The sequence below is a fragment of the Scaptodrosophila lebanonensis genome, unplaced genomic scaffold (assembly GCF_003285725.1).
Source record: "Scaptodrosophila lebanonensis strain 11010-0011.00,11010-0021.00 unplaced genomic scaffold, SlebRS2 tig00000024-arrow-pilon, whole genome shotgun sequence".
NCBI lineage: Eukaryota > Metazoa > Arthropoda > Insecta > Diptera > Drosophilidae > Scaptodrosophila > Scaptodrosophila lebanonensis.
Window position 1 is genome coordinate 11593394 of NW_022060538.1, and position 70397 is coordinate 11663790.

General features: G+C 37.8%; 7 protein-coding genes and 1 non-coding gene across 10 annotated transcripts in view; 2 read left to right on the forward strand and 6 right to left on the reverse strand.

The window, feature by feature from the left end:
* Positions 1-320, forward strand: part of LOC115621444 (DNA translocase FtsK) — a 1646-nt gene extending 1326 nt beyond the window's left edge. Inside the window, exon 3 of the mRNA XM_030515098.1 lies at positions 1-320. This exon is cut by the window's left edge and continues 263 nt beyond it. Coding sequence (XP_030370958.1) covers positions 1-185 — 185 coding nt within the window. The 3' untranslated portion in view covers positions 186-320.
* Positions 321-4239: 3919 nt separating this feature from the next.
* LOC115620276 lies at positions 4240-5777 on the reverse strand. Its single transcript, XM_030513449.1, has 3 exons — positions 5760-5777; positions 5472-5696; positions 4240-5034 (listed from the first exon to the last, which is right to left on the reverse strand). Exons 1-3 carry the CDS (start codon positions 5775-5777, stop codon positions 4240-4242), a joined length of 1038 nt encoding a protein of 345 aa, XP_030369309.1.
* A 3961-nt stretch (positions 5778-9738) lies between these two features.
* On the reverse strand, positions 9739-11100 carry LOC115621518 (myb-like protein P). Its single transcript, XM_030515183.1, has one exon. The coding sequence runs from the start codon at positions 11098-11100 to the stop codon at positions 9739-9741; it is 1362 nt and encodes a 453-aa protein (XP_030371043.1).
* Positions 11101-13527: 2427 nt separating this feature from the next.
* On the reverse strand, positions 13528-18730 carry LOC115620582 (zinc finger protein 674). Of its 2 annotated transcripts, XM_030513887.1 has the most exons (6): positions 18653-18730; positions 17412-17991; positions 16338-16447; positions 15863-16258; positions 14634-15062; positions 13528-14427 (listed from the first exon to the last, which is right to left on the reverse strand). In XM_030513887.1, the coding sequence occupies exons 2-6, from the start codon at positions 17974-17976 to the stop codon at positions 14047-14049; spliced, it is 1881 nt and encodes a 626-aa protein (XP_030369747.1). In that variant the 5' UTR covers positions 17977-17991; positions 18653-18730; the 3' UTR covers positions 13528-14046. The 2 variants fall into 2 exon arrangements, with proteins under 2 accessions (XP_030369747.1, XP_030369746.1); XM_030513886.1 differs by lacking the exon at positions 13528-14427 and having other exon boundaries at positions 14949-15074.
* Positions 18731-22028: 3298 nt separating this feature from the next.
* LOC115620581 (proteoglycan 4) lies at positions 22029-23930 on the reverse strand. 2 transcript variants are annotated; one of them, XM_030513885.1, is made up of 4 exons: positions 23659-23930; positions 23508-23596; positions 22499-23449; positions 22029-22444 (listed from the first exon to the last, which is right to left on the reverse strand). In XM_030513885.1, the coding sequence occupies exons 1-4, from the start codon at positions 23928-23930 to the stop codon at positions 22431-22433; spliced, it is 1326 nt and encodes a 441-aa protein (XP_030369745.1). In that variant the 3' UTR covers positions 22029-22430. The 2 variants fall into 2 exon arrangements, with proteins under 2 accessions (XP_030369745.1, XP_030369744.1); XM_030513884.1 differs by having other exon boundaries at positions 22029-23449.
* Positions 23931-24014: 84 nt separating this feature from the next.
* Positions 24015-30478, reverse strand: LOC115620515 (prosaposin). The gene is made up of 8 exons (XM_030513780.1): positions 30322-30478; positions 30091-30178; positions 27679-27961; positions 25954-27180; positions 25332-25893; positions 24788-25272; positions 24583-24724; positions 24015-24486 (listed from the first exon to the last, which is right to left on the reverse strand). The coding sequence occupies exons 1-8, from the start codon at positions 30371-30373 to the stop codon at positions 24482-24484; spliced, it is 2844 nt and encodes a 947-aa protein (XP_030369640.1). The 5' UTR covers positions 30374-30478; the 3' UTR covers positions 24015-24481.
* Positions 30479-35169: 4691 nt separating this feature from the next.
* LOC115622068 lies at positions 35170-35335 on the reverse strand. Its single transcript, XR_003995324.1, has one exon. It is a non-coding gene; the product is annotated as a U1 spliceosomal RNA (small nuclear RNA).
* Positions 35336-39643: 4308 nt separating this feature from the next.
* LOC115620583 (cytochrome P450 4c3) lies at positions 39644-49963 on the forward strand. Its single transcript, XM_030513888.1, has 7 exons — positions 39644-39878; positions 46624-46739; positions 46807-46923; positions 47674-47833; positions 47892-47961; positions 48856-49418; positions 49479-49963. The coding sequence occupies exons 1-7, from the start codon at positions 39644-39646 to the stop codon at positions 49817-49819; spliced, it is 1602 nt and encodes a 533-aa protein (XP_030369748.1). The 3' UTR covers positions 49820-49963.
* The last annotated feature ends 20434 nt before the right edge of the window (positions 49964-70397 follow it).

A 70397-nucleotide genomic window follows, 5' to 3' on the forward strand; every position in this document is an offset into this window, starting at 1 on the left:
CCGCTTACAATCCGGCACCACAGCCACAATATCAGCCACAACAACAACCCTATTATCAGCCCCAACCTCAGCAACAGCCCTATTATCAGACCACCACGCCCAACCCGCACCGCTTCTCCCCACCTGGCAAGCTCTCGCTGAACCGCACGCCCGATGGCTTCACTTACTCCTTCAACAAGGTTTAAGCGGCGGAGAGAGAATCATATAGATTGAGCTTGTTTCTAATTTAAAGTTATTTTCATTTACTCGAAACCACCACCAATCTTTATCTTTCTTTCTTTCTCTCTTTATTTCTTGCAACTATATTTCTCTGTTCTGTTTCTTGCTATTTTTTGTTTTTGTTTTTCAATTTCTTAATGCACTTTCATCGAAACTATTTTGTGATAATTTTCAAAATATAAGAAAGAAAAAATTGTTGCTTGTCACGCGCAGCTTTTTTTTCAGCCCATTTACTTCCTATATATATGATGTTTATACCTGAAGTTTTGTAATTTAGTACGTTTCTAAAATGTATCTACACTCGTATTTGTAAACTTAAAGAAATAAACTAGTAAGTGTGTGCGGTTGAAGACGTTGATGAAAAAAAAAAACACCTAAACTGCGAGCAGTTTTTCAATGCAAGGCAACGGGACGCATGCGCAATATTTTGTTGTACATTCTAATACCACACCAATATATCTAATTGTGTGTTTAAATAATAAGAGTAAAAAGCGCTTCAAGCTTTAACAAACTTAATTAATAATTCTGGTCGCTTGCTGGATTGCCACACCACAACAAGTTTGTGCCTTAAGTCTTTTGTTTTCAATGCAATTGTAAATTAATTTTTAACAGATAGTAACGCCCACCCCCCGCACACACACACACATATGTTACACAACAAACTTTCGATTATGGCTTAAAGTGTTAAATAAGAAAAATATATATTTTACGTATATTTGAGTGTTTGTTTGTGTGTGTGTGTGTGTGAACATGCAAACAAGTTTGATGGCAAAAAGGCACGTTTGTATGGGCTTGAGCCGCTTGCCTGCTGAATTCTATGCAACAAACAAGGAAAGATTTGAAACTGGTTTCCACAGTTACTGCTGTGGCTGCTGTCGTTGACAGTAATCGCGGCCAATTGTGCAAAAAATAAGACAAGCGAAATTCCATTGAAAATGAAATCATGTTGCCGAGACCCCCACACCCAAGCAGCCATCTAGGTAGCTAGGTAGCTAAAGAATCGGTGCTGGCTGACTGACTGGCTTTCTGAATTGTTGGCACATGTGTGGGCTAAGCCGGAAAACTGAAAGCGCGTGTAATACTATAAAAGCTGACAATTGTATGTACAACAAGTACATGCATGTACGTCGATTGTGGGGGAGGCTGGCGAATGGACACATGCGAATAATGAACACAAAACTAATATACGTGTATTTAAAAAATTTTAGTATTCCCAAAATCATTTAAAGGAATGCAGCTAAAATATTAAATTCTATACATAATTCAAGTCTAGTATGAAAACTATTAGCAATATATAAAATCCGAAATATTTTGGAAATACAAACAAATTATGTTCGTCATTCTTTATATTTATTGGGATAATATTTATAAATGTGAAAATACTTTTGGTAAGGAAAATTATATTATTACAAACAAAAATAAAATGCAAGAAATTATAGAAAAAAAAATACTATGTATACATTTTGCGCTTCAGATGCATTTGATTTAAAATAAAATTGCAAAATTTACATTTTGTTTCCTTTTGTCTTTCAGTGGATACTTTTTTAAATGTAAATTTAAATTGTAAATACAAGTATTTTAATAACAGCACAGATTTTACGTCAATGAAAGTTGAAAATATAGGAATGATTATAAATTTACACTTAATATTGGTATGATTTTAATGAAGAAAAGGCCGCGTAAAAGCCTTTATTTTTTAAGAACTGCACGAATTTGCTTAGAAACCCTATTAAATTGTATTTGCTTGGCCATCATTATTTTTATTTTTGAAAGAGTGATCTGCTGTCCCTCCTTTCAGCCGTATTACTGACCTTTATTATACAGTTTCTTAAGCAACGTTGTACTTGAATAAATAATTTTTTGCATAGTGCTTAGTAATATTTGCACAACAGACAAAAGTTTAGTTTATACGTACATACTTTTGTCGATTCATGCATCTGTCTATCAATAGTGTAGTATTTAAATTCCTACTTTATAATTCTTTTGTTTTTGCTGCATTTTGTGCTTCAGTAAGTTTATAGTAAGTATCGAGCACACTTAATAATTTGGCGCAAATATGTCTGCTGCTTTGCTCAATTTCATACTCCATCGATTATTCGCGATTACTTGCCAGCCATTATGCTAAGCAGCCGCTGTCATTGTCCGCCAGTCCAACTATCTAAGCTATACTAGATTATAGCATATAGTATAGGTATGACCAACTATTTATGTGTGGCAACAAGTTTTTAGTTTGCGGCTAAAACTTAATTTATCATTTATACTCGTTGTTATTGCTGCCTTTGCCTGACTTTCATCTATTGAGCGAGCATTCTTTTTCACCTCTTTTGATGTCCATTTTCAAGGTCAGTTGGAGTTGTTGTGGCGGAGCTTTTGTTGCTTTTTTTATTCAATTGCTGTTGAAATTGTTCAGTCAATTAAGAAAATCGAATTTGTTTTTTGCACCTATATCGCTTATAGTTGTTGTATTTATGGTTGTTTTTATCTGTTATTCGTTATTTGTTGTGGCAATCGCCGTGGCTTGCTCAATTGCGGATTTTTGTTTCGATTTGCGAAAGAGGTAAAAGCTAAGAATGTAACTGGTACTGAGGGGCTGGCAGTTGGCTATAAACTTGATTGAGTAGCGCATTGGAACAACAGGTGTTCGTGTGTGTCTGTTTGTGTCTTAAGGCTATTTTTATGAATTGAATCATAAAATTGATTTGCAATTACTCGAGTATAAGGCGCTATTTAGCAGACAATTAAGTCTATTTGATGCGAGTTGAAGTGCGTTGAACCATTCATTTATTTATTTAATTTTAAATTTAATTGCCAATTTATTTAATTTAATTTAAAAATAGGGCTATTATCCATAATAAATGTTCGATGCAAGCCTCAAGCAATAAAATAAAGCAACCACAAACTTCAAAAGCTGACCAGCAACAATTTCCACTTGGTGGTTGCACTTGATAAGTGATAGCGTTGCCACTTTGTTGCTCTAGCCAAGACACATACCACATAAATATAGTAGAAAAATTAAAATTACTCTATTAACTTGTTTGAAAATACATTTAAATAAATTTCATAATGGAATAAAAAAGAATAAAAATTTATATTTGGGAAAATCAAATATTTCTATTTAAAAATATATCATTATTTCTTAATTTATTTTTTTTATAACATTCGGTAAATGTTATTCTAAAGAAAATGATTCAGTCTAGTTGCGCTGTTCTACCCGTTGCTTATTCTCAGCATAATATTCCGGCATTTGCAATTTAGTTCTTAGAAAGCTGCATATAAAAACAACCCTAACCCTTATCTAAACCAATTTAAAAAAGTTTAGTTTTTAAAATAAATAGTGAAAGAAAAGTAAGCAAATAATTACAAATTTCGTTTATAGATCAATGGCTTTTATTAAAAATACCGAAGGACTTAATTATTTAATTATTTATTTTATACAAACTATCATACATTAATATATTAACATAATATTTACTTTGCGTTACTCTACGATTTGTAGGTTTTATTGCAAAGGGTTCGAAAATTGTTGTCTAAATATATCAATTCCTACATTACATTTTGTGAAAACGTCGGGTTTCGAATTACAAAAAAGCATGTTACAATTTTTTTGAAACAGGTTGAGGAAAATTGTAATATTTATTTATTTCAGTTATATTTATAATTTGGTTATGTTTTTATAATTTGGAAATTCCAGTGAATATATCTTAACGATTCAAGATTCAAGATCCCGTTTATCCCAATTAAACAACAGTCAACCTCACAAAATACTATTGGTTTTTTAATTCTGCTACTCAAATAATCCCTTTTTAAATTGAAATACCAATCTTATAAAAAGATGAAATTTAAAACAAATTATACCAAAAATCGATAATTAAGTAAATAATTAAATGTTTTTATATGTATTTACAACACTATATGTACAATGAAACAAGTCTAAATATTACCGGGTACGTTCGAGTATACCATAGGAGAAGTAAAATTCTTAAAGTAGTAAGCATAGGCGACTAAGAGTTTGGAGCATTTTCACACATTTATGACCAACGCTGTAGATCTGTACTTCCGCTTCGGTTTGATAATGTGCTTCGCCTTGGGCGACCTTTTCAGTTCCACACCCGGTGGACGTGGACGTGGGCGGTTGCTCTGAGGTGGTGGTGAATGCTCGTGGCTATATGTGTTACGTAAGGGCCCTGAGAAATTGGGCGGATATGATTCAAAATCCTCAATATCCAAATCAGGTCGCGGCTCATTCGCTTTCGATTTCAAGAACTTGTGCAGCTTCGGATTGTTCAGGAGCTGCAATTTGATGGCCTCATCGAGTAGCTTCTGCTGATCCTCGAGAAATGCTGCGATTTGCTTCTTCGATGCCACGCCCTTATAGCGATCGTGGCTTTTCACCGGCCTCACATCGTAATCATCATGATCCGGTTCGAAAACGCTGTAGGAATTGCTTTTGGAAGACACTGTCGCCTTGGGTGGTGGCACCAAATGGAATGGATCCGGTTCGTAGTGCACCTCTGTGTATTTATGTCGCTTCGGTGGTTCGGGAACATGTTCTTCGGCAGAGCCAATATTGACATCGGATAAGTAGGCAGCACTACTGCCCTTGTAGGGAATAGGCACGTATTTAGTTGGTTGTTGTTTAGAATATTGGTATGTGGAAGTGGCTTTTTTGGGCACTGTGATGGGATGTTGGACACGTATCTGGGTGCCTATGGTGTACTCGCGGCTATCCTGCTCGTGAGAATTGTAGCCCCCATGCACTGAGGACTCGCTGGAATATTCAGCGGAGTTGTAGCGCTCATTGGAATAGTCGTCTTCCTCCTGTGGAAATCATAAAATAAAAGTTATTAAATATTCTTGTGTCATTAGATAAATGTAAGTAAACAAGTCTTGGTTGGTTTGCTTGAATGTCAATAAGGAGTGACAACTATAGGTGTTTCATTGAAGAATAAGTTATATTTGCTAAGAAAATTCACACGCACTTCTTGGTGCTCACTTACTGCGCAGAATTATATACATTTGTATGCTCAAAGGAAAACTTCAGCTGTGCATCAGTCAATCAGGTCAAGCTTCTACTATACACTATGTCATTTAAAAAATGTACGTTTTTTTAATTTGTAAAAATCATAGTCACTTGTAGATCTGCAGATCGCCTATCATCTTCACAAGGCTTTAAAACTTTACAATTTCTCGTAAGTATTTGAAATACTTTTTGAATTGACTTTTTCATAATGTCTGCTTCAAATTTAACTTACCGATCTAAAGGGTCTATAGCTGGTTTTCTTGGGATAGTTATTGCTCACTTCGCGCCGCTTGCTCTCATTGGTCTGCAGATCGGCGCGTGTATAACTAGTATATGGCGGTGAAAGACGTGCACTGGCTGGAGGGGCTACAGAACTGTAGTAACTACGGCTGTAGTAAGACCTGGGCGGCCTCAAACCACAAGCTGTGCTGCCCAGCAGCAACATCGCTGCCAGTAACTATAAAAATGTGTCAAGCAGTTGGTGAATTGTCTCGTTAAGCCATAAATATTCCAAGCTTACATTCCAATAGAGTCGCATGGTGTTTGTGATAGTTTTGTGTTTTGTGGTTGGTTACGCGCACTTAATCCTTCACTTTGGTCAAATATTATTCAGAAGTAAATATTGTATAGTTTGTAGAGCCGCGCATCAAACACCAGCGTGGCCTCAACGAAACTGAAAGTTTTTCCAATGAGTCCAACAGTTTTATGCCAGCTTCCTCCTCTAATGCCCAAATAAGCTGCGCACTCGCCGCCACAACATGTTTCGCAATTGAAACCCGTAAGTCAGGCCGAGACAGGCCAGCAACCATCAGCGCACCAGTGAACGAAGACCAAAGACCGAAGACTGAAGACGCAGACCAAGGCAGCGAGAGATTAAAATCTTTGCAAATGTCTTGCGATTCACGCATGCGCCGCAACGATCAGTGGCTTGAAGCCCAGACTTGGTCTTTGGCCAATTGTAGGAAGCTGCGGCCCCAACATTTTTGCTGCTTGCGTTGTCAGCTGGGGCAGCACCAGCAGCATCATTTGCATTTCCTAACCGCTCGAGCAAAAAGTAAGTAAAAATTAAAGCGACCAACTAGGAGGAAATGGGACGCAATGTGCCGTTGTGTGGAGAAGGTGGCGGCACTGTGGTGGGGAAGAAGCACTCGTACATAAATAAAATGTTGTTTATTACGGCAATTTTCATGTAACGATTACAAGTTGCAAATGTGTGTGGTTGAAGCAGCAACTGCAACTGTTTTTTGTACAGCATTGACACTGACATATGCCCGAGTAGATCAATGTAATAGCCGAGCAGGCCGGACCTCAATGTGGACCCTATAAATGCAGCATCGAAGCGAACATGTCCTCTAATCAGTAGCACAAATATGCTTTAATAGTTCAATTTACATTTAAAATATGTCTGACTGCCTATATATGTACTTGTATTTATGAAATTAATTACCAACTTATTGCCAATGAAAAGTTATAAATAAAGAATTCTAATTTAATTAAAATAAGAATAGAGGGATAACAAAACTTTTTGGTGACCAGTTCTTTGAGCATTAAACTTTAAAAAAGTTAAGTTGATGAAAGAAAAAAAAAACGATTTCTTTTTAAATATATATATGGCCTAAGCTGCTTTTAGATCATGTGTATAATATATATAATTTTTCCCTTATTAGATATTCAAAACAAAAACACGGAACTTAATTTTGTAAAAGTATAAATGTAGTATTTAATCAGATCAAGCATTTAAGATAAATTTTTTCAAATCAATTTCATTTGAAAGACATTTTCTTGACTGCTCTGCGATGAATGTCGATTAGTTAGTTTCGTTTGGTAGATAACATTTTGAGGAGCAACTTATAATAATAATTTCCTCCAGCGGATCATACAATTGCAGGAGAAGCCAAAGGGCAGCTTTGCCACCAACTATACTAATGTAGCTATAACATCAGCACAACTTAACAAATCCATGGACTGCGGCTACTTTGTAATGGAACTGGTTGCTAGGCAAGAGCAGCCAACGAGCGATCAGTGGATATTGCTTAATAAAAGTTGATGTTTCCACTTGTAATTTTTGTTGTTGTTGTATTGTGTGTTATGTGAGGGGCAGGTTGTTTGCGAAGTTCAGGTTCAGCCGCAGCAGGAAATTACAGCCGTTATTTGGCTGGTTGCCTGGTTGGATCGTTTGCCATTTTCCATTTTCCAATTGCCAGCTGCGGGTTGTCTGGTCTTTTTTGTGAGCACGCTTGGACTACTTTCTACGGCAGGATGCGCGACACAATGCGGAAGATTTGGCTGCTGCTGTCGTGTCTTGTATGCTGGCAGTTTATTTGTGTTAGGTGGAAGTGGAAATGGGAATGAAAATGGTGGCCAATAGCAGCGTGAAAATCGCGCCAGCCTTGGCAGTTGCATAACATTTCATCACGCGCCATTTTCACAATTACTTTTCCAATATTTCGTTTTCATTTTCAAGCTTGTCCTGCCACTTCTCCTTTTGGCCAGATCAAGTCGGGCTAACAGATTATATGTTCGCATTAAAAGCAATTATAGTGCCAGCCTATAATTAAGTCACTGGCATTAGTTTAATGCTGATTGACAGACGGATGGATGAATGGATGAATGTATGAATATCTGTGAGTATTGCATATATAAGTAGGCATAATTGGCCAGCCAGTTTGTTGACGTTGATGCCACGCCCCACTGCGGCAAGGTCAAGCTCAAGTTCAAGGCAATTGTTGGTTGACAAACGAGAGCGAGAAAAACATGCTCGCCACTCTCCTGCCATAATTTCCGTTTTCATCGTGAAAAACAACTGGCGTGGCCAGCCATTCGATTATTTAGCAACTGCCTTTAGTAATAAATAAGCTGGCTTCGCTTTAAATTTCCGTTAACTCGACATACACATATAAATCAAATGAATAAAAGTGTTTCTTCAGAAACATAAAAGTAAATATAATTGTGTGAAAGTTACAAGTTTTCTGCAGCTTTATTTGGCTTATTTTGGCTTATTTGTGAGCTTTCGAAATAAAAGCAGCAATGACTGAAGATTTGTGTGAAATTTGATTTATGATGGCAGCAAAGTCTCTTCATTTCAAATGTCGTCTTTTAGTTTTAAGTGTCACTGCCCCGATTATTTAAAAACTTCACTTCACCAGCCCACTAAAAGCTGTTCTTCAGTACTCTTCACTGAAATTGGCCAGTGTCTCCATCACTAAAATGCTGATCAAAGCAAATCAATTAATTGTTTTCTCGTGATAATTAGTCATTAGTTTATTAAAAATTGTATTCACATTTTCATTTCTTATAATTTTTCCTAAATACTATATTAATACATTTATTTGGTAGCGAAATAGAAATAATAACAACAAATACTAACAATAGAAACATCCACATATTAGGCAAGATCATGAATACCAAAAAAAAAAACAACGTATTTTTGTTTGACACCAACACATCAACACATTTCTCAATAAAGTAAAGCCAATAAAGATCGGTTCGACGCTGACTGCGCTGCCGATGCTTTTATTAATGGCTGAGACTGCAGCTCAGCCCGTAGCTGCTTCATAAACTTAGTCAAGTGCAAGCTTAGTCACTGGAAAAGCTTTAAAATGCAGTCAATTAACACAAAATATCAAATGTCAACGCTGGACAGTGGTTGGAAAGACATGATTTATGAACAAAAGATAACCTTTTAAAGAAATGATAAATTCCACGTATTTAAAATAGGTTAAACGCCGAACTACCCTAACAGATTATTATTTTATAGCTGCTTTAGAAAACCTTGCGATATCGAAATTGTCCACTGATTAAGACTTTACAAGCAAACCCGAAACGAAATTTTTTTTGAAAAATATTTATAGTGGAAGCATGTTTTAATTAATGAATTTGTGATGAAAAACGATATCAACTAGAAAAAGATTAATTAAATATATATAAAAACTGAGTCACCCACACATTTAAAAACGAAATCTAGAGAAAAAACGTCTTCTTTAACATTGTAACAAACTATTACGGTTTCTTATTATTATAGTAAATTGAAAAATGTTAGCTCTTTTCAATTATCGCATAAAATTATCATCTACAAATTTTTCTTTGTAGATGGATGAATAGTCAGAATAAGCGGATAGTTTTATTTGAAATCCGTAGATGTGAGTCTACTATGCTATTTATAGCTTTTCTGCTGTATTCTTGCTAATTATTGGCCTGGTTTAATTTTTAGTCTAGTGTATTAAAGCCATTGTCACTGTTTAATGAATATTTCTTGATCTTTTTTGCCCATTTTTATAAAGTACAATATATTTTTTGATAATTAAAATGAACTTACTTATTATATTATTGTCAGCGAATGTTTTATGTAATATATATAAATTTATATATATTTTCTATATGTTGTCATTGTAATCAAGGTGGATACTATGATATTATTATAAAGTTATTATTGTTATATTATCAAGTTTTGGTCGAAAAATTCTGTTTTCCATTCCACTGTGCAGTGCCAGCTGGCGACTTCAATCGGGCAGTCCCACGCTGACGCGCTGCATGGCGGAGCTGCGAGCGGCGCGTCGCTGCGTCAGCGACGTGGGCGTCGTAGCGGCAGCGTCAACGACCAAAGCATCGCCATTGAAGCAGAGGCTGCTGCGCAAATGCTTGCGGGGATCGGATGTGGGAGAGGGAAGTGTTGATTCTGGCTCAGACTCTGCTGCTGGTCGTATGTCATCAGCTGCGCTTGACAATTTTGGCAAATTTTTCCGTGTGCTGCTCATTGTCTCGCTGTTGTTGTTGCTGGCATAATTATTGTTATTATTATGGCTGTTTTTATTATTATTTAATGACTTTGTCTCAGTGCGACTAGTTTCCACATATGGTCGCTGCTGTTGTTGGCGTTGTTGGCCACTTCCTGTGCGCATATTTGGCACTTGACGCCGCTCCATGCGCTCCCCTCGCCCCTCCTCTGCATCATCATGCTCATAGTAAGCATATTCTGCCGTCTGCTCGTTGTAAGTCACATGCTTTTTCGGCGGCATGGCGCGCAGGCGCAACTGTCGCACGCCATTATCGACAAAATCCAAAATGGCGTCGTCCTCTGGCGCTGGCTGGCGTTGCTTTAATATTTTCTTGGGCATCAGCAGAGGTCGTTCCCTTTTCACCTCTCCATTCCGTAGGCTATCGGACAGCTTTTTGAGCTTGCCATCATTTAAGGGTTTCTTCGTCAGGACGGGATGCTCTCGTTCGGGTGTTAGAAGTTCCCGCTCCAGGCTTAGGTTGCGCACATTCCGCTTCACCTGCAACTTGGGACTGTTCTTGGTATTGCGCTCCATTTCGCGTTTGTCGTTCATGTCCATTTTGGGACGGCGCGCATTGTTCTGTGCGGCTGGCTGCTCATCAGCTTCATTGATGAAGTCATAGAACTGTATCTTAGAGGTGTAGGCTTGAGCTCTTTTTGCCAGCTTATGATCCAAATCGACGCCACTCTCGGCTGGCAAGAACTTGGGCTCGATGTCCGTTAACTTGGGCGTTACTTCGCGTCGCATGCCACGCCGTAGCATAGGCCTCCTTGTGTTGTTGTTGTAGTTGTTCTGCTCCTGCAGATTGTCATAGAATTGTATGGAGGAGTTGGCGAACTCCTTGTGAAACATTTGTCGCGTATCCACCTCCGGCTCCTGCACCACCGACAGCCGTTTGCTCAACTGTGGTCGCTCCTTTGGCTCCAGTTGCAGGCTCGAGCGTCGCTTGACGCGCGTCTCTACCGCGCTGTCCACATGTGTCTCGTCGGGCCAAAAGAAATGCGATTCCTGACGATTCCGGCCAAGGCCGCACTGCCGCCCCTCCATTTTGGGCGGCAGACCCGTGTAGAACTTGCCATTCAGCATTACGTCCAACTGAACCACTGAACCGGAGCGCGCGTTTGCCAAAGACCGACTGACACAAAGAACACAACAAACAACTTCAAGCGACTTGAAGTGACACTTGACGCTGGCAGCGGACGCTGACGTCGACTGCGACTGCAACTTTGTCATAGCATCGTAGGCGTTCAAGTTATCCGTTCAGGTGCGACGCAGACGGAGGCGCAGACGCAAACGACAGCTCAAGTAATTTGCAATTCTTGTGAAAAACAAACATAAAAAAGCATTTGATTTAAAGCATACGTATAGTGTTGTTGTTGTTGGTGTTTTTGTTGTTGGTGTTTTTGTTGCTGGTGTTGCTGTTGGCCGCTGCGAGAGCAACAAGTTTCCATTTAAGGTCAAATTGCCGCATTTTTCAATTTGGTACGCGCGAAAAGTTGTTTTTCGTTGACCAAACTGTCTCTGGTTTCATCGCACAATCTTGTCTTCTTCTGAATTTGTATTTATGTTTATTTTTTTGTGTTTGTTAGGCAACCAATTAGGCCAAAACAACTGCTTCGATAGGCCTAAGTCGCGCTTATTTGGCTCTCAAAGTGTTCAAGAATGGTTGCCAATTATTGGCTGTTCTGTGAATGGTTTCGACTATGAATTAAATTACATGTTCTTTGCCTATTAAGCTTCAATCATATATGACAGATTTCTTGACATAAATGCACTGTGGAGCACACAAGTTAATGGGCCCAATAATATACATACATATTTCAAATATCGAGAGCTGTTTTAAGTAAAGCTACGAATACAAAAATCAGTAAAATGAAAATATAAAAACTAAACAAGAAATGTGAAATAAATTTGTTTCAAATTATAGCAGATTTATTTCTTGAATACACTGCTACACTTAAGAAATTCAAAAAGTTGTTATTTTTTTAAAGCTTCCCCCAAGTAGACAACCTTTACTCTGTAATTAAAAACATTTATAATTTTGTGTCTCTAAAATTGAATGAACAAAATAAAAAATATCAGCCTTAATGCGCCCCACTGTATTTTCTATAATTTATGCTCTCTATTATAAGAATGGATTGTACCCTTTTATGTCCCATCCACAATGGCGGATTTATGTACTCGTATATGTACATAGATATAAGATCTCATTAGACACCATAGTAGGAATACCGCTTATACTTACAGGTTTGTTATTATATTTCAAAACACTCACACCAATTATTTAATTAAATTTATTTTCGCTTGCTTTTTTCACATTGTTGCTGATTTTGGAGTGGACTAATTTTTGTTTTCTCGTTTTCATTTTTTCCATTTCTTTGCTCAATTATTCTTGACACACACTACTAAACTACTTTGTAATATTTTCCCATTTTGGTTTGCATTTCATAAATCGAAGACATACATATTTGTTTTGTAGGCATAATTTACATACAATATGGTACCGTATATATGTATATATATATATAAACACATACTATATTACATGCACAGATGCTTGGTTCAGCTGTGGATTATTTGGTTTAAACATTTATGATCATTGCTAGTGGAGAGTTTTAAATAATTGTGTGTATTTGCTGCAACGAAATATTGAGATGTGTGTGTGGGTTATGGATTATCGAACAAACTATAGATCAGTACTATGGTTGCCATAAATATGGATATGTAAAGATGCTTAAAACTAATGCGCTGGGCATTTAACGTTTATAAGTTTTTGTATTAGTTTTTGATTTTCTTTCATAGAGTCATGTATTCTTTTATGCATATATATATATATGTATGTATATATGTGTGTGTACTGCAAAAATCGTTAGTTAACCCATTTACATTATCTGCTCCTCAACTATCCTCCTTTCGTTTATAAAAGCATTTTATGCAAAAACTATTTTAACATTTCATTAGTTGTTCATCATATGAGTGTTTGTTGTTTGCTTTGCTTTGCTATTGTTAAACATATATGTACTCGTATATTTAAATTGTATTATTTTTTGGTTTTTTCTTTTTTGTTTTTTAAAAACTTTTCTTTTATTTACAATTTGTATTTATGCAGCAATAGCGTTTATTTGCAGCTAAATTATAGGCTCCTGCACTCACTTTCCCAAATCTTTGGCAATCGCATTTGCGGCTGCCAGGCTTGCCTTTCTCTCCCTCATCAAATTGAGAAACCACTTCAATTGGCAGCACCTCCACGGCCAATGTCGGCCGTAATGCCCACTTAAGTGTGCGGCGGGGCTTGGGCTCGTGCTTGGGCCTGAACCTGAGCCCAGCCAGCGGCACAGCAGCCGCTCACTTAACTAATAAGACACGATTGTTTTTCTCATACCCTTGAAAACTGGAACGTACATTCATTGAAATAACGATTTGAAGACGGAACTACAAACATATTGTGTCCGTTTTAATCATACGAATAATAAACATCAAACTTAATCAAAAGAATTTATGAAGAGCACAAAGATTTTATAGAATTTGTGCAGTTGGTAATTTTTTTCGAAAATGGTACTAGAACGTAACAATTTCTTAAAAAATGGAGGACAGATAAAGAAAGCAGTATAGATTTCATTTTCTGTTAAAATCGGAAAATGAATTTCCTAATTCAGTTTCAAAAACTAACCGTATAAAAAGTTTCGAATGCTTGGTGCCGCTGAATCTCAATATAATTTGTTAATAAACCGTTTCAATAATATCAAAATGCTATAAAAATAACCATTTCGAAAAATGGAGAGTATGAATATGATATGAAACGAAATCAACTGCAGTTGTCAAAACGACTTAAGACATTTTTTCCATTACAAATATAAAAATAAAGTTACAAGGGTATACAATTATCGGTTAACCGAGAATAGTGTCTTTTCTTAAGGCCTGAGGCCTGACCGCTAACACCCGCTACTTTCAGCTTGCTAGACTGGGAGGCATTTTGAATTTGTGCCTTGCCACCTCATTTCGCTGCAAATATGCAAATCGTGCTCGTCACGCTTACTGTTGCTGCTGCTGCAGCAGATGCTGTTGTTGTTGTTGCTGCTGCTGCTGCTGGGGCAACAATGTGGCTGTTGCTGGTTGCAGGTGCATCGGTGACATGACGATTATATTCGTGGTCGTTGCCTGACCATAATCCAATGTTTTTTGCATGCCATCTGCCTCGGGCGCTCGCGTTATTACACAATATTGATTGCCATTGTAGGTGACAATAGGCATGCTGCTGTTGTTGTTGCTGCTGCTGCTGTTGTTGTTGTTGTTGTTGGTGGAGGTGGCGCTGGCATCGCCACTCAGATTATTGCCAGCATGGATGCCACTCAGCTGGGCCTGCATATAAGTGGCTGCTGTCGGCGAATTGGCTATGATGTGCGATACAGTGACCTGGGCGGATGGAAGAAGGGATGAAGGGATAACAGAGTTTGTGAATTTAAACTACATATTTTTCTGTTGTTGTTAGTGAAAGTGACAAAAATTATGGTTGCATGGCTGTGTATTGTTATTGTTGTTTTTGTAATAGATGTTGGGCTGTGTTTAACGTGTTGTAGCTGTAGATGTTGTTGTTGTTGTTGTTGTTAATAATTAGTTACTTCTTGGCCGTGTGGATTGCTATGGTTGTTGGTGCTGTTGTGGTTGTTGTTGTTGTTATTATTATTGTTGTACATAGGCGCGCTGGTCTGTGCTTGCTTCCTAGCTGCTTTCTTTCCGCCAGCACTATGATGCTGTTGTTGTTGTTGTTGCTGCTGATGCTGCTGTTGCTGCTGCTGCTGATGGGTGGCATTGATGATCATCTGATTTTGTATGATTATCTTTTCCTTGCGTGCAAGTGCATTTCCCTCCATTTGCTGATTATTAGTCAGCATTTGTTGTTGCTGCTGCTGAGTCTGATTCTGATTGGCATCCATGTGATAGCCGCGATTGTTGCTGTTGTTTGTGTTGTTGCCGTTGCCATTGCCGTTGCTGCTGTGGTTGCTTTTAGCAATTACTGCTGTTTTTGTGGGCTCTACGACTAACCGTTCCTGTTGTCAATACTGTAAAAATTCCAAAAAGGCATATTAGATCTTATACTTGACAAGCATGGTTACCATAATGTGTTTGGTTCAAAATCTCAGTTTGAAGAAATACATGCATTGAAGAGCCAATTGCTAAGCATAATTATAATGTTATTCTTTTCTTGTTGATCAATTTCGCGTTAAAAAAGGCTAGAACTTTAGTTTATCCCTTCAGAACGACAAATGATTTGCGCCTGCCTTTTATACAAGGTTTTGCTTTAAATTTTGTTGTTTAACATGAGATTACATAGCTGTTCTAATTGAAAATATGTGATTTCCAATGTAAAAACGGAAATATTTCTGATTCCCATAATGGGAAAGATATGCAGCAACGAAATCTGTAATAAATTCTGTTTTTAATTCTTTTCAATACGATCATGGATGACGTTCGCATTCTTTACACATTAAGCTATTTTTCAATTCACCATTTCCCAAAACCATATTACGAATAATTACCAACCAAGATTTTAGATAATTCATGAAATAAGTCTCAGTTTATCAAATTCAATTTCAGTATTTACTATGTCTAATGAAAATTCCAAATGAGGAATTCGATTTCAATTGTGGAATATCAATTATCCAAAGAATAGAAAAGACAGGAGACTATAGAGATCGTTTAGTCCGTTAAGTAAACAAATTAAGCAAATAATTGCACATTTGGGTTCAATATAATAATCAACTTTCTTTAAATATTTAAATACAACCGTGTTTGATGCAAATTACTGGAGACTGTCCAGATAATGGACGCTCAACCGACTTTTGCTCACCTCCAGATGACTCTTGGCATGAATGGACCACTCGTCCCGGCTCGAGAACATGCGTCCACACAGCTCGCATGTCCAGGACAACTGTTGCTGGTGATGCGGTATGATAATGCCGGGAATGGCGGCAACAGTGGCCGACTGACCACCACCGCCATGCTGCGCCGCCTGAGCCGACTGCACAATGATGTTCTGAGCGGCGACCTGCACCGCCTGTTGCTGCAACTGCAGCTCCAGGTTTTGTTTATTATCCTCAGGTGGCGCCGGATCTGGTTGCTCTTTTTTCTTCACCATGTTGTTCAGCCGTTTGCCCAGTGGTGCAATATTTGTGGGAGTAACATGCTTGAACTTGTTCATATGTATGACCAATTTATCCCGACGCGCAAAGGCCTTATTGCACACCTAAATGAATGGAGAGGGGTAGGATGGTGGTTAGCACTTGTTCATCGAATAAGTTGACGAGGTCTAGGGCAGCTTATACTTCACAAATATAGGGCTTCTCGCCAGTGTGGATGCGCATGTGGATGGTCAGCTTGTCCTTGCGCGCCAGTCCCTTGCCACAGACGGTGCACTCGAATGCCTTGTTGGTGGCTGCAAAAGCGAAAAGAAATTTTGCATAATTTATTGTTTATTAACAAACAATTTTTACAACGCCTTACTGTCTTCTTCAACATATCATCTTTATTTACACTATTTGATAGCTACCCTAAGATAGATACATATTTGTTTCCTTCCAGATACATGTTGCATATTGCGATAATCATTTCTGTGGTTACATTTTAAAACAACAAACTATAGCGTCGTTTTTGTGGATAATTTGAATCAGATACGGCGAAAAGACCACCCACTTAACATCCCGTCCCATATACAGAATCCTTTTATTATACTCGCATAATGTAACTAAACAATATTCTCCAATATTTTAAACGTTCAAAACCTGAAAGTTTTCAGCAGGTATACAAAATTGTGCAATTGGAAAATTGCTGAAATTTAATTCGTTAGTGTACACAACTTTTTCTTAATTGTCGATCTTTGGATAAACTTATAAATTTCTTAAACTCTCTCCGAAACAAATATGTATATGCACAAAACAGAAAATTCAATTAATTGAATTGGAATGGGAAAGCTATATAGGTAGAAGATGAAGATGAGTGCTGTCATCTTTATACTAACTAATTCAGGCAAAGGCAGAATGTAAGTTAATTGTTGATTATTGATTAAACTTTTTCACCTAACGGGTTGAAACTCACCTATCTACACTACATAATAGCTATCGAATTCAATTAAAGCTGCAAACAGCCTTGAATTTAATGTATATATTACTCAGCTTTCTTTATCATTAAAGCTAATTATTAAAACATGGTAATTATATTAACAACACAGACAATGGAGGAGAATATATTGTATTAGTTCTGCGTTATGTTATCAGGAAATGTACTTGCACATACAAGAAATGATAATACGTTCTTTTAGCTACTCGGCTACCACTTAGGATCGTAAAATCGTGTTGAGCAACGTATTTTTAGTCACAATATTAATTGTATTCGGAACTTACTTTTCGATGGATTGGTCTTACGCACGCCGGAAGATGCCTGTTGGACTTGTTGCAGCGCCTTCAGACGACTGGCCGGATGCATGGAACCGCCCTCCACATAGGGTTCGGTGAAGGGTATCAGATTCGGTTTGGGTATATTGTAGGTGAGTTGCTCCGCAGAGGACCAGGTGCCGAGACTCTGAAGTACTCTGACGCCTCCCTCGAAACCCATGCCATCGTCGGGCACTGTAAATGTGCTCTCGCCCCCGGCTGTGCCCGCCGCACCACCAGAGCTTGAGGAACTTATTTGCGGCACCTTAATGGTTGCTGCATAGTGTTGTTGCTGTTGCTGCTGCTGTTGTTGTTGCTGTTGTTGCTGCTGTTGCATGTTGCCATTGTTCTGGCTGTTATTGTTGTTGTTGGTCGTGGGTGAGCTTTGTTGTTGTTGCGCACCGCCCCCTCCGCCCGTCTGTTGTTGTTGTTGCTGCTGTTGTTTGAACTGTATGGCCGCCTGGGCCATCTGCTGCTGCACCGCCATGTGCGCCTCCAGATATGCATTCTTCTGGGCCACCGTCATCTTGTCCATGTTAACGGTGCCGTCCTGCAATCAATCGGAAACGAAACAGTTACTCGTGAGACGAAAGAGAGCGGACTCCGGTTTTTGACTCTTGTTTCAATTCCATGATATTTCCATTGCCACCCTTGACGCGCATGTTGTAAATTTTCCCCTCCCCCTTCACTTTCCCACTCATTCAAAGTCGCTCAACAGTCGCGACCCTCAGTCCTTGCGCAAAATTTTCTGACTTGAGCTTTTTGTGAAGCCTGCCTTCATGCGCAAAGCCTTTTGCCCATTCCACCGTGCCTACGTATGCAAGTGTGTGAATGTGTGTGTATGCCGGCCGCTCTGTATGTTCGTATGTGTATGTGTGTGTTGTATGTGGTATGAGGCTTTTCCGTGTCTGCCTCAAATTTATTTTAAGCGCGCTGTCAATTTTGCAATTTTTTTTTTTTGCCATCCCTTTCACATTTTTGTTCTTTGTTGGACACCCTTTAGCACTTGCTTGCGTTACACACCACTCAGTTGAATTTATTTTTTATTATAAGTATATTTTGCGCACTTTATTTAAAATTTCGTATACACAATCATAGATTTTTCCCACACTGCGCTTGGCTGGCTATTGACATTTTCACACCACCAGCTCGGCAGCTCGACACTTTCTGTTTTGCCATTCATTTTTATTTAGCCTTCCCGTTAGTCTTACCACAGTTGAAAATCAATAAAATTGTAACCGAATTAATGCTTGAATTTCTTTTCTGATTCAAACTAGCGCGTACTAATCTTGGCGAGGATTTGCGAATTTTGCAGCCGCAAAGTATGCAATGACAAAAATCCGCTTTTGCCTGCCGTCTACACTTCCTCGAGCCAAAGTCAAGCGCCTTTTGTTTGTGTATGTATTGCGAAACTGATTTCGAACGTCGGCAGCATCGGAAGCGTCGACGTCGATGCGGGGGAGCGAGCGAGCGAGCCAGCGAACAAGTGAGTAAGTGAGTGAGCGCGTCTATTGCGCTCTTCATTGAGTTTAAGTTGCTCGCAGTTGCCGTGTTGGCCTCGCCCTCTCCTTCTCCTTCGCCGCTATCGCTTATTGTCGCTTCGCTTTATTTTCCTTATTCCGCATTCGCATTCATATTTGAGTAATCATTTGTTGTGTTCTGTAATACAACAGCGGAGACGACGACGATGATGACGACGACGGCTACGCGACTACTACAGCAACGTAGACGCAGACAGATACCGACTGACTGACGTCTGGATGAGTGAGTGAGCGGCGAACTTGGCCGCTTTGCCCCGCAAAACGGAAGTGAAAGAAAGCTTAGCATACTGCAGAGCGCACAGTGGTAAGTTATAATTAAAAATTAAAAATGAAATACAAATATATAACCTAAGTGTACTCATAATTTATTTAATAATTAAAATTAAAATAAAATGTAAAAATTCTGCTCTTTTAATGATATACAAAAAATTTTATGCTTCTATTGTATAAAATATCTTAAAATATATACTTGATAAAATAGAAATAACAAAAGATTAAAAAAATGAAAATGAACAGGAAACGTTTAGAATGTATTAATTAGGTAGAAAAGTTTTATCAAAAGCTCGAAAATTTTTTTTACAGAATTATACATTATAAAACATTTTACTTTAGTCATTGTATGACGAACTTAGCTTAAAAAGAATGTTCTGCGCCTTAAATTGGATATAATTGCATATAATACAAAATCAAACTTTAATGAACAAGAGGTCTAAGGAGAACTTAAGGCGTAATTTTTATTTATCTCTATTTAATATAAGTATCAGCAGATCTCTTAAATAATCTTTTCAGTCGGTTTTTTTCGGTATACAAGAAATTTCTTTAAGGCCTATCGCTAACTTTTTGAATAACAGTTAAAATATAAATATTTAACAAATTTAATTTTTTGTTTCCGTTCGTATAGTTTTTAAAAGGGTTTCTTCCATTTCCATCTTATTATTATTACATATTATTATTTTTTCAGTCTATAACACTGTAAACACTGCGACTGCGTTAGCATAAGTTTGAGTGACAATAGGAAAAATGAGCGCAAATTTTTGGGGGTAGCTTGGCGGGACTTGGAATTTGGTGGTATTGAAACACATACATAGCTAGGAAGCAAATGACAAAAGAAAGTCTTGCGTTTGCCGTTGCTATTTTAATGGCAAGGCCAAGACGCTTATCAGTCGTTGCCTAAATGGTTTGACATGAGACTCGCACACTCTCCGGTAAGCCACCCACCACAACTCACCTGGAAATCAATCGTCGTTGTTATTGTGCGCATAGAGGCAGCATAATTTCTTAGTGTTTGCTCATTACGCATGCAAGACCGACGCCACTCATACAAATGTTCCACATTTTCTACACACACCTCGCATATAAGTTTCGGCAAGAAGTCGTCCTTGCTTATCTGTTGAAGGAACAATGAAGGAGGAAAGGCAGAGAACTTTTTTTTAGACGTCAAGGCCGGTCCCCCGTTCCCAAACTCACATTTGCCGGCATCAGTGTGCGCAGTTTGTAGAGCAGCTGGCGGTGCTCGGATTGGGGCTCGAAGAGATGGATTTTGGCGGGCCCATGGCGTATGGCACATAAACGGCACAATTCGGCAAAGGTGCTGAAGTTTAGATCGTTGCCGCCACCAAATTGTTGTTGTTGCTGCCTCAGTTGTTGTTGTTGCTGTATGCCGCTGCCATGTGTTGCTTGTCCTGCATGTGGAGGGTGCGAGGCGTGTGGGCCGTGAGAAGAGTGTGTGTTGATGTGCGACTGGTGAGGATTAGTGTGGATGTGCAGATTGGATTGTTGTTGTTGTGTTGCTTGTTGCTGTTGTTGTTGCCGTTGCTGCGGGTTACCGGTGTGCAACATTATCTATTGTTTGCTGCTGTTGCAAATATTGTATAAGGCAGGCCCGGTTCGTTATATGGCGTTTCTCACATTTTGCCTGCAAAGTTTTCATGAGAATGTTATTTAGTTTTTAGTAAACGTGTAGATTCATACAGTAGAGCTCCACAATGAGGAAAAATCACTATTCAATACAAATTCAATTCAAATACAAAGAAACGCTGTGAAAACTACATATTTTTAAAAAATAATAATAAACTTCTTTAGTTGCACGTGTTATACTCAAAAATACTTATGTACAATCGGAATTTGGTTTTAAAGCCTTCCTTATTATTTCTTCTATTTAATTAAATTGAGTTAATTAATGTTATGCTTCAATAGCATCCATTTACAGAGCTTGGTGAGATATTACGTTTATGGGTATACATTTCTCAACAAATAAACTATCATGATGAAAGCATTAGCTTTCACATTAGAATGGGAAACTAGCCAAATATGAGTAAAATATTCTAAGAATTACGAGCGTATATTCCATGCATCAGAAGAAATTCAAACTCGTAATTTCTCTGTCTTAGGAGAATCTGAAAACCGTGTTTGGTTATTCGAGCTCTTATACTTTCTGGCGCCTTAACGTTCATACAGAGAGACATGTTCACAGATATGGTTATATCGACTTTGGGTACAAGGTACAAATATAAAGAAATTATCTAAGGTTTTTAATACATGTTAATTCTCAATTTATCTTTGCTCAATAGCCAAGCTAAATTAATATGTAAGGCAGAATAGCAACTTCAATTATTTGAACAAAACTGCAACATGTTATGTCTGTAAAACATATGATAACCGGTAAATTAACATTGGCACACTATATCCAGTCTATTTCGTAGCACATCGATATATACATATATTTGTATATACTATGCCAGAATTTGTCCACCCATTACCCATTCTAAACCCAAGTAGGGAAAAATCGATGCCACTGCAATTTCCTGATCCAAGCACAATCACAAAACATATATTACACATGTATATATGTCGAAACAGATTTGAATGAATTAATTTTAATCAGGCTAATTGAATGCCGCGAGCATTTATGTATATGAATGGCGCGCTCGAAAGTATGCCACACTTTTTTATGCCGCATTCGTGCACACACACACTAACACACAAACACACGCGCAGCATAAGCCACAGACTCATAAACAAATCCATGAATAAAAATAATTTGATGTTTGTTGTTGCTGTTGTTATTGTTTCTTTGCTTTTTTTTGCAAACGACAAAAATATTGGCACAATGGGAATTTTTTTGCTGCTGTTGCTCCTCCTGCTTACTCTGGGCTAAAATCCTGGCGGGCAAATGGTCGAAATGAGCTGCCGAAGGTCCGATTTGTCGTGCCGTTGCATTGGCCGAGTGCCAGGCCAGTCCGTGAGTGAAAAAAGTGCATCGGCCGCGCTCTTTATGGCGCACTTTTTTATATGCGCAGTGCGACTGAAGTGGGCAGGAGGGTGTTGGCTGCCCTTTTCCGATGCCAGCTAACTTTTTTTTCTATCTATGAAGTGCATGGGCAGCGCATTGACAACAACAACAACAAGTATTTGTAAAAGCAGCAACGAGAAAAAAACACATCAAGGTCTAAGCAACAGGTTCTGTGGGGGGTTTGTCAACTAAACAGCTTTTTTAATTGGCTGGGGCTTCCTCACCGAGTCTTTCTTCTTGAGGTTCTGCTGATTCATCACCTGCAGGGGGCTCTGCCTGCGCCTCTGGCTCAGGCTGTGCCTCAGGTTGCGGTTCGGGTTCTGGTTCTGGTGCAGGTGTTGTTGGTGCCGGTGTCTCGGCTTCAGCGGGCTGTGCTGGTGGCGGTGGTTCAGGCACTGACACCGGTGGCTCTGGCGCTGCAGACTCTGGCGCTGCAGACTCTGGCGCTGCAGGCTCTGGCGGTGCAGGCTCTGGCGGTGCAGGCTCTGGCGCTAGAGTCTCTGGTGCTGGTGCAGCTTCTTCAGACGACTCGGGCTCCGTATGTGCCACTGGAGCTGCATTGCCACTGTGATCAGACTCTACATCAGAGTCCATGCCAGCATACTTCTCAATTCCGCCTCCTTCCTCCTCCAGTTCCTCTTCGGACAGATGCTCGGGCTGCTGTTCCTCGGGCATAATCTCTTCGTAGACAATGACCTCCTTCCAAATAATCTCCTCGTCCTCGCAAATGCGCTCATCCTCTATCGGTTCCACGCGTTTGTTAAAGTCCATCTCCGAAGAACAGGGCTGGGTACGATCAAAGCCGCCGCACGTCAAACAGGATGAGGATGTCAACAACATGGACGAGTGCGGCGAAGTGGAGGATGGCTGCGCAGTGGAGGAACTCATAGATTTGTAATCAGCCGGTTGGGCAGCCTTTGCTGGGGAGGCATAGGACACGACAGTCTGCTGGGAACGCTCCTGCACGCCCACCTCAGGACGCATGGTGCATTGGTTGGTCACTTGCGGCAGTGCAGGATTGCTGCGGATTAGATAGTCGGACACGCGTACTTTCCAATTATCTTGACTGCAGTCCGCATTCTGCAGTATATCATAAATCTCGGCTATAAGTGGCTTCAGCATGGGACGGTTGCAGAAATTGTGGCGATCGAACATGGGCGTGGGCTCGTGTATATCTTTGGATGGATATTTCGATAACTCAAAGATGGTACACCAGGGATAACCTTTACTCACAATTGGGAAATATAAAGTTTATCTCACGCGCCACGTTGTCCGGCAGCTTTGTCACATGTACGTTGTGCTCCATTTCCGAGGCGCTAGTACTGCAAATGTAACTTTTATGATGACCCTTTAACTGTGGAAAGCCACCCTCTTCTCTACTCACAAATAACAGATCATCGTATTGCGAAGCTCCTCCACGCCATTCTCTTTCGTCAGAATAAAAGCTTCTGCAGTTCCCTTGGAAAGCTCTATGACATCTAGCATGAAGCCCTCCTCGTCGGCATTGTCAACATAGAACTCGGCTGCCAATTCCGGCGAGAAGTTTATCTTGCGATTTGCCTGTATCTGAAAATCCTTGGATAACAGTTTTAGCAGAACCGGTCTACGTTTATGCAAATAATCTGACTTGATGATCATCAGCGAATTCTCGAACATTTCGTTTGTGTGTTAGAACAAAGATATGTATATGTATTATCAAGAGAATATATAAAGTGACTGATCCAAAAAAGGTTGCCTAAGTTGTAGTATTTTTGAAATTTTTTTATTGATACATATGGTTCCCATATTTATATATTTTTTTTACACATTTTGGCGCTCTATATAAACTGGGCTAACGCTCCCATGTTAAGATCTTTGCTCGTTTTTTCTCGTCTACAGATTAAATTTAAAATTACATAGTTGCTTAAGTTTAAACTATTTTTTAGCCCATTTCACGTGCATTTACTTAAAAAAATCAATTCATTTCATTTTGTGTTCTCTTTTCTTTCGTTTCGATCTCTCATTTAATTATCACCCCATTTTGCTTAACGAATTTAGTCAACGGAGAAATCAAGCAAGTAATTGTTTCTAATTTACAGTTGTGAAATAGTTACAGTAAGTGAAAAAAGTGAATGTACTCATACACACAGAAAGATAACTCAGTTGTTGGATAAAAAGGCGTAAGTTCTTCTCCTCTCATCGTCATGCAGTGCCAACATAGTTGCTGTTTAGTCTAAAAGTGGAAGAAAAGTATTAAAGAATCTTTAGTTTTTACATTTTTTGTAACAAAATCTGCTTAGATTGATTCGTTATTTTAAGTTGAACTTACTTGAAATTCTGGCAAAGGCCAGGGAAGATTTTTCGGTATCGAAGCACTTGCCAATTTTGGAACAGACGTGCGCTTGATCGACTTCAGGCTGCTGAGCCAAGTGCATGATACTGATGCCGTAGATGGAGATCATCTCGGAACACTAAAAGTAATTACAATTGCACTTAGTGTAACGAAAAATGGGGGGAGAGGGCTCATCACTTACGATGCTGTAGTACTTGGCGGGTACATTCTCACAGGCCACTTCGGTCATGTCCTGAGTTCTGAGCTCTTCATGCTGTAGTTGGCCGCGAATATGGGGCAACAGCACTTGGGTGGCCCCATGGCAAACGCCGCACTCGATGACCTCATCGGTGATGGCCTGGCTGAGACAGAGCTGCAGCTTTTGGCATACCTGCTTGGGCGGTACCTTGGTGAGCAAATCAATAATGGTTGAAGCATAATCTGCAACAAATGCATCGCACTGTTTGCGAACTGTCTTGGGCAGACGAGTGCAGATGGTTTCGATGATACGCTTTATCTCATCCTGTTCTGTCTTGTTCTGCAACTCCATTTCCAGCTTGGCCAACACGAACTCACAGAGCACACACGTGGGTGGCTCCATGGGGGACTGCTCAAGGCGTTCGAGTTGCGCGTTTGAAGAGGGCGCTTCGATAATCTCATACTTCAGTGTATCGTCAATTACAATGGCTGAAAGTTAAATTGATGAGAAAAAGATCTCTAGTGGACAAATTATAAGTGCAAATTACCATCGTCATCCTCAAAGAAGGGACACTGGCCAATTATTCTGCAAACCACTTTGGGTGTTGTTGCTTTCATCAACGCTGCGGCCAATTGGTCGCCATGCTTCTTGATAAAACTGTGGCACTTTCGCTTAAACGTGGATTTGAGTGCGTCACAGGAGTGATCTAACGCACGCTTAATCTCATCCTTACTCTTGCGGTTTTTAATGATCTTGTTTGCTTCCTTAACCAGCAACTTGCAGAGTTCACAGTTCGGTAAAGCGGAAAAGTCCTGATCGAAGGCCAACTCATAGGGCGATTCATCGCTTTCGATGGCATTGAATGCCAATTCACCGCTATTGGACTTATCCTCGTCGCTATCATCCTCCAGACTAATGCCCATTTCGTCAAGATAGTCCGTTTGCTTGGGACACAATTTCAGCTGTACGCAAATTTCCTGCGGCTTGAAATCTGTGATGAGCATATCGATTAGTTCGTTCGAATACGTCTCCACAAAGTCTTTGCACTCGGGTGCCAATTTGTTGGGCAAATGCGCACACAGGCCGTCCAAGACGCGCTTTATGTTCTCCTACAAACATCACCAAAATAATTATTAATATTGCCTACGAAATAAGAAAACGAAACTTGCCTTAGATTTGTTGTCGCGTATCTTGGCCTGCGCTTGTTCCACAGCAAACAGACAGAGCGGACATGTGGGCTTATCCTGATGGTCAATGGGCAGGGGATGGAAGACCTCGACATCTTCGTGATTTTTATTGTGGGGACACATTTGCATTTTCGGGCATATTGTGGCGGGATTCAGGCCTTGAATGAGCAAAGCAATGACCGCATCGCCATACTGCTCGACAAAATTATCGCATTGCTTGTCAATACTCCTAGGCATTCTGTGGCAAATCGACTCCACAGTATGTTTGACCTCATCTTCAGTGGCTGGCGTAGCCAACTCCTCTTGTACGAAGTGCAGCAGGTATTCGCAAAGTGTGCAAAGCTCTCCGCCCTCCACAAGCAGGCCAGGATTAGCAGCACCCATTATTTGATCGATCGGCAACGTCATGCCAATAAGTTCATCCTGCGTGAACTTGGGCTCATTGGAGCCCAATTTCTTAATGGTCACAACCACTTCGGCGGGCGCAATGGCGGGCAACAGCGGCATAATGGGGGCATCGAAGGTCTTGTCCAACTGCTTGGGGCAGACCCCAATCATAAAGCAGGCGCCGTTGGGGTCCATATCATTCACCAATGTACTATAGATCACATGATAGTATTGGTCCACAATGCTCAGGCATTCAGACTTGAAGGAACGCGTCTGTTTACAGAAACCCTCCAGCACTTGCTTGAATTCTGTCTCCGTGGTATTAGCCACCAGTACGTCACGCAAATGACGCACCAGCTGCTCGCACAACTGACAGGGTATATCATCGCCGCCGTCCAACGACGACAATGGCTCTGGCTCCTGCACATCATCCTTGTGCTGATGGTACTTCGATGCACACACGCCTGACACATGGCACATGCCATCAGTCTGCAAGTGTTGCTTCACATGATCGAAAATATCATTAAAATAGGTCAGCACAATATTTGCACAGGCATCCGAGAAGCTCGAGAGACCACCGCACACGTGCAGCAAGTTCTCCACCATGTCGTCGCGATTCGTCAGCTCAAATTTCTGCTGCATGTAGCGAGAGAGCAGATTGCAATTGCCGCAAGTGAGCGTCTTTGGAGAACCAACTGCTGTGGTGGTAGACTCTGGTTCATCCTCCGGTTTCAAGGTGCCATCGAGCGCTGACTGTATGTACTGCTTGTACAGTTCGTCGATTTTAGCATTATTACAAAGTCCGGCTACTGTGCAAACTTGCTGTAAGTGCGAGGAAATGAATTGCAGTTTTAATTATTGAAAGCAAAAAATAATACAAAATTGAAAAAATAAATTAAAAAATACCCCGTGTAGTAAGCATGGAATCTTTTAAGACAACTACTTGTAGATATTTGTGGAGACATAATAACGATAATACTGTCTACAGCAATCAGTCAACATGGCTAAGCCAAAAGTCAGTCAACATATTCACCTTATTGTAGAACTGATCTTTAAGTTCCTTAGACATATTTTCAACCAGGCAACTGGAACTTTCTCATTACAACAATATACCAAGTGTTCCATTTATAAAAAAATGCATCTAAAAACGCCTTTTGGAATTAGTTCTGATTTCAGGTTACAATTTTACAAAGTTAATTGGAAAGATGCTTAATAGATTTGAGTTGTAAGTAATATCTTTTTATCTGCCAAAGCGCTTAATATTCTACGCGACTCTCTTATCTACGTAACATTTACTCTTTTCCTTATCTGTTTACTTACATCAGGATTCATTTGCGAGGAGAGCGCTTCAATTAGCTCTGGCACAAAATCGTCGGCCAGCTTGTCGCATTCTTTCTTAATGAGCTTGATGGGTATTAGATTGCAGGAGCCCTCAAATACCTCCTTCAACTCCTCCTGGGTCTCATTGCTGCGCAGCTGATCGCGTGCCTGTGTGACCATATCCTTGCAAATCTTGCAAATACTATCATTGTCCACTTCAACATCACGCTTTTCCCACACGGTTTGAATACAATGACGCGTCGCCTTGCAGTCCTTCGAGTTGCTGTGCGCGAAAAGAAGAAGAATACAAATCAGTGTGAGAGACCCGCATGACTTATATTCATGATTATGTTAGGATTACAAAATGACGAGTTGGCGAAAACAATAAATATGGATCAGCCGCGTCAAATGGCCCGCATTCATAATCGAGTGCGGTTTGTGCGGAAGATGGTGTGTCAGCAAAGTTCATAGTCCGAGCGGCAAGTCAAATCGTCACGAATAAATTCAAGTATATACATATGTATATACGGTTGAATGCACCCGCTGTATGTGCAATTTATCGGGCAACATGCATGCATTCTTATAGTGGGGATTATGGACTGTTGAATGTGATCTGTACTATATATCATATTTGGGTAAACACAAAGTTTGAATGTTCGTTTAAAATGCTAATGCTGGCTGATTTATAATTCATGGTGGTCAAAAAATGAACTGTGACGAATTGAAAGTGGACCGGAAATGAAAAATCATTCGAAGGAAAATCCATTTAATTTAACTGTAAATTAAGATTAGCTTCTATATATATTTAAATCGCTTAGTAAAATAGTTTATTTTGATCTAATAAAAACATGGGAACGTTTGCTTTTCCCTTGATAACATTTTTATTACATTTATGGGACAGAGTCGGCTTAATAGACAGACACCTATAAGATTATATTATTTTTAACCTATTCAAATTCAAATATATGATATACATTGGACGTTTTAAAATATGATTAAAAAAATCGAATTTCCTTTTTTTTAAATTGAACAGAATAGTTTTGAATGCTGCATTTAACGAAATAACAAATTTTAAAATCAAAATTTGTTCAACAAGATGTTATAATATTTATTACTCTGTAGACTGGACAAAAGATCACATCTGTGTGCGACGAAGTCTAGAGAACTGTGCATATACGATAAGTATTCCCATACAGCCATGCAATGTATTTGCACGATAAGCACGGACATGATATATATACGTACACAGACATACATAATATATGTACATACATATACATTTAAGAATTTGTTGATTTTTTTAACAGTCGGCTATGGCGTCGTTTCATTTTCTTGATATACTATACATATATTTTCAAACAAAGAAGGGTTAAAATTTCAAATGTATTTAATGTATTTTTTATTGCTAAAGGCGCTTTAAAAGAAATCAATAAACAAAGAAATTTTGCGCAAAAACAATGACATGGAAACTATCAGGCAAGCAATAGCAATTGATTAGTGGTGTTTACAGAAATGGGGAGGAGAATTGCATACATACATATAGACATCCGAGTATGTACATACTAATATGGGAAATATGATATTTATACAGCTGATGGGATATTTTCTTCTGCATTCTTCGATACGCCCAGCTCCATAGTCTGCCCAGTCAGCGGAAATTTGACTAGGTTATAGCAAAATAATCAGCTGGGCCTAGTCAGATTGCAACAGTTGTTGATAAGCCTATTGTGTATGAACATAAATAGATATACATACATATGTACTTACATACATATACCCGTACAGTAAAGTAGGTACACTTATAGGAGGGCTTATATGTAACTGTAACCGCAGTAGAGTAGATAAGCGATACAGTGACGACTGCTTGGCATATGAATAAGTGAAACCTAAGCTTAAATTAAGGAATGACCGGCTTTCGAACATACATAGATGATGAGTTTTTTTCTGTATTAGTCATTCGACTTTGTGACACACACATATACATACATATATACATACATACGCTATGATTAAGTTTGCTCTTGCCAAGTTATTGTTAATTTAATTTAAAAAACACTGTAAAACAAAGAAAAAAGCGCACAAAGCAGAAAAATAACTAAAAGGCGGCAATGCAACTAAAAAAATAAGGCAAAAGTATATACATACATCCATATGTATGTATATTTGTACGAAACTGGAGCGTAACTACAAAAACTACAACAAAGGTTATCAATTAGCCATAAGAGCCAATAAAACGACTGTCTTATCATATTTTAAAATCCATAAACAATTTACAGTACACAGACAAATGAGTGTTTAGAAAAAATGGCGTTGCGGCCTTTGTTGTTGTGCAGCAACAGTTTAAGGGAGGAAACGCAGTAGAGAAAATACTATATACCAGCTGATGACAAAGCGTTTTCCGTTTCCACTCACCTTAAATTGGCACACCAATAGGTTGGACCCCAGGTGCATTTGCTGGCACCCACAAGCGGCTGTTCGATTGGTGTTGCCGAGCACACACCTGCAAATTCAATAAGATGAAAAAAAACATAAACAAACAAAAAGAAGTCACATGAAGAGTCGGCAGTCAATACGCAATATTCTACTTTCATATGCACCTCACACCTTCTCTCCTATTGAACTACCACATCCACACCTACTTACCAAGAACAACCACAGCGACAATGGCCAAAAGGCCTGCGCTTGAATTACGCATTTTAAAAGTGGTAATTAGTGCTCGAATCAATCTGCCAATACTTTGCACTTTAATACGTTTATACGATCTAAATTTATAGTTTCACAATGCCCAAATATATATACCAACTAATCCGTATGACTGCAACTTACTAAATGATACGTTTATTTGTGTTGACTATAGCTCGAAAACTATCGGTTATACTATCGATGGGAAAAATTATAATATTATCGATATCGTCGGCTACTGGCTCCGATTAAAATTTGAGTGCGTGAGTTACCACTGACGAGCTAGTTTCTGGTGTGTGATGAACGTTTTCTTAAACTATCTATCTAAAAAATACCAATCCTTGCCTTTGACCTTCTCGGCGACTCCAAAAATAACTATTTGTGTTATTTAAATCCATACAAATACTATTACTGCTCATTTTTATACGTAATACTATTTTAATTTTATTGACATATTCGATATGGAAATAAGCTAATCGTTCGATTAAAAGTACACCCCACTTGATTTGCGATAAATTTAAAAAAATTCGCTATAACACTATGCTACCAATATATGTTTGTGTACATGTATAAAAATCATGTTATTGGTTGCCATTACTCAATAAAAAATTTAATTAAAATGTCTAAACATGAGCGCTGCCATTTTCTTCGTGGCCTTGCCACATTAACTTTATCAGTGCTGCATAACATTAGTGCTGGTAAATGGGCAAATAAGAAGAAAACTTGTTGCTTTTAAAAAAAATAATACTGCAGTTTTTCTCATATTATTTGGATTTCATTAGTGATTTCATTTTTCAAACTTCCTAAACTCAATGCGACGAACTTAAACTTGCTTAATAATAATTACAATTATAATAAATCGAATGTAGCCGCAGCTTGGATTATATTTTTGATGCATATAACGACTGCCGCTAGGTGGAGTTTTGTCCCGTCGGTTACATTTGAAATAAATATTTATTGCTTTCAAATTTTAAGTTTGAGTTTCATTGATACTCAATGGGACAGTTTTTATGTATTTTTAATTTAAATCCATAATTATACATATTCTCACTATAAATGGTAGGCCTCACATTTAGAATGTAAAATAAAAGATGAAAATGCTTTATCGCATAATTTTATAACCCACTTTGTGAATCTATGACAACAACTTCAGCTACTACCTTGAACTTCCGCTTAAGTGCATTTTAGAATAAACGCTCATAAATGCTTAACCAATCAATGCAGCAGACCGCTGCACTAGCCCCTTTGCTACCATTGATCTTACTTCTAGCCATTGCATAAATACAAAAAAAAAAATTATTTTTGTAATTATGGCTTGCGGCAAGCCAAATTGATTGCTGTCAGCAGGTGGTGTAGACAGAACGCAAGTTTTGATTATTTGTTATTTAATTACTAAAGTTTTGTTCAGAGAAAAGAAAAACAAACAATCGCAAACACTAATTGTCTGCTCACATGCTTATCAGATGCAGTTTCTAATTAATCCGCAAACGAATTTTGCATGTGAAGATCAGACGAGCAGACAGCAGGCATTCAAAAAGTTATACTCCCAGCCTTATACATACATATCTTATTTACGACTAGTAGCTGTAATTCAAAAACTCGAATCGTTGCATATTTTGAGCCTCCGTCGAAAGTCGAGGTCGGCAAGTGGCCGACTTGCAGCCAAATGCCAAACGCAGTGCCATTTATATGCTTGTAATGAACATTTCTGTGTCAGAACGGCTGTCTTAGAAGGAAACTTGAAACTGGTCGCGTTGGCCATGATGGCCTTGGTTCTTGGCAAATTCAACTGCCATAGCCAATTAAATCCACACCTTGACTCACTGGGCGCCATTGACAATGAGTGAAGCAGTCGCCGCAACGCCGCCAAAATTTTATAATGGCAGCCTTTTGAGAATTTACGCTTTTTCGGGCGCCTCAGTCAAGTTCAGACTTAATTGTTGGCTTGTAATGCACTTACAGAGGAAAAACTAAATTAAAAACGCATAAGCCCCGCGGTTCACACGGTGCTGGGAAAGGGCTAAAATTTTGGGAACTCATTATCAAAGTCGTTGCATCGTAATGTGCGTGACACAGTACCTGTTGTAGTTACTGTTGTTGTTGTTGTCTTGAACAGCGTACCAATCTCTAATTGCGTGAGCAATTGTATGAAATTTAATTTGAGCGCCGAGAGAAGTAAACAAAAATACAAAAGCAAATATACATACACATATGTATCTGTATGTATGTACTATACACGACCCCAAGAAACACATAAAGTGCGTCAGAGTAGTACACGAAAATAGTCTGTTAATTGTTTTTTATGCCCCGCCTGTCCGACTTATGCAACTTCCTTAGCTAACAAATTTCTACATGAAGAAATATGTAAATAATTTATGTATGTATGCTTGTATTTTCTGTAAGTCGTGTCCTCCTACCTGCGTAATTAGTTCAACATTCAACCTTATAGCCTTCAATGTGTTAAAAGAATCGATAGCGGATAATATCTTTAAGTTTTCTTTTTTTCCCGATCAGTATCTGACGCACTTTTTTCACATTTTATTTATAACTAGCGACCTGCCTCTGCTTCGCACGGGAATTTTTACAAAAATTTTAAAAATTATTCATTTTATTACACACTCATTTAACACATATACACCCTTCTTTTTGCTATGAGTTACAAAGAAGGAGTAAAATTTATTTTGGATATTATTATTTTATTGATTTTTTGTTCGTTTTTAGATTTTTTATTATTGTTTATTAGGTCAGAGGTTCTCGGTAAAAGATATTTGATGTTTTATTTTGTGGTAGCAAAATAAATTGATTTTCAGGAGCTTTCTCAATAGCATGATTGCAATTCCGAATTTTACCGTCAATTCATGTGGCGGCAGTCCAGAAGAGTTTAGTGAATTTAAATGTCTTCAACATTAATCACGGTGTCGATCGATTCGTAATCTTTTATTTGGCTGGGGGCTTTTGAATAATATAACCTTAATATTTAAAGTGACAATGTTTCGAGGATGATTATGAACTAACAGGAGTTTTTTAAGGTTATTTGTTTACACCTTTGGTTACATTATTGGCGTTTTAGTAAGGATTCCATTCTGTCAATTTTTATTCAGAGCCTTTTCAATTCAAACAAACAATCAAATCTTTTCTCTTTATAATATTAGTATAGATTTAAAATGTTAAGGTTAAAAGTCAGTATTAATGTGAAAGTTTTCACAAAGTAGACCTTTTTACCCTACTGATGAGAGGAATTGGCTCTGCGGAATTTGGTGTCTCAGAATATCTAAAACATAAATAAATTACATATTGGAGCACCATCTGTTTACCCTGTAAACCTATTGGTTCTTCATTTTTATTTTTTTGCAAACATGTTAAAATGCAAAGGATGTATTGTTATACATAAAATGCGTAACCGGTTAGGAAGGAAACGTGAGGAACAATAATCCTAAAATAAAACAAGAGAGAACGCTATAGTCGAGCAAGTCGGACAGTGAAATACTGTACTGTAGACAATATGTTTCGCTAATAACTTTTCTTAACATTAACCGATTTGGAAATTTAAAACAAAAGTAGACTATTATGTATAAATTATGTGTGCAAAGTTTGGTTAATGTAGCTTTTGAAATATGGATGGTATTGACGAAATTCTGTAGCGGGGGAAGGGGGGGAAATTAAAAAAAATAAAATAAACTGGTCCTTTCTCGGACCTAGGAGAATCTGGATGCCAACTTTGGTTATTCTAGCTTTTATAGTTTCTGAGATCCCTGCGTTCATCCAGACGGACGGACGGACATGTCTAGATCGATTTCTCTCGTCATGCTGATTCAATGATCTAAGTTTATTTTTATTGGAAATGGAAGAATATTGGCCAGTCCTTCTTGTTTTGTCGTTTTTTATTATTTCATTAAAATGGTCTTTAAAACAAGGTATTGCTGTTTAAACAACTAGCATTTGGAATATTACGTATGACAAATAAGATACAAATTTTTTTTATCATATTAGAAATTATGCTAATAAAGGACATTTTTTTTATTTATTTAGGATAATAAATAAGTTAATAAATAATTCGTTTAAATTTTAATTAGAATTTATGAAATTTTTCTAGTCCGGTTTAAATTCAAATTAGCTAAGAACTTGGATAAATAAACAATCAATTATTATCTCTAAGCTATTCTCGTCTGTTGGCAGTTTCTCTTTTAATCAATTCATATGCAATATGTGAGTATGTAGATGTGTGTGCCGTCTAGTGCCACCCAGTGCCAGATTATAGCCTCTAGAGCTTTAAGATTCTTTGACTATTGTCTATGCGGAAATGAACTTGACCTTATCGGAAGTCAGTAGTAGCAGCAACTTTAGCGGTTGTTTGAATGGAGGGCGTAAAACAAAGACCAAGTTAATCAATTCAGCGACAGAGCAGAGCAGAGCGGCAACAGAAACACGGAATATTGGTGTTTTTGTTAGTCAAATGGTTGTTGATCATTTAAATCGAACGGCACCGCACCGAACCGCACCAATAAACAGTTAAAACTTATGCTGAAAATTTTGCTTATATGCGTATAATATAGTATACTTAGCAATATAGCTGGTAGACTGCAAGGCTTCGGCTTCTTCCGCCATCACAAAATCAAGTTCAAGTTGAAATGTTTTATAGAATTGTTTTATCGCAACGAATACCAAACCTACTGCCGAACTGACCCTGTCAGTTAGCTTTGACCCAATGAACCGCTAAGACAGATAACCAGTTTATTGTACGAGAAAGCAGTTGTTGCTGGTGGTATTAGATAACTGATACCAGTTAATTATTTGAAATGTATTAAAGAGTTCGGGACGGCGCGAACGCCATTCCCGGCTATCAAAAATTACACGCACGAGTTATTCGCATTAGGAATAATCGCGGATGTCAACCCCACCGAAGGTGCAATGGCAGAGCCTCAATCCGGGAGAACGACCTTCGTGATCATCGTTAACTCCTACGCCAGGTAAGTATGCTTTTGGCTGCTCAACTTCCAACTCCCAATGCCAAAGGCGCGCGAACTGCTTGTGAATTCCTAGCAGCGCAAAGGGAAAAATTTCACTGCAGGAGAAAGCATAGAAAGAAAAATGCTAAGCATGCCTTGTCTGTGTGCGTGGTTAAGTATTAGGGGTTGAAAATACTTTTGTTCAAGCGCACGTCTGAACAGTGGTTCATATTCTATTGGAATTATGTCTGCTACGTTTGTATATGAACAGCTCCTAAAATACTTCCGAATGAGTTGAAATAAATATATAATTTTCGAGGTAAACGATTGGCGGAACAAGCAGAACATATCAAACTTGAAGGTGTTACTATTTTTTACATTTTCATTTGGCTTATATTGCCTTAGTATTGTTATAGTCTATGAACCCCTGTTTTTGTGTACCCTTGAATGGTTTCTGTGCTGAGGGTTGAAATGTAAAAGCGTTTCTTTTGCTGCCATTAGTGTGATTTCATATTATCAGAAAAATTAAATTTGAATATTTATTTGTTAGTAAAATATTAATTAGTATTACTCTATAGCAACTAGTCAATTAATAAGTTATAACATCCAAAACTTTAAAATTAAAGCTAGATAGCCCTATTATTCAGACAGTTTCTTTTTCCGAAAATGAAGTGATGGCAGTTAGAAAAATATTATCTTAAAACGGATAATGTTTCCATTAAAATGTATGTATATTAACTTTTTGGAATTAGTTCTGTTATTTAGAATATATCAGAATATATTATTTAATATTCATTAAAATGTATGTATATTAACTTTATGGAATTAGTTCTGTTATTTAGAATATATCAGAATATATTATTTAATATCAAACTATTCTTTCTTCCATATACAAGTAGATATAGTGTATATTTTTCCCAAATAAAGAATTACTTTTTTCTAATGCCAAGATCATCTAGAAAGTTGTTTTAATACTACAAATTAAGGATGGGGTTCCTCAAAAAGAAACATGTGCATTTTGTATTAAAAATAACTGTAATTAATATTACACATGCTAATTATTTAACAGCTATAGGGTGTTCTTGAAGTTGAAATTAAAAGAAAGCAGTGCCCAACAAAATCTGACACACTTAATAGCCCGACTCTGGTCGTGCTTCATGCGCAATCGTCAGCATCTGATCTGAGGTATAGATCGTGTACACGTAGGCCTCATAAACAAAAACAATGTGCGTGCTACGACGAAGTTGGTCCAAAACAAATTTCAAATGCTATAAATACCCGAAAATCTTGTACAAAGCGCAAAAAAAAGGTACAAATAAATGGTAAATGGGCAATGATTATTATCTTAAGACGAAGCGTTGAACGCACAATGACTCGCTATTTTATTTTTTATTGTTATTATTATATTTAGAGAAGCTGTTAATTCTTTCATAATTAAAGAACGCGTTGTCGACGACTTGTTACTTCCTAGACAGACGCTTATGTGTAGAAAATGGCATTGTTTGCTAGCTTCAGTCCAGGCTGGACTGGTTCTAGATTTTTGCGTGATTTCATAATTTGGGCTAATGTGTCTAGGAAATATTCATGAAACAATTAGCAGAGGCACCCGTAAAGCAATTGCTTTACAACATATGAGTATATAACGAGTGTTTCCTTTCCCCAATACAACCTATTCACATTATAGCTATTAACTCGTTTGTGATATGTATATGTAAATAAGGCGAATTACATAATCTCTCTGTTCACAATTCGAACTTTATTGTGACTATACAGAGGTTCTGTTGAACCCGCGGATTCAGCTAATTAAGTCCCGGGAAGATACTCGACTAATTTAAAATGCAAAAATGTGCTTCTAAGCTATACATATTTTGTGTTCCTATGTACATACGTTCAAAGAACTGTGCTAGTCAGTCTCTGTTTGTATATTTATTTGTATCTGTATCTGAACACGTTTCATCTTGTGCTTCACAAAGGTTGTTTTTTTTTTTTTAAAGGCTCTGGCCAAGCTCTGGGTGTTAGAACAGGTTCTCTTCAGCATTTAAGCAATCAAAAAAAAAAAAAAAAAAAAAAAAAAACGAAACCCTCGAAATGAGTATTTAAAGAATTAAATTCTTTGACTTAGAACACGAAAACAAGTCGCACTGGTTCGTGTTAGACTATTAACACAGCTTGATTGACTCGATATTAATGTTTATATTGATACACAGTCGATTTTTATGTTCGATTGCCAATGCAGATCAATCAGGACTCATATGCCAAAGTCCATGACCATGAAAATGGTCTCTGAAGTGGGTCGTCGTCGCCCACTTGCCAATACTCGCACGTAGCCAGTTCTTTTTAACCTTGTTCTACAAGTCTTGGTAGTGTCTGTCTAGAAGAATTGCTCGCTGGTTTAATTCGAAAGGGAATGACGACTTTTTGAATTAAATGCAACAATTTTTTCGTAGCGGATATGAGATTGTTAAGTTTCTTAATTGCTCTTTAACAAGAAAAAAACCTTAATTTTATTGCTGTGCAAATTTTAAATAGAATTAAAGTGATTTAATACACTATATACACATAAGATAAATACACGTTTGTGTGTATGTGTGTGTGTGTACTTCCCTAATATTCATCCCACTTGCTAATTGTACTCAAAGGCCGTGACGTTGTGACTGTCATAAGTTAGTTTATGGCCCCAACATCAAACAATTGGTTACAAGATACAGTAGACATAGCTTGAGAGAAAAATGTATCAGTTATTCATATAGTTATAGTTACACAAACTCACGAATATAAGTTATGCAATGTTAACTGATTTCACAAAGTACTTCTGCAGAGAAAAGAGACAGACAAAGTTTTTATTTTAATTGCGATTATTATCAATTACATATATATTTAAACGATTTTTTTCTCCATTTGAGATAGTTTAAATTAATACAAACATTAATAATATTTGGTTTAATTTTTTGATATGTTGCTTAGTGTTATTTTTTAGGGAACCAGGCCTATAATGCTGTCTAGACTTTTCATAAATATATGATAACTATATATTATAGTGAACAAAAAAAATTTCTTTTGCTGATATATTATATTACAAGAAAAGTGTTATATTCCTGATGATTTGTTAAAAACGAATGGTGTGGAACTTCATTGAACTTCTGTCTTGTGTCTATGCCTTAGAAGGTGCTCGTTTATTTCTAAACTTGGAAGTTTTTTTTAAAGATGCAAACAATCGATCGGGTAGTCCTAATTCTTTAAGCCAGGATACCTCTATTATGATCAAGATATAATACGTGCTGGATTTTGTGGAGATTTCTATCTCCCTACGTACAGTGAATCAGTCTATTAGAGACCGTTCCAAGCATTCCATTGTTTCCCAATATATATATTTTATAAATAATTCTTTATATAAAGTTTAACTCAATTATTGTTAGTGTTAATAATTAACATTTTGTGTGAGTGCTTCAGAAAATAGGTTCCTATAACTTTCAACTGCAGTATTTTTCTTAATTTCCGCTGTCTTTTCTAGTAACTGGATTTAAATAATATGGTTTTGGGATTTGCAGCGAAAGGAGTTGTTTTTAAGTGATTTCTACTGTATATGGAATTGTATAAGCGTCTGCCTAGCACAATTAACTGCATATGAGATTTTTTCTATACATACATATGCATGTATGTACATATATACAAGGGCAGCAATCAAAACTCCACAAAAAACGTCACAAACCCGCAATGTGTGCAAATGCACAAATTTTTGTAGGTCCCATAAACAACGCAGTGGCAGTGGCAATGTTGGTTGGCCAGTAGTATAAACAGCATAGGCAGCATAAACCGCCAAATCATGCCAAAGACAATGCGAACTAACTTTACGAAGCTCTACGAAGCTCGACGAACCTTTAGCTCTGCAGTGGTGTGAGTGTTGCTGGTGATTGGTAGTAGATTTTCTACTACTTTTTGATACCTTTTTATGTTGAGCGTGCGCGAACTGCTCGAACAAATTCACACACACACACGTACTATACACTTACTTACTCAAAAGCCGGAGTCGCGCAGTCGCCGACAAACGGCAGCTCGAAACCCGAAACGTTGGCCGAAAATTTAGCACTTCTTTTTAAATTTTTATGCAATCTCAAACTTTTTGTTAGTTGACATACGACCAGCGTCTGTGTCGGAGTTCGGAAGCGTCTCTTTCCCAAGCCAGCGGCAATTAAATACGAGGAGTGTCTTTGGTGAATTGATTTTGCATATGAAGCGGGACTTTAAGCAAAAAGGCGCGCGTTTTGAAATATTTGTGTGACAAGTGCATGGAGGTTTTTAAATAGACCGTGACAATCAGCATCGCAATAAATTGAAAAATGTCCTCGAAAGTGTTCACCTCTCTCATGGCCGAGAGCGTGCTGCTCACGAAAACGGCTCAAGTGATTTCGGGTTACTCGCCATTGACCATATTCCTGCTGGCCGCCATCAGCATTTTTCTAGTGGTCTATAATAAGAGACGTGCGCGTTTGGTAAAGCTCATTGAAAAAATTCCTGGCCCTGCTGCCATGCCCTTCCTGGGCAATGCCATCGAAATGAATGTGGATCATGATGGTAAGCTGAAAAAAATAGTTTTTAAAAGAAACATACGCAAAAGAATTCTGTATTTTTTATTATTATTCTGTAGTTTCTTATAACCCTGAATTGATTAATTTAAAGTGCAAATATCATAGTAAATAAAGCGTGCTATCTTTGTCGTCAGAGGTGCTAATTTATGAATATCATGCCAAACATATAACCTGTCGAAAAACCGCTTTGTTGCTTCCGATAGGCAACTACACCCACATTTAGTTTTATGGAGTGCTAACGAATTCTTCCATTCCCAAAACATATCTCCATTTCACTTTTCTTTTCACTTAATGCTCAATTGATTTTAAATCTATCGTTCAATAGAATTTTTGCTGCCGTAACTGCGTGACTAAGTGTGAATTGGGCAATTATTTAAACAAACACAGACAAGTGCTAAAAGAAATTCTAGAATTCAAAAAAAAAAAAAAAATGCAGTGTATTATAAAATTTGTTGTAATTTGCATTGCCGCTAATTTTGAAATGCATATTGACAAGAGACTGCATTGGACGACGAAATAAAACATTATAATTCAATTAACAGGTTTGGGGCCCTTTCGCCTCATTGCTAAATATTTGTAGGTAGCGGCTCATCAAAATAAATACCTAAAAACAAAAACTTGATAAACAAACAAACAGTGGAATAAATGTAACGCAATTTGTTTTAAAGCGTGCTCACAAAACATAATTTTACTAATCAAGGAGAATGTATGGATGCCGTATAGTTGATGACATCTGTTTATCAAAAGCAACAATGACTCTATTCAATTACCTAAAACCTTATCTATCTCAGCATATGTGCTTAATGACAAACTAAAATAAGATTCATTTACGAGCATGTGTAGATTATTCGGCTCATTTCATGGATGAAAGGGGGAAAAAATACAAATTTTACAAGAAATTAAATATGTAAAGTGTGTAATGTTTTAGTATCGCCTTAAGAGGACACTCCTTATTCCTTATATAATATTACCAGTGCGATTTTGCTTAGCCCAGACATATAAGTATATATAGTATATATTTGAACAACCCTATTACTAACATGACGTAACTAATGAAAAATTAACATTTTTATTAATGATGTATGATAGTAGTAGTATAGTATTTATGTATAAGCGGGAATCCCATCGCTCATTAAAACTAAACAAATGCGAAGTGACTAATTCGTTTAACATAGCAATGCATAAAATATAAAAATACATACGACTAAAAAACTAATAGCTGATTCGACCTGAGTCCTATCAGTTCACTTTTCTTCAATTATTCTTATAACGATAAATTTTTTATACAAGGAGTGAACAATTTTAAAATGTCTTCTCTGCTAATAGTATTATTAAGGACTGTTAAGGAAATGCTAATAATAATTTGCACTTTAAACACATAAAGATTAAATTTGATATTGATGATTAAAATACTAGACACTTCTACTAAACCTTCGGTACAATATGCCTCGTGTAAATAAATCTGCTTTTTCTCATCATGTATCCGTATTTTCCTTTTGAATATTTTCCTATCGAATATTTAATCTTTGATATGTCAACAACCTTTGAGGTCTATTTATATTGAATATTTAATCTATGATCCTACTTATATGTCATCAACCTTTGAGGTCAAAAAGTTTTCAACTTTATTTGTAATTTAAAGTTGTGTTAAGCAAATACTATATTTCCAAAAATAAGTATAATTTAATTAAAATAACCATTTTAGTTAAATTTTTCCTCCTACAATAGTTGACCTACTTAGCTAAATAAAACACATTTCTTTTATGCCAGCACCATCAAAACAAGTGGTTAGCATTTCCAACTTTCGATTTCTCCATATACTATAGATTCACATTCTCTGCTTCTCACCTAAAATTAAGTCATAAAATGCCTTCATTGTTGTTACATAATTATAGAAGGCTTGAAAAAAAAGCAAAATTGTATGCTTTTAGTCCCCGCTCTTCGGTCAAATGGTACAATTAAATGTACATAAAGAGCGTGAATCGTAAATCAGCTGCTAGCTCCAACTTTGAACTTGATATATAACCAGATTTACAGCTATGAGTAACAACAACACTAAATGGGTTGAGCTTTCACCATTAAAAGCGTAATATAAAATGAATTTGTTGTTTTAGTTTTTGTAAATAGCGGAAATGCGTTGTGGCTGCCTAAATCAATGACTAATTGAAAAAGAAGTTTGGAAAAAAACAAAATTAGCCGTTGGTGCTATGAAAGGTAAAATTCATAAAGAACTGAGCTGTTGGGCCCAGACACCAATAGCCAGTTATAAACCATTAAATAATCACACCAACAATACACACTCGAAGAGTTATAAAAAATAGACATAAACAGCTCTACCAAAAAAATAACAAACTCACGCAGACAACTTGAAAAAGTCTTAACAGACAAAAGATCTGCCGGTTGAGGCGGACGTGCCATGCCAAGCCATGTCGCTTGATCTTGACATTCAAAATCAGCCACGAATTTTGTTAAGAGCTGAAAAAAAACTAGTATTAGAAATGCTGCGGCAGCTGCTGCAGCGTTCAATAATTTTATTAGCAACTAATTTGCCTTCTCAAAGGTTTGCTAACGAAAACCCGTCTAATTTTACTTTTGCAGTTCCGTGAGTTCTTTCGCTGAATAAATAAATAAAAAACTTCAAAGCAGCAACAAACAAATTAACATAAATTTCAATGCGGAAACGCATTTGGCCGAAAATACAAAAAAACCATCGTATAGAAAATTGTAAACACAACAAAGTACGAGTATTGGCAGTCTCTGTTGCAGCAACTACCTGTACCGTGATCTCCAACGTCAGCTGAAGCTAAGACCATTAGCTCGATTAACTCACCGATCAGTTCGAGTGGCAAAGCGTGTAGGAAATGAATTTCAAAATACACATTTGAAAAATTACCACTCATTAGATATGAAATAAAATGTGTAATTCGCTTCCGTCTCAGTAGTTCTTTGTCTGCGTCCCTGAGCATTGGATTTAGAATTCTTATCGAATTCAAGTGACTTGCCTTGCTGGATCAGTTTCAAGTTTCTTTGGCCCCCAGCATCTTCAAAAATGGAGCCCAAGGCTCAGCCCGTCGCATTAATTATTTAAAAGTAATTTGTGTACTAAATGTAACTGGTTGTGTTGTTTATTGCTTATTGAAAGAATCAAGATCGGGTTGTTACATTTTAACTTTATAATCAATATACTTATATATTATGTTATTCAAACGCGTCTGACAGCCATCGATACATTTGGAAAAAATAATTACAAGCGGCGAGTGCGTTCAATAAACTTTTAATGGACTGTAGCGATTGGAAAGAGTGTAAGCAGCAATTAAGTATACAAAATGAGGAGCAGTAACAAGAGCTAACAAATTGTATCAACCTGTATCAGATAATTTAATATGTATTAAATATATATTTATATTTTTTATCATGTAATTTCCATAACTGAATTCGATTGTCAACCTCTGCCATTAAAGGGAAATAAAAATAAAAGTCGATAAGACTGAATATACGAGTATATCTTATTTTTTATATGCGATTCGGGAATGCAATTGAAATTAAAAGAAGCATACTTGTAGGATTCTATTTCGGCTTTTCATCAATTAATTAAATAGCGGAAGAAAAACGCACAAATGTAAACTAAGATGAAATTACATTTCAATTATGCAAGGATGAATATTTTCAACTAAATTTTATTAAAAACTAATCTTTATTTGTGGCAACAAAATTAGTATACAGAAACAGATTATATAAGATTGAATTCATTAAAAATATTCCATTCTGATCAACATGTTTCCCCTAGCTATTTACCAACAACTTAACATCACATTATATAACATAAGTATCGAGTTTAATCATTTTTGTCCGACATTCAGAAACAAGTTTCAACGCACGCGTCTCAAATCGCAGCCTCATGTATAAAGTAAAAACAAAATAAAACGGTATGAATATCTTGTAAAGCTGTCTCTTCATCTACAAACTCTAAGAACATTAAAAAAATACGCAGCAACAAATAAAATGCAAATTTTTGCAAAACTTTTTTAAAAATTATATTCTTATTTTAAATTTATGCGCTTCTGCAGCGGAGTTCAAGGCAGTCAAGGAATGTGCTGTATTTAATTTATTGACATATGCCTGTGCACAAATTAAACAGCTTTTTAGCTCAGTCTGCTTTTATTTAATTAAAGTACAACGTACCTAAAACGTTACACACAAATCGTAAAATTCTGCAATTAATCCAAAAAAAAAAAATTAAATAAAATAAACATACAAAAAAGCAGTAGCTTTAAGAGGCTGCAAAAGCGCAAATTTGTTTTTATGATGTGTGTGTGTGAGGTTTATTTTTTTGCTGTTAGATAAAATGATGTTGCAACAATTGGTTGTTCATTTGTTTACAGCAGCGACAACCATCGAAGGTCACCTTGGCGCACCACAAATGCCAACTCTGACAGCAACGGGTGCTTAAAGCACTTTTATTAAATCATATTTTGAGACAAGCACCAAACTCATAGTGCTGGCTGCCCACAAGGCCTTTATCGTGTTTGGAATGTGAGTTCTAATGCTAAGAACATTTGCTTTCAGTGCCGACTTGTATCGTCTTGCAGCCACAATTGTGGTTGTGGGTGTTTCTATGGCTTTTGGCATTGAATGCAGTCAACTTACTCGACTGGTCACCAACAGCACTCAAAAGCATAATAAAGAAATAACAAATATTTCAATTGTATACGACATTGGAAGACCCTGCAGTCGATCTGGGCAACGGTCATTTGAATATATTAGCGCTTAAATATAGCTCCCAGATCTGTTGACTTAGGTCAGCCTTTCTCTGTACATTTCAACTGTTTTGGCGCCAAAGCCAACTAATCTAAAATATTAAATAAATATTTTTAATTTTTATCGAAATCATAAACAAAACTCACAATATGCGTTTCTCCAATTTTCCCACAGTAAATGAAAGCTCAGAGTTTGCCTTTAACAAACTCGATATTGATTTAAGTCTGAAGATGATTAGAGATTCAAATTCAATTTATATTCAGAAGGAAACTTAAAAATTGTGAAGAGTACCTAAGTATCTAAGAAGCAAATTTATCCTCTATACTCAATCAAATAGGACTAACCCCACCAAGCTTAACATAATTTGTTTAATAAAAGATATGCAATTTATTTTTCTTTTTACAAATATTCATATATTTTTGGTAACTTATAATTATTAAAAAGATCGTAGTGGAAGTATATTTTCCCTCTATATCAGTTGAAATGTGTTGTCATTTCTGAAATGTAGGAACGCATATTATTTATAAAAAGTTGTTTAAATAATAGAAAATGTAATATAATACAAATATTTTTAATTTGAGAGCAACTTTTCTCAAATATTCACAAAGTAATTTTTTGTTTTTATGCAATTCCTAATTAAGTTTTAGTTAATTAAGCCAAGTCGGCTAACGGCCGAACATACTTGTATATGACAAAACAATAAGAGTTATAATGAAAAACAATAACTAAGACTTGAAATTGGATAGCCCTTTCAGGGGAACATTTCTAGAGTTAGTCGAGGAAATTATGGTCTCGGAGATGGCTCCAGAAAACTGTTTTTATGACGAAACAGAGATATAGAATTCGGTTGAAAGAAGGTGAGAAATGCATTCTGATCTAATCATTTAATAATACAAAATAATGTAATAGGCTTCGCTCTCTCAGTCCCAGTTCCAAAATTGTAATCAAACGAATGATCTCTTAAGTGTAGTGTATTTAATCAAAATTATGATTACTGTGCAGCAAACAGCTCTTCAATGTCAGCACGACAAGTTATTATAAAAATTTGCCAAAAAATTACGCGAACAAATGACTATCGTAATTGTTGTAAATTATTTGAAAGAAACTCTGCGTAAACGAACAAATATTTTTACTGCTTGTTGTCAACCATGTAAACAAGAGAGCGAAATGTTAATGAGTTGCCGGCAAAAATAATATGAATCGCGTTTTGTTTTCACATACGAAATTTGCTGCTCATTTCTTTTATGATTGCTGTTCCATGCAAACTTCCGACAAACCACAAAGTGGTCACAACATAAAGAGCGACAACGCAACCCAAAACCCGTCCAAGGCGTCATCATAAAGAGCTCGCTTCATTTCGCTGGGTGTTGTATATATTTTTTTAATGATTTTGGGGTCTTCTGCAATTCAATGTGAGTTACATAAAATGATTATTAGACACCAATGAATGGTCACGCCAGAGTGTGAGTGTGTGCGTATGTGCATATGTGTGTGTCAGATATAATTAATGCCGGCCGATGCTGCAGCCGACATGGCGTATGAGCAACGTGCCGCTGCGCATGCGCAACGCTGTAGAAACCCAGTGGCAGCCCTTTATGCTTAGATACTAGCAGTACAACATTAAATTAACACAATGCTGACAACTGGAGCAGAGATGCAGACGACCTTGATACATTTTATACTAAATATATACACATATCTATATTTATTTTTGGTTTAATTGCGCTTTTCGCACACCAACCAGAGTAATTGCCTAGACAGCTCCCATAGAATGTGTCAAACAATAGCTGCCAGCAGTCACAGCAAATTTGTTCGGAGTCATTAATAAAAATTAACGCGCACTTAAACGCTCGTTTGTGTCACTCAGTCACCCACAAAGACGTGGCAAGAGCTGCGAACTGCGCGGGCATAAGCGTGTCAATTACCACTGCTCGTAAAATAACTGGTTTTTCGGTTCTTTTTCTTTATTGCAGAGCTATTCAATCGGGTTATAGGCATGCAGAAGCTCTGGGGCACGCGTATTGGCATTAATCGCGTCTGGCAGGGCACAGCGCCCCGAGTACTGCTCTTTGAGCCCGAGACCGTCGAGGTAAGTCTGCAATTCAGTCTGTAATTCAATTAATTGGTAATGGTATTGTTATTGTTCCTTATTGCAGCCCATACTGAACAGCCAGAAGTTCGTGAACAAAAGCCACGATTATGACTATCTGCATCCTTGGCTCGGAACTGGGCTCCTAACCAGTACCGACCGCAAATGGCACTCCCGCAGAAAGGTAAGCCTGCACACTCGTCAATACATCAGTTACTATATTGTCTGCTCCTCACTGTTACTGTGAATAAATAAAGTGTCAAGCACTTGCAGCTGAATAAATTCTTGTTTATTCGATTCCATTAATTATCAAACTTGTTTCCTGATGCTTAGTTATATGTTTGATTGCGACTCGGCATGAATGACGCAATTAAGTTATACTCCACTTATGTATTAAAGCCGAAAATAAATGCAATTTAATTGTGTCTAGCTTTTGCACCGACATTACCTTTTAAAAGCAAAATCTCATACCAAAATATAACTAGTTTTAATAATTTCATATATAAGTATATGATGATGCAAAATATTCTTTTCAATTTAATAAAAACACCATTAATTGTAATACGAGTAGACATCTACGTAGAATTCGTCAGTATTATATTCGGGTTCTTATGTCAAGTTAAAAAAATTTATTTGGAATTAATTAGACACCTTTTGTGTTTTAAAATGTAGTTCCAATTATCAGTTAAATTATCATTGTATTTAGAAGTTATGTAGATTTATATATTTCAGGTTAAAATCGGATACAATAATATTTTTAAATTGATAAAGAAATCTTCAGAAATGCCTTTTTTTTACTAGGAACTACTGCTTTTCAGAAAATATTTAAATTTATACAAATATGTTGAAAATTACAATATAAGTAGAATTTATTCTAAGAGTAGAATTTGTTCTGACAATTGAGAATATAAAATATCAAATTGATTTTTTGCAGATCTTGACACCAGCATTCCATTTCAAAATCTTGGACGATTTCATTGATGTCTTCAACGAGCAGAGCGCCGTCTTGGCCCGCAAATTAGCCGTCGAGCTGGGCAGCGAGGCGTTCAATTTATTCCCCTACGTAACACTCTGCACCTTGGACATTGTTTGTGGTAGGTATTGATGCAATGAGAGCAATATTCAGCTAATCGAGTCATCTTTTTGCCACAGAAACCGCCATGGGTCGACGCATCTATGCCCAAAGCAATAGCGAGTCGGAGTACGTGAAGGCAGTTTATGGGTAAGACTAACAAATACTTTTTCTTTGACTTGGTGAAAGCTAATATATAGAAGTAGTACGTTTCTTCTGCCATTCGTAAGATCATTTAAAATAAAAAGGAACTAATCGTACAGAAAATAATACAATCAATAATCATTAGGAGCTTTTTTTTATAATATACTCCAAGAATAAATATACTCCAAGAATAAATAAATAAAAATTTAGGTAAAGCTATTGAGGTACAGACGACATTTAAAACGGACGTTTAATAAGCCAATACATTACTTAAATATATAAATAAAACTGGAATGATACTTCCAGATTAAAATATATTTTATTTAAGCTATAAGGTAGATTTGGAATTTAATAATTTGGGAAACACATGTTTGCTTTCTCGATTTGATCTCTGAAACGAATGTTGCAGCTTTATATAGCTATTAGAAAGAGGTATGTGTGTTAAAAAACATAATATGATTTCATAAATTGAATTGCACACTTACACACTCAAATGGTGGAAATTTTATGAACAGCTACTGGCAGATACAATTTAATATCGAAAGCTGTCAGTGCAGCTGTCAAGGAGTGAGAGACAAACATACAGACAGACAGACAGACAGAAAAACAGATAGACATACATTCAGTTGGAGAGACAAGGCTGGCATTTTGTAGGGTGGTGTGCGTTCATGTGCAAAATATGTGAGATTAAGATGTCAATGGTTCGTTGGCTGTGGCAGCGCCGTTGATAACAGCAAGCGGAAGGGCCACGCCCCACACACACACACACACACACACACACACACACACACACACACACACACACACACACACACACACATACGCACATCAACGCATACCCTTCACTAAATTTCAATAACTACAAAAAGTGTCATGTTCTTGCCATTTTCCGTTTTATAGCATTGGTTCGATTGTGCAGAGCCGTCAGGCAAAGATTTGGCTGCAAAGCGATCTGATCTTCCGCCTTACTGAGGACTACAAGCTGCATCAGAGCTACATTAATACTCTCCATGGCTTCTCCAATATGGTCATACGTGAGCGCAAGAACGAGTTGGCGATATCCAACAACAACAACAATAATAATAATGAGCCCGATGCTTATGATGATTTTGGCAAGAAGAAGCGTTTGGCCTTCCTCGATCTGCTGATTGATGCCTCCAAGGAGGGCACAGTGCTGTCCAACGAGGACATACGCGAAGAGGTGGACACATTCATGTTTGAGGGCCATGACACCACTTCGGCCGCCATTTCTTGGACGCTGTTCTTGCTTGGCTCCCATCCAGAGTATCAAGAACGCGTCGTTGAAGAGCTGGAGTCCATTTTTGGGGACGACCGCGATACACCAGCTACCATGAAGAATTTGCTGGATATGCGCTACTTGGAGTGCTGCATTAAGGATGCCCTCAGACTGTTCCCCAGTGTGCCCATGATGGCGCGCATGGTCGGCGAGGACGTCGATATTGGTGAGACAAATTCCTTGATTAGCCCAAAACAATATCTAAATGGAACATTTCTCTCTATAGGTGGCAAAATAGTGCCCGCTGGCACTCAGGCCATCATCATGACCTACGCTCTGCATCGCAATCCGCGCATCTTCCCCAAGCCCGAGCAATTCAATCCCGACAATTTCTTGCCCGAAAACTGCGCTGGTCGCCATCCCTTCGCCTACATACCCTTCAGTGCCGGGCCGCGCAACTGCATTGGGCAGAAGTTTGCCATTCTGGAGGAGAAGGCCGTCATTTCGACCGTGTTGCGTAAATACAAAATTGAAGCTGTGGATCGGCGCGAGGACTTGACTTTGCTGGGCGAGCTGATTCTACGCCCCAAGGATGGCCTGAGGGTGAAAATAACGCCACGTGTTTGAGACAATAGGGCAGACGAAATGCAGCATGGCATTAGTTTTGGCCGAAACGTAATGGTATATACGCTACCATCATTTGATCCAAAGTATTTAAATTGTAAATATAATATAAGTAGGGTATGTTCTACTCTTAATTTTAATCGTGTGTATAAGCATTTCGTTTCCAAATGTATACTCTAAAATGCACAAACCCAACCCCCACAACTGTTGAAAATCAATACAAACATAAGTACCAATGCACGCATGTTAATATAAGCAGATAATAATCTTATGTTATCTACAAGTTATCTGTCACTGTTGCATACGAATGTAAGCATAAAGAATATGTATAGCAAAAGTGTCAGTCTCCAATAAAACTCTAAAGCGAACAGACGCACGGCGGTCCGCGACTATTGTCTTTTACTTTACTCCTACTGAGCCCTTCCCTTTTCAGCGAATATATAATCTATTCAATAGGTTATGGGCCCAGGGCATATAGGCTCATAGGAGAAGTTCAAAGTATTGTGAAATAGTAATCGTTTGGTGACTCAAGAAATATAACATTTAAAAAATGAGTGCGCTATATCAAATAGACAAATTGGAAGAGCATAACTATGACTCATGGAGCATACAGATGCGATCTGTCTTAGTGCACGCGGAATTGTGGAGTGTGGCATCAGGTGCTGAACCTAGTAATACTGAGAGTTCAAGGCCAAAAGATGAAAAGGCATTAGCAATTATAACGCTAAGTGTAAAAGCTTCACAATTGGGCTTCATTAAAAATTGCAACACTTCGTACGAGGCATGGAAAAAGTTAAAGGACGTTCATCAGCCGAGTGGACCTGTACGGAAAGTGTCGCTGTACAAGAAATTGCTAGGCAAACGCATGTTTCAAGGCCAAAGCATTTCAAGTTACATACACGAATTTAACGAAATTCTGGATGGTTTGTGTACAGTTGGCATCGAATTAAATGATGAGTTAAAAACAATCGTGTTGTTGTCAAGCTTGCCCGAACCATACGAAAATTTTGTCGTCGCCATTGAGACGCGTGACAATTTACCGTCATTTGATGTGTTATGTATCAAGCTGATGGAAGAGGGAGAGCGCAGAGGCAATGCAGATGGAGAGAGCGAGAATGCAAGAGCATTTATAGCTACGCAGCAGATCGTCGCGCATTCCAAAGCGAATTCAAAAAGGAATTCAAAAATCGTCGTTTGCTACAACTGCGGCGAAAAAGGGCACTACAAGGCACAGTGCAAGCGTGAGAAAATTCGCGGTGAAGGGAAAAAGCAATCGACAAAGAAAGAGATGGAAAAGCAGAGCAGCTTGTTAAATGCGTTGGACGTTGGAAAGATAGAGAACAACATGTGGTGTCTGGACAGCGGAGCAACAAGCCATATGTGTTGCGATAAGACGTTATTCTCAAAATTTATTGCGCACACTGAAATGATCGGTTTAGCTGACGCTGGTTTCCTGAAGGCCGAAGGCAGAGGAGAGGTGAAGTTACAGACAGAACTTTGTACCTTGGTGTTGTCAGATGTACTGTATGTACCGAAAATGAATGGCAACTTTATGTCCGTCAGCCGGTCAGTGCAAAAGAACAATGTTATACATTTTGGGCCACATTTTGCTAAAGTTATACAAAACGGCGAGTGTATACTGAAAGCGAATAAAGTTGGGAACCTTTATATGTTTCAAGGCAAACAAAATAGGTGTTATTCCGCAACTGAATCAGATGGTACATTGTGGCATAAGCGTTATGGCCATTTAAATTTTACCAGTCTGAAGGAAGTGATCAGCAAAGAGCTAGTGCGTGGTATTGGAAAGGTTGTTTTCCCAGACAACTTGAATTGCAAAACGTGTATGCTAAGCAAAATACATGTACAGCCATTCCCAAAGGTAAGCACTAACCGTGCCGAAGAGCTGTTGGAACTGGTTCATGCTGATGTATGCGGCCCATTCGACACGAAGTCACTTGCTGGATCCAAATACTTTCTGACCTTCATCGATGACAAGTCCAGGCGTATATTTGTTTATTTTTTGCGGAAGAAAGATGAAGTGTTCAGTAAGTTCGTCGAATTTAAAAACTTGGTTGAACGGCAAACAGATAAAAAGCTCAAATGTATTCGAACCGACAATGGAGGCGAGTTTGTCAACACAACATTCAACGGTTTCCTGAAACACCATGGTATTGCAAGGCAATTGACCGTGGCTTATACTCCGCAGCAGAACGGCGTGGCGGAAAGAGCAAACCGGACATTAACGGAGATGTCCAGATGCTTATTGGTGCAGTCGGGCCTAGGCGAGTCTTTGTGGGCCGAAGCAGTCAACACAGCAGTATACATAAGAAACAGATCACCTACCAGTGCACTGAACAACCTGACTCCAATGGAAGCGTGGACAGGTAAGAAACCCTGTGTTAGCCATCTAAAAGTTTTTGGTTCCATTGCAGTTGCACTTGCAAAGGGTCCCCGTAAAGGCAAATTCAAACCCAAAGGGCATGAGTACCGTATGGTTGGGTATTCGGTAGCAGCCAAAGGCTATCGGTTATACGACCCAGAGACGAGGACGATTGTCGAAAAACGAGACATTCTATTTGATGAGCGTTGTGGTGGTCATACCAATGAAGATACCGTTACGGTAGATTTTCCTGCATGCGAGGTTCAAGAGCATGTCACTCACACGGATGGTGACAGAAGCATCGACGACGATGACAGTGAGCACAGTTCTGACGACAGCAGCTCCAACGCATATGAGAGTGCAGTCGAAAAAGAAGACTCTGACGAGGATACTGTGAAGATTGGGCCAGGCCGGCCTAAAATTGTTCGAAATGGTAAACCTGGTCGTCCAAGAAAGCAATACAATGTGCTTGGAGCATTGGTTGCTAGTGACGTAATGGTTCCGACATCCTATGATCAGGCCGTTGGTAGCACACATGCAGTATTCTGGCAAGAGGCGATGCAAAAGGAATATCAGGCACTACAATCAAACGAAACCTGGCAGATGGCTGATTTACCAAAAGATCAGCGAGCAGTTGGTTGCAAGTGGGTATACAGCCTGAAACGTGACTCTGATGGAAAAGTCGAACGTTTCAAGGCACGACTCGTTGCTAAAGGGTGCTCCCAGAAGTATGGCGTGAACTATGTAGAGACGTTCTCACCCGTTTGCAGATTGGAAACCGTGCGGTTTATTTTGGCGTTAGCAGCGGAATTGAAGCTGTACCTTCACCAGATAGATGTGTGTACCGCCTATTTGAATAGCGACCTGCATGAAACTGTTTATATGAAGCAGCCACAGGGATACACAGATCCCAATAATCCAAGTAAGGCTTTATTGCTTAAAAAGGCAATATATGGATTGAAGCAGTCGGGGCGCGAGTGGAACTCCAAGCTCGATTGTGTACTACAAGGCATAGATTTTGTAGCATGTGAAAATGAACCGTGTCTTTACAAAAGGAACGGAAGAGGTGACTTATCATTAATCCTTGTTTATGTTGATGATATAATTATAGCATGCCGATCAAAAGAGGACTTGGCCAACATCAAGTCAGCCATTACAACATCGTTTGAATGTGTTGACAAGGGAGAGCTGCATTTGTTCCTTGGCATGGAAGTGCAGCGCGACGGTGAGCTTGGCGAAATTTCGCTAAGCAATTCGCAATACATCAAAGACATATTGCGTGAACATGGATGCGAGACCTGTAGACCTACAGCGACCCCACTGGATGCTGGTTTCCAAGTGATATGTACCAGCGAGCATTGTCAAAAGGTTGACATTGCATCCTACCAGTCTTCAATTGGCGAGTTAATGTGGCTGGCGCTTACAACAAGGCCAGACATATTGCATTCCGTTGCCAAGTTAGCTCAACGGAATCAAGATCCGCATGCAGAGCACCTAGTGGGTGTAAAACATGTGCTTCGATACCTGGCGTCAACTGTGGACCTGAAGTTGCACTACAAAGAGTGTGGACAACCCCTTACCGGCTATGTGGATGCAGACTGGGGTGGCGACCGCATCGATCGCAAGTCGTATACTGGCTATGTATACTACTTGGCTGGAGGACCCATATCCTGGCGATCTGAAAAGCAACGCAGCGTGGCACTTAGCAGCACGGAGGCGGAGTATATGGCTCTTTCAACTGCGTGTAAGGAGGCCATATACCTACGGCGTCTTATAGTGGAGATTGGCTGCGGTGACTCGAGTACTCCAACTATTCTTCATGGCGATAATTTAAGTGCTCAACAATTAGCTAAGAATCCTGTACACCATGAAAGAACAAAGCATATTGATATTAGATATCATTTTGCAAGACAGGTTGTAAACGAAGAACAAATTGTTTTACAGTATACATCAACCAATGAAATGATAGCTGATATTTTAACGAAAAATCTCCCTAAAGCGAAGCATGTTCATTTTACAAAGCTGTTAAATTTGATTTGAAAATTTTTGTAAAACATGTTTGCATTGAGGAAGGGTGTTGAAAATCAATACAAACATAAGTACCAATGCACGCATGTTAATATAAGCAGATAATAATCTTATGTTATCTACAAGTTATCTGTCACTGTTGCATACGAATGTAAGCATAAAGAATATGTATAGCAAAAGTGTCAGTCTCCAATAAAACTCTAAAGCGAACAGACGCACGGCGGTCCGCGACTATTGTCTTTTACTTTACTCCTACTGAGCCCTTCCCTTTTCAGCGAATATATAATCTATTCAATAACAACTCTCAACTGTAACCTAAATTTAAGTCTCAGTGATTAAATATTTTTGTAGAAAAAAATGGCATGACTTGATTATTATTATACTCTGTACATGAAATTTACAGAAGTATATTAGGTTTGCGGCAGCTGAAAAATGTAACAGGCAGAAGGAGGCGTGGCAGACCCCACAAAGTATATATTCTTCATCAGTATGACGAGACGAGTCGATCTAGCCCTGTCTGTCCGCCTCTCCGTCCGTATGAACACCTGGCTCTCAGAGACTATAAGAGATAGAGACACCAAATTTTACACAAAGATGCTTTATGTGTGTATTCTATACGAGTTTGTTTTATTTTTTTGATTTTCCCCCCACTTCCCCCCTATGGTGGTTTTTCCGATTTTCCATTCGTATAATCGCCTATATCTCGGAGACTATAAGACCTAGGAACACTAAATTTTAGTCCAAGATGCCTTGTGTAAATACGAAGAAAATGTATATTTTGGAACTTCCCCCCCTCCCCTCTCTCCTGCGCAAATCTCTAACTCCCGTAATTCTTTGAATTTTGAACTAAAATTTTGCAAATACCCCCAATTAGTTATTATGTGTCCGTATGCCAAGTTTCACTATAATAGACCGATTTAACAAGAAGTTATAGCCATAAATATATTTCCTGCTGCAAATTTTTATTTTCTATAATTATTGTAAACATATGTACAGAGTATTTCAAAGTCGGGACACCCGACTTTAGCTTTTTTACTTGTTTTTTATATGAGATATAAAACATTGAACTAAAATCAAATTACTTATTATAATAAGGTAAATTCTGTAAGGTCATTCTGTCGTTGAGATATTCAAATTAATGGGGTGTTATTCGGTTCTTATGAAATGTTCTGAGATTGTGAATGAATTATTCCAATAACAGATTTAGATATACCTCAGAAACATAATTCAAATGTTTTTAGGCACTCAGTTTAATAAGAACTGTTTTCTTAGCCTTATTTATTTTATTTTCTTATTTATTTAGTACTTAGAAACGACAATTGCATAATACATGCCGTTTACTAATAAATCAAAAACAGACTTTTAGAAAATATGGGCATATCTAGGTATGAGTATATAGATACATCGAGTGAAATTTAATGTATATAGAAAGGCAGTGAGTTATTGTTTTGGGAAAGTATCTTCGAACCTTAAATACTTTCTACAACCTATACTTATTGGTGCGAATTGCATATTGTTGATATTGCTCATAAATAGAAAAGAACTTTTCCTAACTTAGCGTATCTATTACTCTCTCTATCTTTGTTTACTTTTCTGCTCTTAATGCCTTCCCACTTACACTATCGGGTTACTATTTTACAACACAGTGATTTTATCCAATGTTTATATAGTTAAACAATTCTACCACTTTTTATAAACATTTGCTCTTCTCGAAACAAATATTGGTTTAATTTCTACCGAATCTTAGTAAGCCCGTAAAAACTTGCAATCACTTTCAGGCTGCAGAAGTACGGCCAAAGAAAGCTGGCCAGAACGTAACAACCGATTCGAATGGCTTTACAGGTTTGGAAAAGACATTGACAAGACATTCAATGTAATCCGTGGCGCCCGTGCTCATTTTTCCTTTGGTTTCATGTTGATTCGTAATATAAGCTGCTTGATAAACTTTCTAAGCTAGCAATCATAACGTTTTGTTAGAATTCCTATTGTGCTTCTCTAATTCTAGTAAATATCATATATCGTTAAAAAAAAGCCTTTCAGATTGATTTGCTACAAATTGAAACCCATCAGTGGGGTAATATTCATGAAAAATGGATTCAGATACATACATATTTAGCAGACAATTCAGACATAGACCACCATACAAGGTGCGTTCCAAAGTAAACAGGACTTTTTGAATCTAGCGCCCTCTGGAGGTGCGTTAGAATCTGCTATCTTTATCGATTGTCCAGTGAGAATTTCATGGCATTTCATCGATTGGAAGTGAAGTTATTGCGTTTTAAGTGTCAGTATGTTTGTGTTATCGGTGCGAAAATGAGCTTCGAACAAAGAGACAACATTAAGTTTTGTTTTAAAATTGGTAAAACTTTTACCGAAACGTTTCAATTGATGGAACAAGTTTATGGCGATGATTGTCTATCCCCTAGCAGAGTGCACGTTTTCAAAGAGATCGTGAGGATATAAATGACGATCAACATGTGGGCCAATCAAAATTCGTGATCACCGAAAATTCCATCGAAACTGTCAAAAATCAGCCGAAATCATCATTGAAATGGATGGAAATGGAATTGAACATCTCCAAAACATCGATTTATTGCATTTTGATCGAACATTTGGGCTTACGAAAGGTGTGTGCACGGTTTGTTCCGCACAAATTGACTGACGACCAAAAATTGCTCAGACGATCGACGCTTGTGACCGATTATTTGACCAAAAGGCACATTTTAACCATTAACCACTCGCCGTATTCACCTGATATGGCGCCGTGCGACTTCTACCTTTTCGGAAAAATGCATTTGCCCATGAAAGGAAAGCATTATGCAGACGTAAAGGCCATTCAAAAGGCTAAAACACTCGTTCGACATGCTTTTGGATGTATTGAAGCAGAAGGAGACTATTTTGAATAAAATAAATTAATTTTGCCGAAAAAACCATGTGTGCTGTTTTTTAAAAAAAAAAGTCCTGTTTACTTTGGAACACACCTTGTATATTTGGCATAAAAAAAGGAATAAATTAAACTTAAAAATTATCATTAATCACAAGCACTTATGCTATTTGCTTAAAAATTATCCATACGCTTGCTCTCTTATGCACCACAGAGCCATATGAACCTATATGACATATACATACCTACCTATACATATATGACATATCCATCTGCCACGCCCCCATTTTCTAACATGCCCCTGCAGTATTCGGTACATAATATACTAATAAAAATTGTGTGTTTTCGCACCAATCTGTACCAATGTTAGTCAATACAGAAACCACTGATGGCGATCAGTGCATGTACCATAATGTAACGCTGGATGGCGCTTGTCCGAAATACGCTCAAGATGGCGCCTGTGTTCCCTAAGATGCATTGTAAGATTTTTATGAGTTCTGTAAAAGGAAAAATCGCATTTACGTTTTCCTCCGATTAAATCGATTTTATTTCCACTCGTATTATGCCCACTTGACACGTTTTTAATGACACTTTTTCAAATTGGCCAATCATGGAATCAATCGACAAACGGGCGCCAGTCGGCTTTGGCCAATGTCTGCAGTGCAAGGCACACAAACATGTACATATATAGGTATATAATCACATACATATACATATACTTACTATATATGTATGTGCTCTCATAATAGTTTTGTTTCCAGCTTTCTTTTTTTATTCGCCAAACAGGCGAAATGGGCAAATGGAGCGGCGCCAGAGCTTATGAGCAACTTAAGTGTGCTTACAATTTGTAATGCAGGAACAAATGCGCGGGGCAAACATACGCCTAGGTCTGAGTAGACCGATTGCGTGGCCCATTGCCTGTATCTAAATGGATATTATGCGCATATTTTCAGCGCAAATAGAGCTGACAGATAGCCCCGGCTAGATAGCTAGATCGATAGTTGTCCATGGCTAGATAAGCATTCTGTTGCGGCCGCTTCAGCAAAGGCAAACAATCAATTAGAATGGCAAAATCAAAATCTTTGCAAATGCAATAAAAATCCACTGAACGCAAAAGGGGCTTAAAAACTAATTCGCGAGCACAGGGCGTGTAAAAAAGAAAATATATAAAACTCGAGAATACAATTCAATCGGAATACCACACTAGTATGGCAAAAATGTAGCTCACTATTCAGAAAATGTGCGCTGATTGCATCGGGACTGGCTCTAGCATAGGTGGGCACATGACCATGAAATCGTTTTACAGACACTTGGAACGATTCAAGCGACCCACACTCACAGCTGAGAATTGCAAAATTATTGCCATAAATCGACTGCAGTTACTTGCTGCCGAGTCGTGGCTTTATTAATTTATGAATTTACAATATCAACGATTACTATTTATTTTAGTTTATTGACAGACTTTAAAAGCAATCGATCACATTGTTTGATTGCCGGACATAACTCAAGGCAGGCAATATGTGTCACAGCAAACTTGATTATATCAGTGAGGATGTGAGATACCCACAATGCGAAATTAGTGCGAAAAATGACACTCAATGATTGCTGTATGACTATCTATTTTGCGTTTTATTTTCTTAATAAATGCTGGCCATCTTCTAAATAGCTTATATCCATCTTTACATACTAGATTTATATTCGGAATATACTTAAGGGGCGTTCAAATAGGAACCAGTGTGGCTAAAAAGGAATTGCTTACTGATAATCAAGTTTTTATATAGAAAGTTTGATTCAACTTTTCGTAACTTTATTTAACAAGGAAGTAGCAAATTTTATAGTTCAGCAGACAACGTAGAGTCTTCCTACACAAATGGCCGAATCTTTTCTTTGGACTAAAGCGCTTTAAAAATTTTAATGAGTATTTTGTAATTTAGCGGCTATCTTTCAATGGCAAGTGAGAAAATGAAGTGAAGAAAGGATGTAGATACATAAATACAATTTTTTGCTAATAAATGTGAAGGAACTTATTCAAGGAAATGCATTCAATTTTCTGGCAATTATAACTTGATTCCCAACGTTGAAATGGTAAAAGTAAGGCCTCTGTTAAAAATGTTTTCTTAAAAATTCTCCCTGTTTAGCTATATACATGAAAAACTGTCGATTAAGAAGGGATATTATGGGAGACGTTCATCAAAACAATTTACATTAGCAGACTATTTTCCGTCATTACATATGATATTACACTCAGAAGACGGCTTCGAATTAGATAATTTTTATACTTTCCGAAATCCTTGCCTTCATTTAAGCTGAACAAAAAATAAATACTTTCTAGAGTCTGCCATATGTTCTTCTGAGTGTACACGTATTCGCATAAATCTAGGCTACAGGTTATCAAAATGTTTATCTACACGTAACTGCTTAGATAGGTTTGTAGAAAATTAAAGCCAGGCATCGGTAAATGTAAGAATTGCTTTGAGGTACTTTTACAAAAAGTTGTATATGATAACAGTTTTTTCGGGACATTTGAGCTCGTTTTGGTGTTAAAATTTCTTTTGATTGCTAGCATATGCTTGTTTCACGGCTAGTGATACTTTGTTGTTGTTGCAGCAACAACTCCCTACGTGAACTCGTGCCACTCGCCACTAGACAAACACTCAAGTAATTATGCAGCAGCGCAGACAGCAGCTTTGAACGCACGCCCCATGTGGACGAAGACGAGGATGAGGTTGAGGACGTGGACGTCACTTCAGTGGCATCAAAACAAATCGCAACTCCCCTGTGTGTGCGCAACACAAGCAGACGAGCATACGGACATAGCACCAATCTGATTAGAAAAACATTTACAAACGCAAATCGCAAGTTAACATTAACAAAGGAGGACACAAAGGGAACTCGGAACGCGCCCTCCATCCCACAAACCTTCTAACTGACATAATTTGATGTGCGAACTCAACTGTGGTGGTGGCGGTGGTGGTGGTGCGAAAAGGCCTAATGTGATTGACACGAAAGCGTAGTGCCGGAAAAATGTGGGAAAGCTGTCTGAGTGTGTGTATGGGTGTGGACAGCTTTGGCCGTCGGAGTGGCTTTAGTCAGGTGCGAGAACGAAACGAGAACAATGTTAGAATCGCATAAGCTCGACTCTTGAATACACTTTGCCCAGCGCTCCTAAGGCTTGTGATGAATAAAGTGATGTGGTTGCAGTTTAGAATTTTTCAGTGTTACAATACACGAGTAGGTCTTTTACAAGTCTGCATAATTGCATATAAAAGCCCCTTTGAGGCATTCGTATAAAATTGGATTGGTATAAATTGTTTTTTCCTGGTAAGCACCAGGGAAACAAAACTGAATATATAATGTGAGCCCCATTTGCCAAGCAGGCCGTTGCCCCCCTTAGAAAATTGTATGCCATATAAAGTCGACTACACGTTCATTATTATGACGCACTATTTCGCCTCAAAATGGATCTGAGTTGAATTTGTTGAAGTTTTTCATTGATCATATGCATAAGTTATTTTTGAAATGCATCGTGCATTATTTAATCAAAATTTTAATTTTTTGGTCCCCCCTTTGGTAAAAGCTGCCTACGCCCTTGCATATATCTATGGCAAGGGGTCTGGCAACGTAACAGAATATATAGATGTATCTATAACAGTTCTTCTCTTCATGCTGATTATAATAAAAATTGTTCTATGACAAGGAGTTAGCTACGCTTCTGGTTACAAATATTCAGTATACCCTTTCACTTATAGGGTATGAAAGGAAGAAGTACTGCGGAAGGAAGGAAAGATAGAAGGCCAGCGCCGACAACAAAATTTGTTGGCGAGGCGTTCGGCAGGAAATGATATCCAAACAAACTCAATTTGGTTTCCTGCCAACATTTTTTGATAGATTAGCAGTGGAAACGAAAAAGGCGCGTCGCTGGCAAGGACACGTGACCAGCACAGCCCAACACAACCCAACACAGCCCAGCCCAGCTACACAGAATCATTTCTGACCTGCAGTGTCACATTCGTTTTACATTCGCAGCTGAAAACTGGTCGGGCATGCGGAATTGATTTGCTCAATGCGCAAGTAAAATATTTGCCATTGGTCCAGCTGTCTGCAGCTTCCTCCTGCCACCGTCTGAGGCACGTGCCACAGCGTTGCACTTGCCAGCAGTTGACGACATCCACATCCACATCGACAGCGACACGTGACAACGTCGCAAATTAAACAAGACGCAACATGAGCAGCAAAAGTTTAACAATGCAGAAAATTGAAAAACAATCAAAAGCGACCAAAGTGCCAGAGTGCCAGAGTGAAAGTTAAGTGTTGCTTGCAAACCTTTTCATTTCCCATTTCCATTTCCGCTTCCTCCACTGACGTTGTTGCTTTTGCAACGCCTCGTTTGGTTTGTTTGCCGAGCGCGCGTTTCAATTCGGTTCGCCTTATTTGGCCATAATTAGCTTAATGCGCGCCGCAAACAACAGCCCCGCAGTCTGGGCATGCATGTCCTTGCCACAGCCGTCCAGGCCATTGCCAAAGTAAACAAACTCTGGAAAAAATACAAAAATAAAACAGATAACACGACAGTGCAAGGCGCACGGGAAAAGAGCAGACACGGAAGCAGCCACAGATACAAAGAGAGGAAGAGAGAGAGAAAAAAAGAATTAAAATCATTAATCCCCTTAAAAGGTTCTTAATCTGCGGCTGCTGTTGCGCTATCATTGTCGTTGCCTCTTGTCTCAGTGCCGCTTTTCCGGCTTATTTCAGCGCTTGTTGCATTACTCATACGCAGAGGTGTCCATCGTCTTCGCCACTATCAGGCCAAGAGCTGCCAAATGTTGTCTAGACACTATCAGCGTCAAACGTCAAATCAACTAAACGTCATGTAATGTGTGTACCACGAGACCGTACTTTCAATCAAGACTAACAGCATATTTCCTTATCCAAACACGCGGTAAAAATAAACCTGATTTAAGGAAACGGTTCCTATTCATATAATTTAATTTTAAATACAAATACATTAAAAGTTTTAACAAATTGAGCAAAGTTTTACTAAAGACGACAGAGAACTCAGCAAAAGAGAGAGTGACAGTAAAAAAGAAGACAATAAGTAAATTATGTTGCCTGATCGCTACTTTTCTTAAACATATGTTATGTGTGGATTTATTTCAACATTTATGCAGAAATTTAAAAAAAATATTTAAAGTAGAATCCTAAATATTTCTAGTTCGCCTTCTACAAATGATATTCTGTGTTAATGAATGGATTTCTAGCTCTATAAACAATCGCATACATTCCCAAAGCTGTTTATAAGCCAGCTAGATTTGAAGGCATTATAGATTTATAAAAGTGTCGATGTGCCTCATAGCATATCAAATATTGGCATAGCCTTTGGACAATATTGTCGAGGGTTTTAAAATGCTGCTCACTTGTAAGATTGCCTTAACTTGACATCTAAATCTTTATCACAATCATTTTTTGTTACAGGTCAGAAGACGTTTATAGGGGCAGTAGCAACTGGACCTTCATACTAAATTAACTAAGTAATATAATTTAAGCCATTTATCCCACACATTTCAGACACCGTGTAAATTAATTATTTTTTCATTGAAGTCTAACAAGAGTGCCTTGAGAGATTCAGTCAGTGCAAAAAAGCAGTTAAATGAACAGTCAATGAACTTCTTTTTAAAAGCATTGCACGTAACAAGAGTTGATATTTTAAGGTTTAACATAGTTTTCAGCAAATGTATGATTAACTAATGGCAATAACTAAATTTTGACAACGGCAGAGTTAGCCTACAATTCTTTAATTTAGTTTATACGCACTATATATAGTTATATGTTTAAACTATCTTACTAAACTCGTTTGCTTACTCAAGTGCGTGTATCTGTTTTATATTTCTTTATACATATATTTGTCTCTGAGCTACGTCAGTATGGGCCTGAGCTCGTAAATTGTTCAAATTGAACTGAAGTATAGTAACTCCTCAGCCCCTCATCAGTTGAGCAGTCGATGTTACAGTTGTTGCCTGCACGTCGTCACATTCTCGATTGCAAGTTTTATGATACCTCGGGTGATAGCAGAATCGACGACGAAGGGCAAACAGAGCGTTTATGGCTTTGCAAACACTGCACAGTGGGATCATGCAACCGGGCAATGCAAAAACGCTTGCCAGCTAACATGATGGCCATAAGCAAAATGTAAATACGTCGAGTACATACCGTTTTTGTTTCATTTTTTTTTTTTGCCATTGCCAATAACAAAAAACCTGACGCAAATAAAATAATAAATTTTGTATAAAATTGACAAGTTGGCTTAGCTGAGGCAGATAGCAAAAGCCGGTCAAAATGCTAAAGGCGTACAAAAACACACACACAAACATACCTAGATACATTTATAGTGTACATTTATTTGTATGTATGTATATATATTGCTTTGGCAGCCAGTAGCCAAATTGGTAGTTAGTGGCCAGCTTAAGCGAAGCTGTAAAGTTAAGCATTTAATTGCGAAATTAAAGACAGTCGGTCGGTCTTTGTTGCTGCTGCTATTTCTGTAGTTGTTATTGTTGTAGCTATTGCAGCTTAGCTGCAGGCACACACACCTAATCACACTACATATACAATATACATATGTATTTGCAGGTACAGTATCATTTTGATATTCCAGACAGCTAAAAATCAGGTAGTCTCCAAACAGCGAGATATTCTAAACCACAAAGCTAATCAATTCGAATCCAATGAAGAATGATAGCTTTTTGATTTTTGATAATAATCTTAATACAAAATAATACTTGATCCTAATAAGAAAGAAAATATATAGATATAAGTATGCTAGAAATTAAAAAAATTATGTATCTTTCAGGCTAGCAAAATTTAATTATTTATTTCAGATTAATAAATGCATTAATTCCATTTTAAATTTGTTGAATTAGCTTCTAAGATAAGTTCTTAAATAAAACTTCAAGCACAGAATTGATATTAGTGTTCCAATAGAAGGCCATACTATTTATAACTTCATAACTTAATATTAATTAAGAGTACTGAGATCGATATCGGGTCCCCGAATCTCATATAAAATCAAATTAACTGCCATCTATCATTCGTTTATTTAATTAATTATTGGCAGCTCATTCGAAATCTTTATGAAAATAAGTTCAGATACTTGAATTAAGCCACTGACGAAGCTGACATTTTAATTCCGATGTATCGCTCAAATGCAAACAAATTCCGCACAAAAACTTTCATACACTAGTATAAAGGACTAAAAGGTTAAAGTTCATTTTGAAAGTAGAAAAGTAAAACTGTTTGTATTTAAATCGTATAGAGTAATTAGTGCACCAACGACTTTTATATAATACTTGTATATATGCATAGTGCTTCAATGTTTAAGATGCTTCAGAATAGAAAAAGACATTTTAAATACCTAATACAAGTGAGTAACAAAATTTTTTATGATATTTTACAGTTTCTTAATGCCTCTAAAGAAATCAATGTTCCTTCAAACAGATGGTGGAAGGGCAGGTTGGCGGACATAGCTACGTCGGGTAGCATTAACATGTCGTCTGCCACGCCTCTCTCTGCCTTTTAATTAAAAAAATTTCCTGTTGTGGCAGGTGTGAACATAATTGTTGTTCTTTGCAATGTACAAAATGTTAGTTGTCCAAATTAGCGAGATTTTACTGTGAGTTTTTTGTGGAGAAAAAGTGTAATACAAGGTCGGCATTCCCACGCCTAGCCCGTTGCTCTTAACTGTTGTTGTTTAGGCAAAATCAAATGGCATTGAATACTCAAAAGAAACTTATGTGTATGTTGCGCTCGTACAAATAATATTGCCTGTCTGGCCTTCAAACACCCGCCCACCCCCTGCACGGAATAACAACAACACTTGGCATGAAAAAATAACAAAACCGATTTTAAATTGAAATTATTTATTTTTGCATTTTGAAAGCGTTTGCGCGTGTCAAGGATTTCTCACGCGAACGGAACGCAATGCAACCCCACCAGCAACTCACCAGCCTCTCAGCCTCTCAGCCTCTCAGCCCCTCACCCCTCGCCCGCGCCCACTAACCAACGGGCTTTTTAAAACAAATACAATAAGAACAAAGGCGCATGGTTTTGTGTTTTTTAATTTGAAAAATATAAAAATAACAAAAGGCTCACTCGCACCAGCTTCAGCTTTAGCACCAACACCAGCATCAGCATCAGCACTCGCACCTCCATCCCCTTCCCCCCTTTATGACTTTATGCTGCTGATATTCAAATATCAAATCCCCTCGCCCCACACCTCCGCACCCCACCACAGACAATTGTCGTTGTCTGCCACGCTATTTGAATTGCCATCCTATTTGTTATTGTTCTTGTTGTTCTTGTTGTTATTGTTGTTGTCGCTGCTGCTGCTATTGCTCAGAAGTCTTGTAAATCAGTCCGAGTACGGCATCTTATCTGACAGCCCCCAACAGACGGCTACAAGCAAGCAAACAGCAGTTCCTACGCTCCCCTATTATCTTCGTAAACGAAATGGCGTGCTTTGCATTTGTTGCCTTAATTTCGAATAACAGTCGACACGCAAATCAAATACTAGATATTCTAATGCACTATACTATATAAATATTGAGCTATTTTCAGTGATGCAAAAATAATATAATATAAACAAGGTTTCTGTAGAGTTGGTTTTGTTTGCAGTACGCGTTTCAAGAGAATACCACACAAATACTAAATAGACTAAATAGAACGATGCTACTGTCATATATATTAAATTATATTTATTTATTATTATTATTTCCTAGTGCGACAAGAAAAATTCTTATAAATTACTGCACTAGTCACAAAGACAAACAATTTTCATAGAACAACATTTAAGACGATTTGATTAACCTATGTTATGTATTATTTATTACAAGAACATTTTATATTGTTGGTTACTTATTTTTTAAGAACAAATTTAATTTATCCCTGAATTGCGATGCACTACTTATTTTCTTTAAATGTTGAGGTAGTTGATTCCACAGGCGAATAGCATGAATAAAGAATTGACGTTCAGAACAGCAAAGCTACTACTTCAAATATGTATTAATAGCAATATCTTTGCTTAAGGATGGAAGATAGTTGCCAAACAGGAATAATAAATTCGGTCGAAAAAGGTAACCATACTAGGTGTGAGTTTAAGTTCCAATAAATATTTGGGAACATATTATTTGGAAATACTTCAAATTTTAAATATATACTATAAATTTGAAATACTTTTAATTTTTAAAAATAAATAATACAAAATCAATAAATAGTTTAGATTGTTATATAGCGTTTAAACAAAATAGTAGCTGCCAGTTTTGGCAATTAACAAATGAGAAAACAAAAATACCTTAAGTGGTAATTATTTCCCCTGTGCGTAGTGTGATTAGGTTTTATTCAATCAACATAAACTATGGCCTCACGAGATCCTCAATTGCATTGATATTTTGTATCTTTCTGGGAAAATAATTAGGTGTGAAAGAGAAACTTTCAATTCGTTTTTACTTTTCTATCAAGAAACAATTCAATACAAAATGTTGTTATTAGTTTGGGATTTATAATTTTCTATTCTAAATTCTATTGATAATAGAAACTTAATAAATAATCGACAATTTAACATGAACTTGTGTGTACAAATTTGTAAATACAAATTTATATTTCAATAAATATCTAGCCTTAATATAGGAGAACAACATATCCAGTTTCGCTTTATCTACAAGTCCATTTCATTTGCGTAGCTCGATGCAAATTTAGGTATTTTCACAAATACCTTTTGTGCATTTTTCATTTTTATGTAAAACCTCGACATTATTCAAGCGCGTACAAATTATGAAAAACAATGATTTAATTTAAAAAGAATTTAGACAAACATTTTCACAAGCAGAGCCTTTTTTGGTGCTGCCATAGTTCCCACGCCTTCTAGTTTTCACACATAACCTTCTGATAAATCGTAAGCAAATTCAGTAGTCAAGTTAAGCCAAACCATAAACACAACTATAAACCAAACAAACAAAGTCAGCAAACGTGAGAAAGTGAAAGTAGCCACCAACAGTACCTATCACCACCACCACAAGTCACCTGCCTCCCACGAGTAGTTCAGGGAAATAATTTCATAACAAATCTTTAATTATACATGCTAAGTACAATTTGCTTAAAGACCCCGAAAACACTCCATACATTTTCATACATCAACGTCAACGTCAGCGCTGGCGAACCACCTTGCACCACCACACATTTTCCTTATGGAGAAGGCCTCTTGATCTAGTCGAAGCCCACCAGGCTTAGGCTATTAAACCACTGGACTAAGTCAGCCTAACATATCTCACGTTTCACGCATGCTACCGAACGAAATCCAAAACGAAAATGAACTAAAAAATCGGGCATATGCCGGCAGGGATCTGAACGGCGACATGGGGCCGAGGCCCCTTCCTATGCCCGTTCCAGCTAGGTTGAATCACACCTCCAACGTTGGCAGACTGGGCGACCGCAACGCCGCGTCTATATCAATGTATGAGTAAATATAGTCGGTCGGTTGTGCGGTTGGACAGTCGGACGGCTGCTGTCTTTGCTCGCTATAAATCATAAGCAAACATTTTGATATTGTAATCCCCATTTTAATCCGTGCGCATAAAAAGCCGAAAATCAAACTTTTCGACATTAGAGGGCGGCACCTCTGATGTGTGCGGCTGCCGTTCCTTTTTTCGCTTTTTCCCAAAAAAATGTGATGGATTACGTTGCCCCCAAACACTCATTCGAGCCCCACCATTGCCCCCCTTCTCTGCGATGCCAACGAAAGGCAGTTATGGCATCAAACTTCTGGGCGATAAGAATTATTCTACCTTACGAGTACTCGTATGTGGAGCTGCACCTTTGATTTATTAATTAATTATATGTACAAACGGAAACTGCGACAGCCGCACGAGCAAACATTACTAGCACGTATGTATTCTCTTCATATCGATATCGAAATTGGTTATATCAGCGATATTTGCTGAGATCGCGTCGGCACTTTTCAGTACTGAGTGCGTAAGCGGCAACAGTTGAAAGTGTTGCCCTTCCACATTGCAATTGATACTTACATACATAGTACATACCTAATACATACATTCATACATATTCGTATAAGTTTTCGGTTGAGGGGGCTCGAGGGTGGTTGGTGGGCAGTTAAGTGGTGACTTACTTTAGTCACAATGCTTTGAAGTGCTGCCGACAATTTTTGAGCAACCTGCTGAGTCAGCAGGCAAGCTTTTTAATACTTTGTGATGCGAGAGAAATGAAAAGAAGGGAATAGTAGCAAACAATAATAAGCTATTTCGGTTTTTCTTTCCATAAATTGACATTTAAAATATTTATTTTTAATGCATCTGGAAAATTGTACAACATTGTATTTTAAGTAAAGTGCTGGTTCATAATTGTATGAATAAATAATTTTATTTGTGGTTTTTGTTTTGCCTTAATAACGTCTATGAGTTGTTCCTCTTTTCAGAGCAAAATATACTGTTGAAAACGAAATTCTTTTGTAATACATAGATAATACTCATAATATAAAGATAAAGAAATGAGTTTTCTCTCTTCTGGTCTTAATAATAATAAATAAATAAATGTAAGAACAAAAAATATATTTAAAAAAATAAATCATTAAAATACATGCAAAGGTTAAGGCTATATTTGTTATATCACAGATTGAAAACAAAATTATTTTGTAATACATTTATAGATAATACTCATAATGAAAAGGAAATGAATATTCTGTCTTCTGGTCTTTTTGTAGAGTGGCATATATGTACATATGTATATGTATATATGTATGTATGGTACATGGAACATATTTACAAAAACATAATAAATAAATAATGCAAGAAAAAAATAGATAACACAACTAAATCATTAAAATGCATGCAAATTAAAAATAAATATACTAAGTATAATAATATATTTCTATTAAGCACATACATATTGACATACTTACACACATTAAAGGATATTTTACGGATGCGACGCGGTCCCTATATGCTCAGTGTTTAGTGTCCTTTTATAGCCCTTTAAACGACTGCTTATTATGTGTACTTATAAATTTTACAGACATCTTCTGTTTTTGTAATAAAGCTACGGAAAATGTGTCACCTAGACCTAGTTAATAAAAATAGGACTTAAGAAGTAGTTCATCCAATTAATAACATATTCTTTAAGAGCTCGAACTCAATTGTTGCACAGCCCGCTATCTAATTACTTTCACGCAACCCTAATGGTAGACATCTAACACTAATTTCTAACAGCTCCCCAACCCCAATCTCAATCCAAGGAAAGCAGCTGCGAACAGCTGTTCTGTTAACTGTCAAACGCAGATTTCATCCCAAACATTCCAAACAGTGTTGTGTCCCAAACAACGAGGAAGTGCAACATTAAAGCGGGGCACTCTCAACTTTCCACGGAAAACACATCCTGCTGCCTGCCCGCCTGGCGGGGAAATCTGCGCACAGCCTCAGACCCAGCCAGCCGCTTTGCGCACGGAACACGCACCCAAAACACCAAGCCACACCCCGGCCGACAATGCTACGCAAAGCGCACTATGGGCGTGCCACAAAGTAACGAGTAGCGGGACTCAGCCAATCAGCGGGCGGCATGCCATGTGACGAGTGGAAATGAGAGGCAATGGAATGGCTGCAGATAAAAGGCGTGCGAGCGTGTGGCTGTGTGTGTGTGATGATGAAGTGGTAAAGGCTGGCTGGGAAAGGTTCTGCTCCTGAAACACCACGTGCCGCGCATAAATCGCACAGCAATCAATGTAACTTTTGCGAAAGGGCGCAAAAGAAATGTCATCATATTTCCAGAAAACGCACAGCTTCCCCTTACATCAGGATGCCCCATTCACCCTCCCCCTCCCCCTTCCCAACCAATCCCATCTCTCCCACATACTCTCTATCTTCCCCACAACCAGCATTATCATCTGAAATTATGTTTTGCCTGCTTTGTTCTTTTGGGCGAGCATGGACAGAAAGGGCATCGAGAAAACCGACAACGACAACAACGACGATGTGTGTCGCTTAATTTGTTTGGCCGCTCGCCTCACCCAGCGTGTTGCTCTTCCTTCATATATATATATAGTATAAACATACATATATACATTGTTTTTTTTATTGTTGTTGTTGTTGTTGCCCGCGTCCAGCATATGTATGCGACATCATGACACCGGGGACTTTGTTACAAGTACTTTACGGTAATGGAGGATTTTCGCTTGAGCATCCTCTAACAAAAATTAATTTAAATCGATATGCTGGAGTTGTGCGCTTGCCGCT

Bases quoted from the DNA above. Each gene is read 5' to 3' on its own strand.
- LOC115621518 (XM_030515183.1), bottom strand. From the start codon at position 11,100: ATGCTGAATGGCAAGTTCTACACGGGTCTGCCGCCCAAAATGGAGGGG.
- LOC115620276 (XM_030513449.1), bottom strand. The intron at 5,035-5,471 runs GTAAGTTAAATT...TTTCCACAGGAG, and splicing joins GCTATAGACCCTTTAGATCG to GAAGACGACTATTCCAATGA.
- LOC115620515 (XM_030513780.1), bottom strand. From the start codon at position 30,373: ATGCGTAATTCAAGCGCAGGCCTTTTGGCCATTGTCGCTGTGGTTGTT. The intron at 27,962-30,090 runs GTGAGTGGAAAC...TTTCGCGCACAG, and splicing joins TATTGGTGTGCCAATTTAAG to CAACTCGAAGGACTGCAAGG. The intron at 24,725-24,787 runs GTAAGTGATGAG...AATTACTTTTAG, and splicing joins CCGCCAAGTACTACAGCATC to TGTTCCGAGATGATCTCCAT.
- LOC115620581 (XM_030513884.1), bottom strand. From the start codon at position 23,930: ATGTTCGAGAATTCGCTGATGATCATCAAGTCAGATTATTTGCATAAA. The intron at 23,597-23,658 runs GTGAGTAGAGAA...TTACATTTGCAG, and splicing joins AATACGATGATCTGTTATTT to TACTAGCGCCTCGGAAATGG. The intron at 23,450-23,507 runs GTGAGTAAAGGT...ATCCATCCAAAG, and splicing joins AAACTTTATATTTCCCAATT to ATATACACGAGCCCACGCCC.
- LOC115620583 (XM_030513888.1), top strand. From the start codon at position 39,644: ATGTCCTCGAAAGTGTTCACCTCTCTCATGGCCGAGAGCGTGCTGCTC. The intron at 39,879-46,623 runs GTAAGCTGAAAA...TCTTTATTGCAG, and splicing joins AATGAATGTGGATCATGATG to AGCTATTCAATCGGGTTATA. The intron at 49,419-49,478 runs GTGAGACAAATT...TTCTCTCTATAG, and splicing joins CGGCGAGGACGTCGATATTG to GTGGCAAAATAGTGCCCGCT.
- LOC115620582 (XM_030513887.1), bottom strand. From the start codon at position 17,976: ATGGACAAGATGACGGTGGCCCAGAAGAATGCATATCTGGAGGCGCAC. The intron at 15,063-15,862 runs GTGAGCAAAAGT...TATTGACAACAG, and splicing joins ATGCCAAGAGTCATCTGGAG to GAACGGTTAGTCGTAGAGCC. The intron at 14,428-14,633 runs GTAACTAATTAT...CCATCCGCCCAG, and splicing joins GCAATCCACACGGCCAAGAA to GTCACTGTATCGCACATCAT.